Source organism: Elaeis guineensis, chromosome 2 (assembly GCF_000442705.2).
Source record: "Elaeis guineensis isolate ETL-2024a chromosome 2, EG11, whole genome shotgun sequence".
NCBI classification, from domain to species: Eukaryota; Viridiplantae; Streptophyta; class Magnoliopsida; order Arecales; family Arecaceae; genus Elaeis; species Elaeis guineensis.
The window spans coordinates 106,748,713-106,805,038 of NC_025994.2; the positions used below are offsets into that span (position 1 = coordinate 106,748,713).

Below are 56,326 nucleotides of genomic sequence, written 5' to 3' on the forward strand. Positions count from 1 at the left end.
ATTATCCGCTTTTATGCGATGCCGGTTTTGCTTGCCGCTAGCACTTCAGTGGCATTTCTGTGTATATCTTAAACTAGGAGGGTCAATTTAATTCAGAAAATAAGTCCATCGAAGCCGACAAAGGAGCCGCTCCGCCCCAGTCCTGTCACGCATTTCGATGCGCACAACGATACATAGACACCATTTTACACAATTTATATTTTTCTGTAACATTTATATTATCAGAAAAAATGTGTTTATAATATAAACAAAAATATTGGAAGTGGATTTATCAAATCCTGGCCCATCTCCCCGCCATCCCGGTGATCCCGCTACTCTCATTCTCCATGTGAACCGCCTCCCTCTCTGCCGCTCCCGCTATAAATACTCTTTCTCGGCTCTCCCCGCCATCTCTTCCTCGGAGCCGAGGAGGATGGATGCGAAACCCTAGAATTTCTCGCAAGGTTGCTCTTCTTGATGGGCTCCCTTTGGTGGCGTTTGATGCGCTGAGGTGCCTCCGATGGAGATCGCCGCCGCCGGATGGCTCGCCGTCTTCTTCTTCCTCCTTGTCGTGGCCTGCCCTCCGGCGGTGGTCGCCGAGGGTTCTCCAGCTCTCGTCGGAGGAGAGGAGGTCCCCAGGAAGTTTGTACTAGGTTGGTTGGGTTTGATCTCTTCTCTTAATCCGTTTTGCTTAAAGCTTGCTTCCTGATTAGATATTTTGTCGAGATTGGGAAGTTGGAATTCGACCGAATCGATCGGAAGTCTTCCCAGTTGAGAACGCGCCCGGGGGGGGCGGGGGGTGGGGGAAGGGGGGGCGCGCGGTTGGGGGGTGCTGGTGGTGATGCTCCTCTATCGAGGATTTACACTACTGGAGCAGTTCTTTTTCAGAAATTTTTGAGGAATTTGGTGATTTAAGGAGTTCCGATGTGATGTTCTTTTCTGTATTTGTTAAGAGGAGCTTTATTTTCTTTCTTAGTCGGTCTTGGTATTTAGTCATGCGGTTCCTTATTTGAAGTTCTTGTCTTGTTTGTTTGAAGGGGGAGAGAATTTGGCCCCATGGGCCAACGGACTCCTGAGATTTTCTCCAGCGGCATCAGCTCCTTCTGCTTTGGCTCCTGATGCAAAATTCCCACTGGTTTTGGCAGAGAAGAGGACGAGGAGGCCGGATGTACTGGACAAGTTCAGGCTGTATCGAGGGGGTTGGGACATTACCAACAAGCACTATTGGGCAGTAAGTAATCCGAATTCTTTCTTTTGATTCCTTTCTGATATGGTCTATTTAATTACGAGAGAGAGAGAGAGAGAGAGCTGCACTTCTTATGAGGACTTAAAATAGATTCTGGGTTGTGAGCTACTAACGTCACTGGATTTTATGTTGATGTTGTTAGTGGATGACATTAACTGGCCATGGACTGAACGAAAATAATAACATACATCGTTTATTCAAAACAAAAAAGTAGTAATCAGTCCATGTAAGTGGCACGGTACATTTCATGAATTGTCATGATAATTCATTTGAAACCACTCGGTTTAAACTATGTTGACCTTATTTCTTTTGTGCTTGATGTTGATTATGTGAACTGGAATTATGCCAAGTTGCTTGTGTGTAAGGTCTGTTTTTTTGTATTCAATAACTAGGTCATTAAAAATGTCATGTGCCTTATGATAATTTCCAAGCTAGAAGTTTTTTGATCGCCCATTACCAAAAAATCGTCAAGCATGGAAATTACATCAGAATCATCAAATATTGGACCATTTTCTTTTGTTCTTGACAACTAGATTGCATGAGCAACTGGGTTTTTAAAAAACATGTGCATCAGTCTTCCTCTGTTGATGAATGTTATAGCATGAAAGATGATACTTTGAACATATGGTGGGGAGGGAGGGGAGGGATAATATGAGATTTGATTTATTACACCTCTCACAGATATTACGAGAGAGGTTGAAAATGGTCGCATGTGCATGACTTAGTAGGAATAGAAAAGCAATCTATGCACAGAAAAGTAATTCCATGCGTCAGATCCATTGTCTCTTTAAAATTAGATAATTTGGTGAACAATGAAAAAATTGAAGGGAAGGAAAACTAATTGGATAATTGTTTAACTTTACAAGAGATGATAAAGCAATAATATCATTAATTTACCATTTAAAAAACTGCTATATTTATTTAGCTATGTATTAAGTTGAGAATTTCTTGAGATTGTGGAGTTGTTTGGGAGTCTTATTAGTAGATTGCTTTCTATTAGGTTGCAATCTCTCTCTCTCTCTCTCTCTCACACACACACACACACTTACTCACATACACACATTTAAGGGATATGGTTTTTATATTTGATTTTTTTTTTTTTATTGGATATAGTTGAGGCCATTTTGTCCATGTTTAGCTTATGTTCAACATAAACTGGGGCTAAGTTCGAGTATATGTTTAGATGATCCTTGATCTCATGAATAAGAATTAGAGATGGGTTTCTGACAGCTTTTAAAAAATTGTATAAAATATTAAGTTTTTGTATATATGTGAGGATCCGTGTGGGCGTGTATTTAGTCCCATATTAATTATTCACTGAGAAGATCTTGGATACTTATACAACGTTGAGGAATCCAAATAATACCTTCTGATTAGCTTTTTTGGGTGAGGTTCTGAGCTCTTACAAATGGTATTGGAGCGGATCCGGCCTATATAACTCATGTGGACTAAAAGATATTACAACATAAGTACATTGGGCTGATCACGGGCCGTTCGTGGTGTTTATAAATGGATATATGAAATTGACCTTTAGTATAGTGAGGATGTTAGGGCTTGAACTGGGGGAGTAGGTGAGGATCTGTGCGGACGAATATTTAGTCCCATATCGGTTATTTATTGAAAAAATCTTAGATACTTATACAGGACAAAGAAATCCAAATAAGACCTTTCAATTAGCCTTTTTGAATGAGGTCATGGGTTGTTACAATATATATGTGCATTTATAAGATATTTGGTATATGTGTGTCGTATTTCTATATATGCTTGTGCAATGCATCGGTGCCTGACATCTATTCATGCTTAAGCATAAGCTCTTCAATATGTGTTTGTGTATATATGATTGCATATACATACATTTGCTTTTAGCATATTACATATGATAACATGTATTGATCTCATGCTCCCATGTAGTCATTATGCATTGTCCAAATTTTTCTTGTTATAGACATATAGCTGAAACCATGCATATAATCAGATCATATAGGATTTTGTGGAATAGATTAATGAATTGTCTAGAAATGTGACAATTTTCAATGGTAGATTATGGTTTATAAGCACTCATTTAATATGAAGTTTTGTTCAAGTATGTTTTTATTGGCCTGTTTAACAATAATCAATGGATTCAATTTAAAATTTGCATGCCCTGTTATGCATTCTAACATACCGGTACTATTTATAGCTTTCATTTTTGCATTCATTTGATGCATAGTAAAGTGACTTCCGAATTACATGTTTTTTGATTTATGTGTTACATGTTGAGGATCATTGGCATGATGTGAGAAATTATTTTAAAATGTCCATGGTTGATTTTGCACTGGTTTTACTGAGACCTTGATACTACTGAGTTTATTCCCCCGCCCCCCCCCCCTCCTCCCCCCCCCCCCCCCCGTCTCTCTCTCTCTCCTTCCTTCTTCTATGTGAATGTGTGTCTTGCGTGCATTTCACATGCTTATTCACAATTTAGATGTTAAGCAATCTGGATACTCTGAAGCTTGAATCATTGTTACAGAAATTTAATTTGAAGATGTATGCTATTCTTTTTGCTTACTTCTGATTGTTCTTGCAGTCTGTTGGATTTACAGGAGCTGCAGGATTCCTTCTTGCATTACTTTGGTTCATTTCCTTTGGGTTGGCTTTCGGTGCACATCACTGTTGTAGGTGGAGAATGGCCATTAAGGAGAGAGAAGCATTCCGCTCACAATGGATTTGCCTTCTATTGTTAACAGTCTTCACATGTGCAGCATCGTAATTCTCTGAACCCCTATAAACATCTACTTCTGTTCCAAAAGTTCTTCTCACATGTATCACATCATCGAATATTGTTACTGAGCATCCAAGGGCAGTGGAGCCCATATTAGCTAGAGATGTCATAAGGCGCTTGTCACATTGTTTTGCTCTTCATTCTTTGCTAATACTTTTGATGATCTATATGTGATTCTTATTGAACTTATATGCCATTTATGACTGTATATAATAATTGACTGAATCTTTAAATTGAAACAGTCTAAATTGGAAAAGGGGGAAAAATCTCTTACAAAATTGATTTTGAGGCTGTCTGTACTTCTTTTGTACCTGCCTTTTTCATCTATCTTGATGTGACTATTTGAAGAGTTACAATTTGGGCTGTCTAGGTCCATGCAGTCACTAAGCCAACTTGGCTGCTGGCCCTGCCATACTTGAGCAAGCTCATTTTCACTTTGTTGTAAACTGGACTTCCACGAGGCTCCCACCACTATGGGGTATAGGGACGGTCAAATGTACATAGTCTTACACCTATGTTTTCATGTTTTAAACTTGGGACACCCATGTCACAATGGAATAACCCTACCATTGTGCCAAGGCCCACCCTCTAAACTGGCAATGTTTTCTTATAATTGATCTGAATTAAGAATACTTTTAGAGCTAGAGAGCCAACTAAGAAAAAATTCTTATTATGTGTGGGAGAATCACTTTCACTGCTTTTTCTGTTGAAAATTGATAATTAGGTTAATACACTTTCCTGGATCACAATGACCAAATTTGCGGTTTCCAGAGTGGGCGGTGACCGTGATTGGTGGTTAAGGAAAGGGAGTTATTGCTAGCATATATTTTCAAAACATCAACATGTTTGACATTATCAACTTGCTGTTTACAAGAGCTCAAAATTTACTATATTTCTGCTCAGCGCACATTGTGTGTTAGTTAACCGATCTTCACCCATAAAAGCAGTGATGATTAACCACCAATAAAGGCTCTGTTCTGCATATACGATTAATTATAAAGTGTAAGAAAGTTGTGCTTAGTTTGTTTAATTACAAAATCTTGAAATGCCATTTTGACAGGTCAACCTTACCTACAGAACCTAATATCAGATCCAATGCTTAATTTAGCATTAGAAGAGTCCAGAACATATTAGTGAGGTTGTAAGAGCATGAAATAGCTAAACAAAAAAGTTATGATAAGAGGTGGACGATATGGTATATGGAGTCCTATACGAGCCATGCATTTTAGCATTTTTGTGAAATCTTAATTTTTCTATTTCATATTAACTTTGTATGATATAGATATTGCATGCTCAGATCATAAATGGTTGAAGCCAATTTCTATGATCTTCTAACATAGTTTGTGCTTGAATTTTTTTGTGTTTAATTCCACCAGGACTGGATGCATTCTTCTCTCAGTGGGACAGGATGAATTCCTTGGTGAAGGACTGGATACTTTAGGCTTTGTTGTGAATCAATCAGATTTCACTGTCCAGGTCCTCAAGAATGTCACAGATTTTCTATCACTTGCCAAGATAGTTAATGTGGACCAGATCTACCTGCCATCAGATGTCCAGCTAAAAATAGACAAGTTGATTGTAGATCTAAATGATGCAGCTAGTATGCTATCTGAGAAAACAACTGAAAATTCTAGCAAAATAAGACAAGTTTTTAATGACATGTATATGATTCTATAATTTCTGCTGGTTTCGTGATCCATCTTGCTTTTGTAACATGCTAAAATTTCATATCTGCCTTCTTTTTCTCTTGTGCCAGGAGGAGTACATTAATTGTGCTAGCAGTGGGGATGCTATTTTTGGCCATACTTGGTTTTTGTAAGTACTCTAATATTCCTTTGAAGTGATCACATATTTTCTTATATCTAGTATTTCAATTTCATTGCATCTCTGTATGCTTGTGTAACTTAGAATTTTGATTTGGTGCTTCTCTGTCATAATGTATATATTGGCTTGTTTTTGTTGCAGTGCTTTCAATTCTTGGGTGCAAAAATGCAATCTGCATGTAAGTTCTGGCCTCCGTTTTACATATCTCTGCATGTTGATGCATTTTCCATGACCTAGCCTTTATTTTGCCTCTTTCCTTTGTGGTGTTGTTTCAGATTTATTGTGAGTGGCTGGCTTCTTGTAGCAGTTGCCTTCATTCTCTGTGGAATTTTTGTCATCATCGACAAGTAAGAACTAAACAAAGGGAATTCACATATTTTTCATTTTCAAAAATTTAATATTAGCCTGAGAATAATGCTCATGAGTTGTGGGTGTGATAGAGCATTATATAATTTTATACGCATAAACTGAAATGCTGTTTGCATTGTAGCTTTTTAATAATTGATTTTCAAACTATTGTTTTTGGTGTGCACATGAGTTTGCTTGCATACTTCACCAACTATTTCACATCTAATTCTCTCATGGAACCAAGGCTCATTTATTATCCCATTATAGGGAGAGGGGGGGGGGGAGGTGATGATAGCTGAGGCTTTCTAATCATATTCTTCATTCCTTGAGGCACCATGGTTAATTTGCAGCAACCCACATTGGATGATGGCCTGCATTCATGTACATGCTTGGACATTGAGTGGCATATGTAACATCAAATCATCTTATTGAGTTGCACATGTAACAACAATCCTCTTATTCCGAAATTTTGACATATGGCACAGGGAAACCTCTATGGTTTAATTTAAAATCTGATAAATCTACAGTCAATGTGCTTCTCTGCTTGCTAACCTCGTGTTTGGAACAAAGGGGGGAGAAGTCAATAATATGAACAATATCAATATTTTTTTACCTATAATAATGCTTATAATGTGCATGTGGCAAGTTGTGTGTGCACGCATGCATGCGCCTCATTGGCAAGTATTGGCCACATTTTTTAAAGGGTCAACTTTTGCTCATGAAGGAGGAAGTGTAGAAATGTGGAGAGATACTACAAATATCAATTAGTCAAGTATTGTATGCACAAGGCGTCACAATAAAAAACATGATGCTTGGCCAAAGGGCGATACTAGCATCACCCCTAGTGAGTCCTGTTGATAGCATTGATATGTCTCTCCTTGTGCAAATGTGGATGAAAACTTTGTTAGATGCTTGATATGTGTTCCTTAATTACTTTGAGATGATATACATGCACTTTAAGAGGAATTACCACGTTGTTTGTCTCAGTGCTGTCGGGGACACCTGTACTGCAATGGATGATTGGGTTCACAATCCACAGGCAGAGACAGCTCTAAGCAACATCCTCCCATGCGTTAATGAGCAGACGACAAATCTGACGCTTCATCAGAGTAAAGAAGTCATCCTCCAGATTGTAAATATTGTCAACAAAGCAATATCATCTATTGCAAACTCAGATCATGCATCTCGGGATAATGGCTATTTCTACAACCAGTCTGGTCCTCTTATGCCATATCTTTGTTCCCCTTATGACACTCTGCTACATGACAGACAATGTGAACCTGAAGAGGTGTCATTTGTGAATGCTTCAATGGTGCGTATAGAACCTGTCTTGTTAGGATGCTTTTGCATTTAATCATTATATTGAAAATGAGTAAAGAAAACAACCACCATTAAAATCTGTGCCGAAAGTAGTTCTTATGTCCTTTCAGTCAGCATTTCATGGATGCCATTCCCTCTGCCAATTCACTTGGATATCATCATGTTGTCTTTTTTCCCTTTTTTACACTTTTCTTCACCAGTTTGACATTAACATGCATAATTATTGCTGGATCCTCTAACCGAACTTGCTGTGTTTTTACAATTTCAGGTTTGGCAGAACTACATATGTGCTGTCTCAGATTCAGGTAAATGCATCAGTCCTGGCAGGGTTACAGCAAAGATATACAATGAGTTGGTGGCAGCTGTAAATGTGAGCTATGCCCTTGATCACTACACCCCGTTTTTGCTCAGCCTTCAAGACTGCAAGTTTGTGCGTGAAACCTTCAACTCCATTACCACCCTTTACTGCCCCCGTCTGAAGCTTGACCTCCGGCTGGTTAATGCTGGACTGGCCCTGATCTGTGCTGGGATCATGCTTTGCCTCATTTTGTGGATTTTCTATGCAAACCGCCCCCAAAGGGAGGAGGTGTTTGCAAAGCCATCTGAAGTGAGGATTGCTGCGGGTAGTGACATTCCTAGGCAAAGCAAAGATGCACCTATATAGTTTCTGCATACGCATTCCCTATCAATGTAAGGCCCAATACTTAGTCTTAGTGGCTTAGCAGAAAAATCCAGGTGGCGAAAAGCACCATTTGGGGTGATATGCAGGGCCTATGAATGTGCTTTAGTTAAATCTGTAGGAACTCTGGCCTTGGGGCTCGTTATGATGGTTTGAGAGCAATGAGCAATGGGCAATTTGATCTATGGCTTATTTCTTGATGATTTGGTGGGAGTCCCAGATTGATCCAGCTGCTGTTTTGCTGGCACTGGATAATCTCCCTGGGTGGAAGGGCAATGTTGATTGTATGCTGTGATTTCTGTTGTAAATATGCAGGACAGATTCATGATATGGACTCTTTGCTTGTGGTGAACTTAGGGCATTTTTGGTTGGAGGCAGTTGAACTCAGGAATGGAAATGAGTGACTCATTTCAGCTATTTGATCGAAGGAGAGTTTCATTCCTATTTTGATTTCAGGGGGAATGGAATGATCTAATCTCCAAAATCCAATGCCTATTCTTTTCTAGAATTTAAATTTTGATTTTGATATTCTGGTCATGAATAAAATGTGTTGAGAGAGGTGACCATTAAAATTTTCATTTCAATCCATTCTATTTCTGGTTGCGAATCGAATATGCTTTTAATGTTTCTAAGGTACATGTTGTCATTGCTTGTGGTTGATGTAATTGGAGAACTAGATGATGAGCACATGTAAGGAGTTATTTTTGATCTCATGGCTGTGACATGGCTTACATGGTGGCCTTGCCTGTGGCACCATCAAAAACTACTCTAAGGCAAGCATGCTAATGGGATTTCTCATTGGTGATTAGGGAGCAGGTGCTTCAGCTTGGGACCGTGCATCTGAAAAACGCCAGGCACTTACAAACTGAGATTTCGATTGGTTGTGAACATACAGAAGCTATAACCAAGGAAACCGCCCTGTCTGTGTTTGGATCTCATCTTGGGCTGAGAGCTAGTGGAAATGTCATGAGCCACCTTATGATGATCAAATTACCGACCTGCAATGCTATTTGTGGATGAACTTTTGGTGGGCTTTAGAGTGGTGGTCTCCTAACTCAAGTATGTGGCCTTAGGCAATGTTATGAGCATTAAATTTGGGAAACTGAGCTCGGTAATCAAAACTTGACGATGATGCAGGCAAGCTTACCAACTCTCCATTCTTCCACGGCACAATACCTCTGTGGTGGGCCTTCTACACTCGAAGACGCTTCATCACGAGGTTGATACTTATTCCCTAAAATCTTTGATACTTTGGTGGTCATCATTGATGACTTGATGCTACGCTTGCCCACCTGCAGCACTGTCAGTTTAAAATCCTGTAAGATCCCATGTGTGAACCTTCGAGCTTGTTTGATGTGGCTTCTGTTTTTCTAGGGCTTGGGTCCTTTGCTCGACATCCTTGGTGCATCCATCTGGAAGAGCCATATAATTTCAAATATTAAAATATGATGAATGGTAAAAAAAAAAATGTCCAAGAGTACTTACTGCTTTCATTATGTGAAGGCCATTATAACTGCAAAACAAGTGTCACGATCTAATATCTCCACTCGGAAAGGCAACCCAGTGGCTGGGCATCCAAACAAGCAATTGCTCAGACTTCGCCCTGGAACCACGAGTTTAGATTAGCAGGATTAGCGCAGTTGAAGGTACGGGGTTGAATTCAGGCCATATAATGCGATGGCCTTTGCGTGTCATCGTGGGATTACTCCTGGCCACAGACGATGTCATCTGCATAATGCCTCCTGAACTCTGCGGAATTAAGAAAAAGCGATTGGTTAGCCAGCCATGCCGCCTTTATGGAGATGTCTATGCAACCTGGAATGATGTCCCAATAACAGGACAGGAAGCCTGTTTGAGGCGCAGATTTTGAGTGGGGTTTCAAAGAGAGATGGTCCCCTCACTCAGTTTGGGCTACGTCATGATCGTTGAATTTGGAAGTGGGATTCATTATTTCACCTTGTTGATGGAGCCGGACATCATTGTGCATTCCATCCCATCCACCCCTACCCAACCCTAGACGCCACCAAACCTCTTTGATGGGACTTCCCTCAAAGATTTACGATCGTGAGGCTGATTTTTGTATTCTTGCACCTGGATCTTACGAGTGGTTGAGCGAGTTTTGAGTGGTTCAACAAACTGATATAAGACTGCTCCTTTTGGAGAGAACAGAGCATCTAAACCTCTTGAGTTCAGAATCCATAATAGGACTTTAAATTAAAGTTCTACATCATTGATCATGATCTGTACGATAAAAAATGATTAGAAATAAAAAAAAAACATTCACATATTCTGATGATCTTTAATCCATATATCAAGTGAGTGCAAAAATAAGTAAGTGATTAAAATAATGTGAGACCATATTTGGTGTAGTCTAAGTATTAAGATCTATTGATTTCTAATCTATATATTATAGCATATTTAGATTATGATCAATAAAATGGATTCTTAATTTAAATATTTTATCATATGTTTTAGCTCACTAGTACAACAACAATCATCCATTTTTATATCTATAGACCATTAAAATATATGATATTTGATTTGTGGATGGTTTTAGTAGTGCAAACGTAATCAGTGGTGTGGATTTTAGATTTACATATTTCATCATTAATTTTAGATTAAAGAAAAAGTATTCATCCTTTCCTCTCAAAACGAGCGTAGTCCATCCCCACATATTTACTATTTTGGCAAAGACAATTTTTGTTTTTGTCGAATGAGTTTTGATTGCATCTTAGGAGAGAGAGATTTGATGCCGACATGATTTCAAGCCAAGCATTCCTAAGTAAAATTGTTCAAGCTTGGTATATTTCTTGGAAAATGACCTCAGCAAGCATTCACTGAGCCAAATTCAGGCTTCAACTTATTTTTGCAAGTCCCAATAAGTCAAATCATAGAATGGAGCTAGACATTGCCTTTTTTTTTATAAATGTATTCTAGTTAAAAAAGCTCAACCAGCTCGTTATCCGGCCAAACCTGAGCTACAGCTTGGTTTATTTTCAGCCCTAACTAGCTAGCAGCAAATAGGTGACAGATACTGGCCGGAAATTAATTTAATCAATAAAATGCTGCTTTGGTAGCGGTAGGAACTTTCCATGGTTTTCATCTCAATTGAACTATTAGTTTGAATCATGCTACAATATTAAAAATACCAGTTCTTATGACTCATGGTTGAAGATAGCTTTTGCTTGGCGCTAGAGTAGCACAGTGCCTGCTGGACCTTCAAGATGACCTATATCAGTCTAGTTAAGACAGCCTAATGGTTAAAAATAGTAGGCAGATCAAGTATGATAACATCAAGTCAGAAACCATACAAGGGATCTCCATTCTCAAAGTAAGCAAACAGATATGCTTCATGATATTTTATGAAGGAACTGGTGACACGTGTGCAGTTTCTACATTGATTGAATATTTCCCCTTTTTTCAACTGACTGCAACCCAACCTCACCTAGATTGAATCTTTTCTTCTATTTACTTTATTTCGGCTCTGGGTTCTTGTTGCTTATTTCACTTCCCCCCTACCAGCTCCTCCATCTTTAATCATCCAAGAAAGTACTGGTCTTTGTTCTTTGGAGGGTAAATATCCTTCGAAGTCCTCGGCTATGTTGGAGTAGGATTTGCTTAATTGCTTCAATATCTACCAGCCGTTATTCTCTCTAGACTTCTCTCCCCAAAGTGTCTCCACCCCACATGTGTCTACATAATCCAAATCTAACACTTCTCTAAGAAGATCATGTAGAATTAGTTTGTTTCATACAAAAGCATAAAGAAACAAAAAAGAAAAAAAAATTAATCTTCTCTCTGCGTGACATATATTAGTGGTCAAGTGTGCCGAAAGCAATCAAGGCATTTTCATGTACGCATTTTTTATATTCTTTGGGTCGGCTAAGTGCATGTTAGTTAATATTTTTTTTTTCATATATATATTATAGGATTTCATTAGAGAAACATCCATGCTGACATAGGTTATTGACGCGTAGGAGCAACATTACCTATATACAATACTATTAGTTACTCGGACAAACTATGCATGTTGGAAGATTTTAGTTGATTTACTTCGATTTGATATTGCAACCCAAGTTTGTCTGGTATCAATATTATCTCATCTCTGCTAATAACAAAGGGAGGAAGCTTGATTCAAACCAGTGCATAGCAGAAAGCATCACGATGGATGCATGGCTTTTTGGTTTGCTCTGTTGCAGCTCCGTTACAGGTGATTATATAAACACAAATTTAGGGATATGGATAGACTCTTCAAAGTGATCAAATTCCCCAACCAAACCTAGAATTGTGATTTCATCCATTGACACTATGAATTTATGTTGAGATCCGGAACGTCAATTAATTTTTTTTTTAGTCTCTAAAGGTCTGTTTTAAATTATTGTCTAGGCTTTTCCAAGCAAAACAAACAATATTGTTCCTTTTTTTTTTTTTCCTCTTACTTTTCATTAGTGCCCTTCATTCTTCCATCTGAGCCCAAATTCCTTGTTCTGTAGAAATCCTTCTTAGTCTTCTAATTTGAATGCCAATGGCTGGCTTCTTATGCATACACAAGAAATTAAGAGATCCAACTATCAAAGCTAAACCACTGCTATTAGTTCATTAATCAGTGTCCATTGAAAATTAACTAGTCAATCAGATCATCCAATTATCGATAATTAAATATATTAACCTCAAGTTTTTTCTAGACTGATTCAATCTTTTTGATGTGCGATATGAAAACTTTGCTAAAAGGATGGGTTCGATTTGTATCTTTCGAATGATTGATCTTTCTTCGCAACGTCAACCATTGGACCATATGTTGTATAATTCTCAAAGCACTCCAAAATCTTTCTTTAGTCCGTCTGTATATATTTCAAAGTGGCTGCTGTGCGGTCCAATGATTGATATCATGAAAGAAAATGAATCATTATTTCACACGAAAGATATGGCCCTGAGAGGGTCCTCTTTTTTTGCTTCCGGCAACATTTGTCCTTAGCCCCCGGTGCAAGAAGAGAGAGCGACCCTTCTTAGATGGACCAGGCGGACGAGACACACATCCAAGGCTCCCACCTCCTTCCCTTTCCCGAAAGATGATAACATTTATCAAAGTAACTGGCCGGTTAGCTCCATGCAATCCTATCCAACAAGTCTTGGTTCAGCTACAGTGAGATGTGATCCCCTTCCTGCACATCAATGCAACCTCACGAGCAAGTCCACCGTCTAGGGTGGGCCCACGAGTGGCTGACACTGACTGGGCCTGGAATGGTTTGTGGATTGGGAAGGTGGCAGGTGGTTCACCCACGCAATTTGACACCATCCAAGAGATCGCATGGTGGGCCATGGTCATCAAAGCCCTCCCCCACCATTTAGGGATTGGGAGGGTGATTACATCATTTGCAGAGGGAGGTTTGCCAACCAAACCAACCACAGCGTTATTCAAATGGTAATCTCATTTTCTCACTTGTGTCAGCTTCATTGACCAATCCAATTTCCTAACGAGCATTTGATTTTAACAATGGCAGGAGATTAAAAATCCAACAAGGTGGCTGCAGAAAGAAATAAAAATTAGTAAATGGTGATCTCAGCTATAATTTTATAATGAACCGTAATAATTATCTGTTTTGATAAACTAATGTCACATGTCTTCTCTTCCTTGTGCAATGGACTCGTATCATTCACGTCAGAAATGGGTGCTCTATGTTGATCCTTATATAATAAGTAACCAATAATTAAACAAAAAAAAAAATAATGTCTAATGAGTTCGGAACAAGATTTATCAATGATTTGTGAATACATTTAGGAGAGGGGGTAAAGGGGAGTAACCAAGAGACTGAAGTAATGAGAGAACAGGAGCCTACTAAAATATAATTTCTATATTGAAAAGTAGATGAAAATATTCAACATCAGAGAATTATTAAAATACATAAACCGAGTAATAATATTTTAATAGAAGAGCAAAGCAACATTTGCACGTGTACTGATTGATATCATTTATAGAAGTCAGGTGAAATAATCTCAAACCACTCTAATTATGCTGGACCCACCGGCAATAATGAAGATTTGTTGTTCCTTCTACAAGCATGTGGATTGACACTTGAAAGCGAGGCACAACTACGCAAGGAAATCCTCTAGGATCATAATTTTGTAGCCCATTTTCATGATTAAAATACCCTTCAATATAATTTGGTACAAGCTATGTACCTTTGCAAGCAATCAAGTTCATGAAGCTAGCCATCTCAAATTAAAATGATTTATGATTTGACTTGGAACATTCAACAAAATGGAGTTGGACCGTGCTTCCCAATCTTAGAAAAAGCATGTTGCTTAGGCAAAATCATCTGACTCGATCCTTTATCTAGTCATTCTAATCTTTAGTTGTCGTAGGAAAAATATATTTTTGCAGAGCGCCACCATTGGTGCAGTAGGATTGTCTAACTTGTCCATCTAGTATATCATGGAAAAAGTTAATTACCCTGATATGCCCAATATATCTATAGCCTATATCTTATATGGTTCTGAGAAACTCAAGATGTCCAAGGCTAAACAAATTAAGAAATAACCTCATATTGGATTGCGGGACGCGTTATTTTACATGCCATTCGTTTTTGCTCAAAATCCCAATAAACATCTTAAAGTGAAAGAACTTGAGTGGGGAGAGGTAAAATGAAGGATAAAACATGTGAGCCGAGGGTGCAGGTAGTGTAAATGAATCTGTGGAGAAAAGTAGAACAAATATTAGCATTAGAATCAATAAATATAAAAAGGAAAGCAAGAATAATAGGATTTAAAAAAAAAAAAAAAAATGGCAACATGCACGAGAGGATGGTACTTCGTGGGGGGGTGGTATACCGTATCAATTTTTTATATAAGAACTGTATCTATACTTACTATTTTCAGTGGAAACTGGAAAGGGTTGCACTAGCCGACCACCAGTTATATTAACGTCTCGACATAAAATCTGAGCTCTCGGATATGTCTCATATAAGAAAAGGGGACCTTGGCTTTGAGTTCTTAGTAATGACCCGAGCCCGCACTCCATCTCTTGCTTCTTTCTTAAACCCCTTTCTTCTTTCCACCCCAATTCCCTCCTTCCTCTCCTCCTCTCTCCTCTCCCTCTCCCCCTTCCTTCCTTCGCTCTAAGATATCCGAATCCAACTTTGTAAGTCTTCTTTTCTCTTCCTTGTTTTCTTTGGCCGGTCTCTATAGGAGAAAAGGAAAGAGCTTTGGAACCCGTAGAAAAGCTGCCGCCTTTTTAACGCGCGCTTTATCTTCTCTTCTGGTGGGTACTCCTTTCTTTCATGGCCGTTTGCTTGTTTCCTTCTCATGGGGTTCGTTCTTTTGAATCTATCTTTTTCCTATCAAATGGTTTTGGATATGTCTTCTTTGTTTCCATCTATAAAGGCGCCGCCTTTTTGGAAATTTGCAAAGTTGGTCGCCTTTTTGTTTGTTCTGGATGCTTAATTTCCTTCATTTTGTTGTTTGCAATCTTAGTTTGTGATCTTAAATTGCTTCTTAGTTTCGTTCATTAAAGATGTTATTGGATTTTCATCGGTTCGTTTTCTTCTGCCCAATTTTGCTTTCTTTTTTTAAGATTTTAGGGCTTCGTCTTTGATTTATATATATTTCTTATCTCTTCTTTGTGACGAAGATGGCTCCTTTTACCGGCCTTTCTCTTTGCTTCCTTCTCTTATAACTACCGTTATCTTCTCTTTGGGTGTTCATTTCTGTGATATTATTCTTGTTTTTATTCATTGTTTATATATTTATCTTCCATATCTCTGTTCTGATGGTTGACATTTGTATTCTTTTTATCTTCTTTTTTCTCCTTTGCAGTTAATCACTATTCTCTTCTTGTTAAGGTATCTTCTTTCTCTGTATCATTAGCTTCAATAACTATTTTTTCATAATTCACCAAACTTCAGTGCATGAAAACTTAATTATTGGGTTTTTCTTTTTTGCTATTAAGTTTCAGCTTTTAACTGAGTGTTCTTCCTCTGTGGTTGTGAAAGGATGGGGGACCATTTTGTGCTGTTGGTGGACCGCTTGCTCACTGAGTCTACGCTGGAAGCTGCCATTGCAAGCAGAAACCAGTCCACGGCCGGGTCTCCCGATTCAGCTTCGACGGTGGACCTGGAGACTGACCTTCTGCCAAAGAAGCGTGCCGGTGATGGGATATCCGCTGAGAAGTTGGTGCAGTGTCGAATTTGCCATGATGAGGATGAGGACTCCAACATGGAGATCCCCTGCTCCTGCGCTGGAAGCTTAAAGGTAAATGGGATCCAGCCTTAGATTTAAAATATGTTCTAGATTAGATTAGCTTTTGAGACTGGAATTTGTTGTTCGGGTTCAAGTTGTCTGTTATAAAGGCTTTGTATTCAGATTTGATCTTTGGACAGCAGCTTAATTATTGCTTTTATAGATGAATACAAAACAAATTAATGATAGACAATTCAGCTAATAGTGCAAACATGGAAAGAGAAGTCCTCTTATTGTTTGTTGAGGATGATCCATGTCCAGCATGTACAATTGAACCTTTTTTTGTCCCTGAATCAGCAAAATAGTTTTCATGATGCTATGCAATTTTTTATTCAGGCATGCATAAAGTGATTTTTTTTTTTTTTAGAGAATAAAACAACGGTAATATTTTGGATGCTATCACAATATCTTACTTAGCTTTAACTTTAAATGAAAACCTGTGCTAACAGTGAGAGGTATATGAATTTGGGGTTGGGGGCCAGGGGGTGTATTTGATAAAGTAGGTGAAAACTTGTTGAACTCAGTGATCTAGTTAACATTATCTATGAACAGAATGCAATGGAATTGGTATGAATGCTCAATTTAACAACATGTGAAAGGACTGAAAATAGTTTCAGTTAGATTTCACAAAGTGATATTTGTGTTCTTTCCAGGAGTTTCTACAGTTTAGTATTAGCCTTTAAATTAGTCTGAGTCTTAATACCATAGGGAGTTACTTGTCGTGTTTGCTGCAAAAGACATTTGAAGATTGCAACTTCTAAGGGGTGGGTTCTGTTAATCACTTTCCTTTCCTTCAGGTGATGGTCTTAGTGACGCCCACATGAATGATTTTTTGTTCACTAATTAATTTTTGTAAAATAAAAAGAATCTTAAAGGTTTAAAGCAACAAGAAAAGATCTTAAGAAATTAATAATGCAAAAAAAAAAAAAAAATTACAAATGTATATAGGCAGAATCCTTAAGGGAATAATTCATCATCTTTTGTTGTGCCAAATGGTTGCTATGTAACATATTAAAATTCCAGCTTATGAAGAATATCTTGGGAAACTTTGTGGTGTTGTCCTTAAAGAGTTGACCTCCAGTGCTCCACATGGCAGATCCAAATAGAAACTGTCGCATGTCCAAGGGTTTAACAAATTGGAAAGTTCGTATGTCTGATCATTAGTGTAGATAAAGTTGATAAAGCTTTCCTGTAATTCAGATAAATCAGGCCTTTTGCTGCTGCTCTTGGAATTTGACTGCTCTTTGCTATTTGCAGCTCCTTTTCAGCATCACTGCAAAAATTTATGCCCAATCATGTGTGTAGGTATTTTAATCTCCAAAAGTTAAAAGACTCATGTCTTACTTGTGATGCTTCTTTCTTTATTCACTAAGCTGCTTATGATGTTAATATGGTGTAGGTTCATGAAATATTCTGAAGCATTTGCTTTACATTGTTTAATTTTCATTAACAATCCTTTCGTCTTTCTGTTCTGGGGAAATAGAAGTTCACTTTCATAAGAGATTTATCTTATTGTAGTCATTATCTTTCCTTGTATCTTGCAGTATGCTCACCGCAGATGTGTTCAAAGGTGGTGTAATGAGAAGGGTGACATCACGTGTGAGATATGCCTACAGGTGACACTCATCTATCCTCATCTTTCTTCTTTTGTTTTAACAAAAAGTTATATTCTCTCTTCTTAATCTTTTTCTTCTTACATAGTTATAATGTATATTCTGCAACGTTACTCTTAGAATAGCACATTGACTGAAGCTTTTGTGTTACCGTGCGGATTCCAGCAATTCAAACCAGGTTACACTGCCCCTCCAAAGTTGTTTCTGTATGGGAGCATCCCAATGAACTTCAGGTATCTTTTGTGTCTTATAAGTACATGAAGGATGGGAAGAGGCGCAAAAAGAAAAAAAAAGTAACCATCATTAATATAATCTTATGATATTTATATCAGGGGAAATTGGGAGGTTTCTCAGCGCGATATCCACAATCATCGCTATATAACAATGACTCCATCAGATCGTGATATTGCAGGTCCTGACTACAGGGATTATTCTGCTTCAAACACAAGAAGCATTATGTACTGTCGCTTAATCACTTTAGTTGTAAGTCTTTCTCACTAAAACTATATAAATTTCCATTGTGGCATGCAGATCATATCTGAACATCTAATTCACAATTTTGAATCTTTCTTTCCAGTTCATGGTTCTTTTGATTCTTCGCCATACGCTTCCTATTATTATGAATGGAGCTGAGCAGAATTCTTTACCAGTGCTTGCAGTAAGTCTCACGGTAAACATTACATCCATTTCTTTAACACTTGCTTCTTAGACCAGCTTACAGAAATTCACTGGTTTAATTGATGATCTGACTCTGAATTAGTTATTGCTGTTGAGGACTGTTGGAATTATCCTACCTCTTTATATAATGTTGAGAGCAGTTACGACATTTCACCGCCGGCGCCAGCAACAGGTGTGTCTTGTTTCCTTTCCCTGGTGTCTGGACATTATTGGAAAACATTTATCTTTTCTTTTGGTCTTTCAGTTATCTGCATCTCTTCCTGAAATGGAAGCCTTTTATCTAGTATTTGTGAATATTCTAGGAGATAGATGAAGCTTCCACTTTAGCATCTGAAAGAGAGAATGGGCAACCGCAACCATTGCAACCTACGCATCCTCAACCACACATCATTCGTGTCTACTAGGGTGTGTTGAATGCAAATCAGTTGGCACCATAATATTTGCGATAAACAAAATGGAATTCGTGGAGCTAGCATTTTGAGAAAACTAAAGCTTCAGATGGATTATCATGAGCTAGAAACTACATAAAATAGCCATCATATTGATTCTGTATATAAATGTGTTGTAATAGTTTTGATGTTCCGAATGATGCCCTCTTGCTTCAGATACCTGAAGATGAAGTGTATATACATGATACATTTTCGATGAATTAAAAAAGGCAGAATTATTCATACCCATTCAAGTATTGGTAAAATGTATGCCAGCATTTTGAGATGAGGTAGTTTTCTTGCAACTAGTTCCTATTTTCTGAATGAAGATAAAATTGTAGGACAGAAAATTTAATATCATGGAAAAACTTTAATGTAGACTGAAAATTTAACACATGGGAAAAATTTTACGAACTGTATGCACTTTCAATTAATTAAAGAAGGCACAACCATTAAAACCCATTGGAGTGGTTTAAAAAGTCTGCCAGCACATTGATGCGGGGTAGCATACTGTGCAATAAGTTCCTCTTTTCTGAATTAAGTGAGATAAAGTTGAAAGAGAGAAGATTTAAGAGCTTAAGGAAACTTTAGGGAACAGAGCTAGGAGGCAAGGTTTGCCATAGGGGTCAGTACTGATGTGTACTAGTCATATTGTACCATATCGATACCGAATAGATACATGGTACAGAGGGCATACCGATACTCGATACACCGAACCGGGTACTGTATCGGACAATACTGATATTATAATAGAATGACATTGGTATGGGATATAGCACCGAGACAGTGAATCTTGCTGGGAGGTTCTTGACTTTAATAGAGGAGGTTCTTGATTTTAATAGAGAATATATTTTTGCTTTCTTAGATTGGAGCCATAATGAAGAGATAAAAAGAGGAGCTATCTTTGAAGTATCTAGACAAGAGGATTGGCTGGTAGATGTGGAAGAACTTGACATTTGCGAGAAGATATGTGGATCATGGTCCCATGCATTTTGCAATTTTGCAAATCTCCCTCGTATTCTGGCATCCACTTTTTGATACTATGATCCCTCTTTATAAAATGTATCTTTAATTGGTAACTTTATTTTTATCAGCATCAAATTCAATTCAACAATTTATAGTTCTTTCGTTTTTTTCTTTCCCAATCCTGTCTTAATTAGTAATGTAATGACTAGATTGAGTGTCATGTGTTACTATAAATATATATTATCATATCTGTATTCTTAGTTTGATACACCTCCACTCCTTGAATCCTTGGACAACTTTGCTTCTTCACTCACCCGGATACTCGGCACTCTAGAAGTGGATATTTTAAGCTCATTTTTCCCTACCAATATGGAACTTTTCTGAGCGTTTTATGGTTTTGGTCTGTCTCCCACGCAGATGGAGCAATCCCTGATACCTACTGCCACTAAATATTCTGTAGATGATTGAGTATGCTCTAATCCTTGCGGTTTATGCATCCAAGAAGGTACTTGATTGCTCATTCGTTAATTTTAGGCACTGATGTATGTGGACAGTGTAAGGCAGGGTTTGGATGCCGGATTGCTAGCCAGGGGTAGACATTTTTAACTCCAGATGATCCTCTCTAATCATTTATCCCTGGATTAATAGTATCTCCTATATGGTCGAAGCGTGAGGGTTGGTGAGCCATGTAAAAAAGTGAATAAGTAAGAGGGTGAAGAGAATTCTGCACGTTAAACTTATTTTCACCCATGGAGGTGAAACCACTTATCACTGCTTAACCATCCACTAATCTCCACTTAATTAGCATCCGAACACTACCTATTTGGATTGCATGCAGTTTCCATCCAAAGGTTTTCGTATGGAGTCTTAGGTTTTTTACAATTTTTTTTTTTAAAAAAAACCTATGGTGTACTAAATAAAGTTTTTATCTATTCCATCTGTTTAAAATGTTGTTTTCTGTGCATGCCGCCGATGCTGCTTTATGAAGAAGATGGTGATCCATCAAATGTACATCTGTTAGTTTCCTTAGCAAAGCTCACAGTATTTAAAGTCAGGTTAGCTGTTCCTTTCCATGAGAACTTAAATTTCAAGTATGCTAGGAAAACCATTTTATGGTACTCAAATATGTAAAATCTATAGCATGGCAACCTTTATCTTCTTTTGTGATATAAAACATAGAAAAAAATAATATTCTTTAAGTAAATAGAGGAATGAAAATAATATTAATGCGTAGTACCATAATTCAAGTGCCGTGAATGGGTACCATTCATTATCTTCCAAGCACTTGAACATTAGCTTAAATTATATCGTTTTAAACTATTTGTCTATGGATTTGATGTGGTCCTCAAAAATATTTCATGATCTACAGCAACAGCTAATGACAGGTTTCGAGGTCTGTATAAAGTGGCTTCTAGACGTAGAAAGCAACAATTAGGACACAAGACAGAGATGGAAAAGAAGAAACTTCATCACTAGGGAGAAATCAAATCCTAAAAACCTTGGTCTATTTATCAAATTGTTGCTTGAATGGATAGCCCCCAGAATACAAAAACTTACAGGCTCCTCAGCTCCCTTTTAATTGAAACTTCCTCTGTGGATTCTGGATGGAAATTACTATGTTTGGGCCCCTTCGATCAAAACTATTGTTGCATTCAAGGCATTTTCAGCACTCCGGCTTGCACGGGAGGAAGTTCTGGGCTCAAATTTCGGGAGATACTGCTGGCTGAGTATTCTTTTATCTAACCGCAATAGATGGGGATCTCACCATCATCCTTTTAATTTTTGAATAAGAACAGTAGAGCTCGTTCGGTTGCCCTAGATTTGCCTGTTCCAATATCTTATCCACCGAATAGAGGACTCCCATGCACCGGCGAACATAGCGGGTATGAGACGTGCAGTCTTTATAAGCCTTTTTCTTGGTAGATCCAGTCATTAATCATCTTGAGCTGGTTGAGTTGTCTGATCAACAAGTCACCATTTCCATTCGCATCCTCCAACATAAGAGAACAGAGCGAAAACCATATCGACACAATATTGAACCAGCCAATGTGGAGAGGAACAACAAAACCCAACAATGGACTCAACAGAAACACGAGCTTTTCAGATCCCACGCTCCAAATGGGTTCAATAATCGGGGTTCCTACCCTGTTTACAGCCTCATAATGATCAAAATATCTTAGCACATGCAAAAGAGGGGCCTTTCTCTTTTCCAGTGTATATGTGCTCGGTTGCATTTGAAAATTTCAACTATAATTTTATAAAATAATATACATGCAATGGCCTGGATGAAAAATTAGACAATTATGAAAAGAAAGCACGACAAGGTGGTCATCAAAACATCCATAATGCCATGCAGCTTTGTAGCGCTGGTACCTGATCAACACTGAACTCATCTCAGCCTCGATTCTTTCTTTGCCTGAAATAGTAGAATTTAAAAAACAAACAAAGAAAAAAAAAAAGGAATGAGTCAACTCCACAAACATTACTCATGTTACTATTAGTTGATGCCTTCCTAACAAAGCCAATAAATACTGATGATTACCCTCCTACTAATTATATGTTCTTTAAAGAGTGTAGTTGGTGTGAGTACTTCCGATTCTTCTGCTGTGTCCGCCAAAAGCAAGCTAGCGCCCCAAATGCGCAGCTGGCAAAGGCAATGGCCATGGCAGCTCCAAGCGGTACAGCAACCGCATTTGTTGAGGTGGTGATGTCATCTGCCACCAATTCATCGCTTCTGTTTCTGCTGAGGCTTGCATCCTTGTAAGAAGACACTAGAGTTTTCCCATAATATTGAACCAAAAACTTGAACACTTCATCCTCATTCCAATCTACTTGACTTGTGCCAGTTCTATTATTACTGATCGAAGAAAGATGGCATGATGGGCAGAGTTTCTCTGGGGGCCATATAACCTTGGGGAACCTTGGGTCACCAGTTTTTAAGGCTCTCTCTTCTTTCATCAGCCTTTCATTGACTTTATTATGCGTGCTCCATAGCCAAAGGCTTAAATCACGTGTTGTCTTAAATGGGACTGAGACACTACAAGCGGAGCTCTCAAATTAGATGTATAAGACAGGCCACTGAAACGAGCATTTGCAAGTTATCTTTTGTACCTTGAGCACATGTCATTAAAATGTCTGCGACATTCCTCACAGATGAAGAAATTATGGATGAAATCACAGATTGCTGTGAAAGCCAGATGACTCTCTCCATCAGTGACTCTTACAGAGAGTGAATGTAATAGAACCCAGAGGCCACAGCTGCAAATAATAATATCACATAAGCAAAAATATCATTTCTGATTGCATTCTGTAAGTAATGTATTTATTGAATACATCAGGTAAAAGGCATGTAACATATTTGATATGACCTATCAAGGAGATATGGTTAAAATTCCGATACTAGATCTTGACCACATGACATATAGAACGAACAGTTGAGATTCTTGAACCGTTAATCAAAGGGAGAAAAGAGAGTCAGCTGAGATGCATATTTAGTTTCTTTTGTTTAAAGGGAGTAGACGGAGTCTAATGGTGCTTGGAGTCTCAGTTCTTTATCGTCCATCTGCTTTCATTCCTCTCGTGATCTCACATCAGGGTAAGAAATCATTGACCATCCAACTGGACGACCAACAATGGACACCCAAAAGTTCTATCTATATATAGCATTAGTCTACTAGATGAAGCTCCAAGCACCACTGATGGAAAAAGTTACAAGCAGCCAAGTAAATCAGCAATAACCCTTCTACCAATTTAAGTTAGCGGGATGGGTCTGTATCCTTTCTAATATCATCACAACAAAGCACCAATATTCATGAATAGCTCATGTGGCTTAATCTGGGTGCACTTTATATGGACATTAATGCCCTAGAAACAAATAACTTGCCAGACCTGTAACAAATTCATCCATCTTATTGCAAACATTGCACACTTCTTGTTCAGTCAAGGCCTTGGCACTGAAATCTTCTACGCACAGTGGGGTACCTGCACTAGAATTTCACTCCCATATATGACAGCAATTACTTCTTAACATCCCAACCATCCTCCCTCAGGGTATAAATCCAGGTATCCTGCACTTTGTTAAAAAGCAATAACCAAATTATGAGATTTTCTTAGTTGTAAACCCCTGAAATTTATAAACTCTTCTTATAGCAATTCCTTCCTGACACCCCAAACCACCCCCTCTTCATGGTTCAGAGTTAAGTCTTCTAAATCTGAACATCATGCACTTTGTTAATGAGCAATAACCTAATTACTAGATTTTTCAATGTTGCAATGTCAATTCCACATTAGATATTTCCAAAGGGTGTTTCAAACCCCTTAATTTTTGTGACCTCCACTTTCCATTTAAAATAAATTCATACTCAACTAAAATAAATATACCCAAAGATGTCCCCTCGGTCTCGTTAGCAAACTAAAGCAACAAAAAACAACTTCAGTAAGCAACCCCACTACTTAAGTTGAGGATAGTAGGGAAAAATGCTTAAAGATAGAGACTGTCAAATTGGTATTTTGACAGCTTGCTTAGGCCTAAAGCTTCCCTCTGTTTTTTCAGGCGTGGAATTCTTTACCAAGATTAACCTCCCTCAGAAGAGGTGCATAGCAGACTAACCCTAATGCAATTTTTGTTTATACTCAGACCATATGAAATGACAAAGCCAACAACAAGATTCTTCTAAAAGCAAACGAAATGCTGCTATCCTGAGGTTACAAAGTCTCCAAGTAAAACACATAAACTGTAAAAATTCAAAAAATATCAAATTGAGACCTAGTTCAATCGGAGACAACAGAGTCCCTTTGATAGCACTTAGAATTGAGACTAGAGTAAATCTAGACAGTGTTTGAAATGATCCAAGAGAATCACCAAACTTGATGTGAATTATTTTAATCACTACGAGTAGGGCTAGATAACATCTAGGAGTGAGATCCACCACATCGAAAAGCCAAACCACTCGCACCAAACTTTCAGAGGTCATAACTTAATCAGATGATGTCCAATTGAGATGATCTTTTTAAAATTAAAATAAAAAAAGATCAGACTAACTTTTCAAGATCTATAACATAGCGCCAACCTCCTAAGGGGTTAAAATAAGCCAAATTCCATTGTTTAGACCCCAAATAAGCCGATCAAACCAAAAATAATCTTTTCGAGAAAGATTTTGATTGGGCATATCTCCCAATCTAAAAAGAATTAAGCGGAGTGACTGAAGGCAAAATTGATGCAAGAGTCAAGATCTACCCCCTATAGGATTTTAGTTTTTATCATATTTGTTTCTACTAGTCATGCTTATTTCTAGAGAAGTAGGAGAGAAATCCGACCTGAATTGTGCAAGGGTAAATCTCCCTTCTATTATAAGTAAAGGCTATGTATCTCAATTTTTGCATCATCATAAAAGAAAAGGGGATCTAAACCCTACTTGCACCAATTTTTTCACATTTTTGTAAAATTTCTTTCAAGAGATTTAAGTTGAACAATTTTAAAAAAATTCGTCCCTCTCCCTAATAAGATCATAAGATATGATCTAGGAATCATAAAGTGAGTGAATACATCTAGTGCTGTCAATGGGCCAATTGGCATGAGTGGCTAGATGACCTATCCCTCAAGAAAATAAATAGGTTCCAAGCTAGAAATTTTTAGCCCAAAATTTGTTAAGCCCAAAAGTTTTCGAGATATGCTTGGGCCTGGAGGCTAGCCTTAAATGATTGGGTACCTCACCCGGACCGATAGGACACTAGCGAGTGATAGGACACTAGTGGACGAGTCAAACCTGCGCATGAGACCCTCATGCCTGGCCCAAGTTAGGTGATTGAGCATTAGATCCTCAGGCCTGGTTTAAGCCAAGTAAGGTTCAGGCCTGAACTTTCAAACCCATGCATGTATTTTGTAACTTCAATTATTCATAGCCTACCAAAATTTTCTATTCTTTTTTTTTTTTAAATTTAAAAGAGTACGTGCAAGGATGAGGACTTTTAGAGATTAAAACCATGAATCAACAATAGATGACTTGGCAAATATGGTATTAACCAAGGTTTGTTAGGTGGGGTCTCTGATGCCTGATTATGAAGACAGAGACAATTGAGTTATGTAATTTGTGACACTATGATGTTCAAATTTATTAAGCTAAAAGGCCTGGAGCAATTGTCTCAAGCATATCGGCAATCTTCTTTATTTTTGACAAGCCTAGGTTCATTGGTAAGGTCTTCCAAGACCTCGAAGTACCTCTACATCGCTTATAATTAATAAAGGGAATTCTCGGGTTCAAATATCTGTTTGAATTATAAAGATAATTACAAGGCCAGTTTAATCTGATTATAGGATTTTAATGTTATGCAATTCAGTTATTAAGGTTCTGGTTACAATAAATTCCTTTCTAAACATAGATCCAACAATAAATTTCTTTCTTTATATAAATCTAAAATCCTGTCTTGAACCAATGAAGGTATAGGTGCTTTTGTCCTTGATAATATCTCCAATAAACACTAGCTCATGCTGTGTGGTCAAATTCTCCAGCTATCACATAATTAAGTACAAAAGAAACAAGAGCAGAGATTATTCTTGAAAATCTTAGAAGAATTCAATACCTAAAGCCCCTGGTATCATTTTTGCTGCCACGACAAAAAATCTGCAATGTGATTTTGTACAAATAAGTATAGAAAAGAAATTGCAGCATAAATAAGCAGGTCATGCGATGCTTTTAGATAATGTAGCATGTACTAAATATGTAAACATTATTTTGCTATGGATAAATATGATCAAAGAATGTGATATTATTTCAGATGTAGCACCCAAAGACATGAGCAATGATAGTTATTTCTTGGATTATAGCAAATAGAAGGATGTAGCTCCCAAGAATTCATAATGCTTTGTTACCACAATCAGTATTGGCCATGGTCATGGCTGGTGAAGTAATTAAAAAAAAAAAAAAAACTTTGAAAAGACCAAGTATTGATCAGTTCATTATACGGCACAACTTCAAAGGTCACTTAGAGATGAAGATGAGGAATTTTCCATGGTATTCCATGAAGGAGAGTGGAATGGCGCAAAAGGATACTCAGATATTGTAAAGGAAGAAAAACATCTTTAAAACAAAAAAGGTAAATTACAGGCTAATATGATTGAGAACCGAGAAGGATGATATATATCTAACAGTGAAGTAATTTATGCAAATGTTAACTTTTAAAGGGCATCCATGTAAGTCTCAGGTTTTTGGAGAGTAAAGTATGACTTGGCTGAATCAATTCAATCTCTTAGTCATTTCAGTTATCCAAGCGTGAAACCAACTTACCCAAAAAATGGTTCTTTTTCTTTTTTCTTGGTGGTTGTTGTTTTTGCTTTTCAGAAAGGGCTTCTCACAAAGCACTTCCATGAAAGTGATCAAGAAACAGCATTTCATTGATAAACACATCACTGAAAAACTATTTTTAGTGACTAAAGGGAAAAAAGAGGTAAAATGCATTACCAGAAGCACATCCCCAGATGAGTTTGGCAGGATTTGGGTCCACTTGAAGCCATGCGCTAAACCAAACCTGAATTTGATACGGATTTAGGATCTAAATTTTAGATCCACTTACTTGATGCAAGTACAGATCAGGTTGGGTTTATATTTAATGTCTGGCTCAGAATTTATGAACATAAATCAGTATAAAGTCAAGTTTATTCACTCTTTGTAGGCTACATCTAGAATTCACAAACTTGAATAAAACTTGGTTGAGGTTGGAGTCCAGATGACTGATTAAGACTGAACCAACGGTTCACATACTAGATTCAGGTTCGACCTTTGAAGAGCGGAATTGAATTTTAGTTTGCCTAATCCATATACACCACCTTTGTCTTCAAGCAAAGAAAAGTCATTTTCTTTTCAAGAAGCTAGTACCTGAAATAAAAATAAGCAAGACCAGGAGAGCCAAGTGTTCTAACTTCTCCCTTGCAGAAATCAAAGCTTTCTCACTCCTAACAGCTGCTTTTCAACCTTTACTTATACAAGAAGCACTTTGTATCGGATGGTTCCACACACATTTTTCCCCAAGAAATCTTTCTACCTCTAAAAGTTGTAAAAGGAGTCTTTTTTGTAAGTCATGCTGATTATGTTCCAAGTTCTTTTTCTAATTTTTTTTTTTTTTTTTTTGACGGAGAGAGTAGACGCTTTCCATGTTAACTGTGAAATTCAATTCTAAGGCAAGTTGAATGAACAAAGATATAGGTTACCCACATATCCAGAAAAAAAAAAAAAAGAAAAAGAATATTAGTAATACTTCAGTTAGAAAAATAAATCAGTATACTAGAGACAAGAAGCAAGATACACACCCAATACCCACGAGGGACTTCCTTGCCACATATCAAGTAACTTTTTAGTCTATCCCTTTCCTGCAATATGTTGGTCTCTTGAGAATCGACTGAAAAAAGGTCCGAAGGCCACAGATTGTCAAAGTTTATGAGTATCTCAGCACTTCCCCTTCGACACCTAATAATCAGACACCAGAGTAAGCAACTACAAACTCATTGTCCTAGATGCATAAAAGTCTGATAATTTGACCTTTTAGAAGGATGATGAGTGACCAAAAGCTGGAAGAACTTTATAAGTGGGGCTCGAGTATCTGACTTTATCATCTGCAAATGGTACAAGACCAACAGAATTATCAGTGCAATTTCTTAAAAAGAATAACTTATAAATCTAATCCAAGAAGAAAAAAACTCAACCTTGTGTTCCAATATTATGTCAAATGCACCAGCTGTTGCTTCCTCAACATCATAAATAGCTCGAGCAATCTTATGATAAGTACATAATAATTAATTTAGTCTTGTACTATTGCAAGAAAAATGCACTGGTAAAAGAAAATTCAACTGAAGCAGAATAACAATAAAGCACGCAGCGATGCATAACATTATGATTTCCTGTGATAAATACCTGTTCAGGATCAGAGTCATTCCGTAGAAGTGTATTTTCATTCTCATATTTTTCATCACCTAAACTGAATGAGCTGAAAACATCAGAAACATAACATACATATCAAGATTGGAATTTATCTTGTTTGTAACAGAAACAATTTACCATGGATTTTTAAAGGTAAATGTACAAATGACTACCGCAATGTACCGGCTCAATTAGCTAGACCATATGCAGAACACATAACATTGGCAGGTCACTGTGACAAGTTACAAGTTTACAAGCTACAACCACATAAAGCCAAAAGAAAAGGGAAAAGAACATATGCGAGAATATATAGCCAGTTTGAGTCTTGAAGTAAAATTTCTCGTCCTTATTTATCATGTTCATCCAGTTCTTATAATCTGCTTTGGTCACTCATTACGAAGACACATGACTAAGGAAAGTTTTGAACAGCTTACATAATATTCAACAAGTAAATGATGGCAACATGCAATTTAATTTTGCTGGATTTGTACATGATGTCAGTTTCAAAGGTAACAGAGAATGCTTATAACCAGTGTGTTTAAAAAATAATGAGCTCAAATGGTTTTAAATTGCTATCATATAAATAATCCATATAATTTAGATTGAAAGCAAGAAATATATAAAATAGCATAAAAAGGAACAGGTTGAGTCAGACACTGAAGGCATACGCCTTTAGAATACTAATATGATTTGTTCCAAAATCATTGTACTTTCAAATGTGTGATCTTCTGCAATGCAGAACAAAAATTTCCTCCATTATAGGTATCCTCAGAGAAATGTAGAAGCATCTTTATATTTTCAACAAAATTTGATTTTTTAACTCAATCATAAAGATTGTCCTCGGTACTTGGGAACTTTTTTCTTCCGAACAAACAAGAAGCAAATTAAAAATTTAATAAAAACAAGGAAGATTAGAAAGATTGCTAAACTTAATGGCTGCTGGTAATAATAGACTAGGAACTAGGAATTTCTTCCTTATGAACTTTGCTAGATGTTGAAGCATTCACACATACTCTTGAGGATTTGAGCTTCATGTTCTTTATTCCTCATCTTCTGATTTCAGACACCTGCTAAGGTTCTCTTCGTAAACTGCTTCTTTCATTTGAAATTAAATATTCACATTTCATATTATTTCTTGGTATAGACATTTACATAGTTTCTTATTTTAGCAATTTTCATCATAACATTACAGAAGCAATTCTGAATTGGCTCAATTGGCTAGAAACCAACTAAAACTTCATTGGTTTTCATTTTGTTAAGACATTCTCAAAAACAAAACTTAGGCCTTGCCATAGCAATAATATTGCATGAATGACATTCTTTTAATCTGATGTCACAACACATAATTGCCACTTCAAACCAAAAACCATCTTCTGCATGAGTCTCATCCACACAAGATATCCAATTTTTTTCATCAAAAATCCTTTTTGAGAGAGTTGAATTAATATAATAAAGCATAGGCAAATGCAAGTGATGCAACTATCATCTTAATATCATGCACATAAAAGGAAGTACCACATTCATGCAGCATCTTTTGCATAAAAAAGTACAAACATCTGCTTGCAACTTTTAAGCTGCCTCTAGAAATCCTGCTTAGGTTGGATTTCCATGTTATATACTAATAAACCACAGAAGATATTAAGAACTGCAAAAAATAATGCTCAGATAGGGAATCAAGTCCTCAGTGACTTTGTTGCACGTCAGATGAAAATCTGTAACAATTATCGATCAAGAATTAGAAATTGCACTTATCAAAAGAGTCCTTTATGTCATTAATAACATTGACAGATTCTCAAATTCTCAGTCCAATATATAATAACTACTGTGTAATGCCAAATGCCAAATGAATATCTGACTATCAGAATCTACCTAGCTAGAGAGTGATTGTGAGGACCCATGAGGGTGCTGAGGAGATCTAGCATACTTATATAAGCCAATAAACCTAAATAATATCTTCAGGCTAGCCTTTTCAAATAATATCCTGGGACATTACAAATGAAACCCAACTCATGGCCCTTGTGGACTAGGAAGCACTACAGCACACACCATTTTAGAGCTAACCACAAGCTGATTATGATACTTGTATTTAGATTTAATTGCATTTCTATATATGACTTTGATTGGATTCGGACCATTAGCTTGCAGCATGAGGACATATGTGGGCATGTGTTTAGTTTCACATCAATTATGCTTTGGGAAGATTTTGAGTACTTATATAACGCCCAAGAACCCAAATAATATATTTTGGCGAGCATTTTGCATAAGATCGTGGTTCATCACAACCATGCCTCTGTTTTATCTTATCAAACTAGCCAGTCGCTTATGACAATTATACTATTAGTGATGCAAATACAATAATCTACCTATTTTAAGCCGATCAAGACACCTGGTGCACTTGAGATGGGGAAAAAAGAGCGTAGCATATAACCCTACAAGCATATCATCTTTACAAAATCACTTATATATTCTAATGAGTAGAATCATGATATGATACATAGACTTCATTTATATCTTTTTTAAAGCTAGTACAGGGGGGAGAGAGAGAGGGGGAGAGAGAGAGAGAGAGGTGTGTGTGTGTATGGGCAACTAAATTATAAGCATATGATGATCAAAGTAGATGCTTGCCATCTAGCATGTCCCATCCAAGGATTCAAGTATTAGATCATACCAATCCATGCTGGCCATATAATAATGGACCACTGAAGTACCACTACTCGAGTTTGCTTTCATACTAGTAACCCCCTCCCCTAAACAAGCACATGCACACACGTGTGCTGAAAAAAGAAGGAAAGAAAGAAAAAGAAAATGGAGGTGCCACCAAACCATTGTATCAAGTCTCAGTATGGTACCATTGCAAACTGGCATCCTTTACCATACAGGAACTAGTATCAAGATTACAAAGTTAGTATCATCTTTAAAATCCATACACCAAATCATCTTGCCGTGCATTAAAATCAAAATATCATGCACATGAAGACAAGGTAAAAGCTAATGTATGCTGATTCCTGATTTGTTAAAGCATTTTGAAAAAAAAAATGATACAACAAAACTTGCCTGCCAATTCGCTTATTAATCCAATTGAGTAAATGATCTGCTGTCCTTGCATCATCAATTGATTGAATCTCACTCTTCTCTTGTTTCGGATCCCATTTACCAGATGCAAATTTAGGTGGTGGACCCCATAATAGCATGGGATAATGACCAACTGAAAACCTATCACAAAGATTCGTGTTCATCTGTGCTGCCAAACATCCAGACACAAATAACGACAATCACTAACCCATGCTTCTCCATGAATGTAAACCATTCAAACCATTACAAAAGAGGAAGAAATGAACAACAATTTGACTTGAAACTAGAGCATCCAAACAATTGGAACCAATTACCATGGGGAAGTATAGTGATATTACCTAAAAATATGAACATCTCACAATAAACAAATGAACAATACACCTTAACAGTCTACAAAATCAATCTTAATGGAAAAACTATCACAATCCATACAGAGCATAAAGAAACACCCCATGATAAGTTAAAGAGTAATCTGCTAAACATATTCCCTTCATGCAGACCAACATCTGGAAATAAAACTGATCTTCATAGTTCCAAGTATTCATGAAACATCATTTATAGTAATATCTCCCAACAGAATCATTTAAATACTGAAATAATTTGAAGTAATTATGGGTAACTAAAAGATTATGCCCCTTATGTATAGGTACACCATCTTAATTTTGTTTTGCAATTACTGTGGTCAGACCCCACACCCTTCATCAAAATATTCACCAAACTTATTTAAACCTATTGAATACATTGCAATGGAAATGAACGAGTAGATAGATCTGCATAATTTGACTTTATCATTATCTTTAAGAATGCATTTTACAGAAAGGAAACAAAAAGAACTGAGATATGTCTCCTTTGTTTTCTTCAATACAATTTCCTCTCGCTTCAGTAAATTCAAAAAAATAGATACAGGTAGTTTGGTGAAATCATCAAAGAGTTGATCAAGAAGAAAACAGATGTCGAATATATAAATAACTACATGCATACTCACAATATACACACACACATGCTGGCCTGGGCCGCCTGGCGCTGGCATGAAGTGTACTTTGCTGCACCGCTTCATGCCAATGCTTGGCACACTTGACACACACTAGCAAGGCAGCACGCCTGGTACTGGCATGCAACTGGTGCCATGCCAGTTCCACATGCGAATGAGGCACTAAGATAGCACATATCATGTTGTACGATGCCGGTCGGCACATAAATTCATGGAAAACAAAGAATGATGCCTTCTTTAAGAAAAAGGAAGAAAAATTAGTGCCCTTTGCCACCAATCTATCCAAAGTTCTATTTGACAAATTATTGTACTTCTCTCTTCCAGATCTCTAACAAATAATAAGAGCAAAGATTCTCGATCTCATGATCTGTCTTACTAACAGAACATACACATGAATAGCAAAGTTGAGATCCCATATCTCTGACCATTAGATAAGTATGGGCAATAAGTTTTGCATGGTCTCATCTACAGCATTAACCATATGTGGCAATTAAAGCTTCAAGCCATCTTCATCTACCTACGTGTTCTATTGTCTTTGAAAAGTTTATGTAGTTTTCTCACAGGAGATACCATTATCCTTCCATCTTCAGATTGTAATATCCCTTATGGTAATCAATATTCATTGTAGTTGAAGCATGGTTAGCAAATACAAGGATCATGCACAGACTTACATGAACCATTATCATAACAAAATATTTCAGTCCACATCTCTTTCAGGAAAATAGTGAGATATGACTGTCACGGACACTACCTATCATACAGAAAACATAGAGGAGATACCATTATCCTTCCATCTTCAGATTGTAATATCCCTTATGGTAATCAATATTCATTGTAGTTGAAGCATGGTTAGCAAATAGAAGGACCATGCACAGACTTACATGAACCACTATCATAACAAAATATTTCAGTCCACATCTCTTTCAGGAAAATAGTGAGATACGACTGTCACGGACACTACCTATCATACAGAAAACATAGAGGCCCACCTCAAATGGAAAACCAGTTTATGGGTTTCATAAACACTCTTAAATGCCACATAATGGATTGTGAATCGACACCAAAGATACAATCTTAAAAGAATTGAAAAGAATCACAACTCTCTAATTCAAAATGTGGCTCACCTTAATGAAGAAACCTAGCAGCCTAAACCAATGACCGTTGGATTACTCCCATGATCCATCTCCTTTCAGACCTGCATTTCTCAAGTCTCAGATTTCCAATGTTCCAACTCCCATGTGATAGGACAAAATCAAAGAGATGATGTACATGATCAGACAACATGTTAGACTAAACCCTTGTGCAAAAGAACCCATTAGCCATGGATTTAAACCTTTCTTAAGGAGAACCACCCACACTCAGCTCTAATATTCGTGGGAAGCAAGAAAGGCGATAACTACTATGAAAAATATTGTTTTCAAAGTCAGCAGTCTTCTCTCCCTCCTCCAAGTTTCTTTCCACCAAAATAGTACATTATTATCATCCACACCAAAGTAATGTATTTAAAATTAACGGTTTCTGCAGTGTATACCACTCTTTTAAGTACCAAAAGACAGGAAATTATTCTTGAAAACTAGAAACTGCTTACTACCTTCTTATATTGATTGTTTTGATGTTTCACATAATGCTCTCTAATGATAAACATTTTGTTTTTGCTTTAGATCAAGCCTAGTTTGGTAGCATCAGTTTGTGCAATCAGGTTAAAAGATGGGGCACAATCATGCTTGCAATCTTAAGTCATGCCTATGATAATCCAGAGGCATGACCAACTCATTTGTTGTAATGTTTTTGCACATGCCTTTAAAATCATATTAAGAAATATCAAAGTTCAAAATTACATACATGCATACATAAGGTAGGTAGACTAGGTACTGGTTGATGAATGTTTGGATAAAAAAATATTTGTAGATCTTGCTTGCTGACAAGAATTATTCCCTTCTAAATTCACTGGACGGTAATCATGAGACATCAAGCGGAAATCATTCTGAGGGCAAAGATCATTGCTGCTTGGTATTTTTTTGCATCAAAGTGGGTTTTGAGTGTGTGGATGAAAGCCACAAAGGATATGAAAGCACCTATTTGTTGGAACACTGCAGCGTGGACTCCATAAAATATTTTGTAGCAAGAATTATTAGATTGATTTGCTGGTATACCCACCATTTAATCTCATCTTTTTCCAGGTTTTTTCCAACATATCAGAGCATACCTTCTTAACTCTTGTATTGCATGTAGCTTCCACATTCTCTTTGCAAATCATATCATCTTAGATTGCATATAATTTGCCAGGACTATTTTTTTTATTTAACGGCATTGCATATTCCATCCTCATTAGCATCTTATGTCAAGCTTTCTGTTTGTCCTGAACTAGCCAGTCAACACATGGAGCAAATCAGTGGCACATGCTAGAGAAAACATTGAAAAGTATATCCCCAAAGTCAAGAAGTTATGGACCATTTATTAGCAGATGTATATGAATGGTGACTACATCTAATATAAGTGGCACCACTTATTCTTAATGTTCAATTGTTAACAGGTCTTCTAATTATGGATATACATACATGCATATGTACGTATGCACATATGCATGTATGTATGGATAGACATATATGTATATGCATGCATATGTGTATGTACATATATATGTAAAAGGAGCAGAAGATTATGCAAAAATAATTTCTATTTCTTCTAATTATGAGCTCAAGTGTAAGCCAGTTACTAGCAGACATCCTCAAATTACAAGGTTCAATGTGCTACCCTAAAACTCGAGTTCTACCTACATATGCATGTATGTATATGCATTTTAATAATTTCAAGCTGATGCAGGTTTTCACAAACAACAAGAATATTACAAAACCCAAACAAAATTGGTCTTAGTGTGCTTTGATTCATTCTTGAGTTGAAAGATATTTAAGACAAATGAAAGCACTGCATGCTGGGTAGGGGTGCTGCAATGGAACTGAAACTACACACTTTAAATTATTATAATTGAGAGTGCAGATTTTTGGAACTAAGGGATGTGAAACCAGTGTTGCCACCACTTGTACAAGTTCCGTCGATGGGAATGGGCAAATATCGGATACTTTTATAAAATAATGAAAAAGGGAAACATTAAAGCACTTATTTACAAATAAAATGATGAAATATGCTAAATTTAAGAAAAAATGTCAATGTACTTCAAAAAGTACATACCATAATGCATATCTTGAATCATCTCTTAGGTTTGAGTGGAATATATCGTATGAAGAAAAATGTGTTAAAAAGTCACAAACTACAGCCCATGGTGCATCCAGAAGAATGAATTCATTGCATGATTCAACAATCACATTCTTTCGTTGAAACATATGATGATACGTGAAAGTTTTCAGAGGTTTATAAAGTTGTTTACCATGATCATATTTACAGACAAGAAAGACTTTGCACCATATTTTGCTTGTATCTCCAAAAAAGTTTTTCTTCAACTAATAGCATAATATCTAATAGGCATAAAAAATTGCTCCATCGGATGGTACTACTACAATTACTACCCTATAATTTATTTAGAGATACCCAAGGTGCAACCTTATTCTTGCATTAGTTTACCCAATTGAGTATCATGCTTATAATTAAAATTACTAAAAAAAAAAAAAAGGAATTCAAGCTATCCAAGTTTTCAAGGGCATGCAAAAGACACAAACCCAAGATATAGGAATTAGCAAGATCCTCCAGTTGATTAACATATAAAAAAGAAAACTCATCCTAATTTAGAGCCACTATACCTTCATTGCACAGTCAACCCTTGTCATGATAACAATCCCAGGATGTGGTGCATCTGGCCCATTGAAAAGCCTCGCAACCTTCTCATAGTGTGGCTGTATGATTGTTCCTCAAGAAAGAACAAAAGTTAGCATCTGAAGAATTCCAGGAAAGTATCCTCAAATGTGAGGCTCATATACCTTATAATTTCTACAAGCAGGACACCTGTAGAATAATACATGATACAGAGTTAGCATATACAAATAGAAAAGAGGCACAACGACAAAATTATGAGACTACACAATAGATGGCAACTTGTCAACCAGAAAAAGTGAAAAAGAATAAGGTTCTAAACCAGCAACTTTATGATAAAAACAAAATAGTAAAATAATAAATTATTTACTACCTGACGCTCAACATAAAATTTTAACCAAATCTGATTGTCTTACTTCCAGCATTCGAAACATTTATATGTAATATATTTATCCTTACTCCAAAGATGACCTTAACCTTTACCAAATCAAAAAGTGTGATGAGGTGACCTCTATTCATGTGAATCTGAAGGAGAAGGAAAAATCAAAAATCTAATTCACTTTCTGATTTATTGTATTTTAAAATATCCTATTTGGTAATTTAAAAAGTGTTTCAATAATCCTGACTTGAGTAGAATTGATATGCAAGAGTCCAACTATAGAATATCTTTTGCGCGATAAGGTATAAAGTCATTGGGATTTGAATTTTGGCTGTTTTTGGTGTCTTCACATTAAGGGATCTATTGTACATTCTGAATTTTGTATTATAAGAAGGTTTTTGGTTCCATAAGATGATTGGTTACTTGGTTATTCTAATTAACTTGTAGAACAAATTATGAAAAAGCTATGAAAGGGTCCTGAGGCTGGCCATTAGAAGGCAATTTGCGCTGGTTTTTTTTTTTCTTGGGACATGAATTGAAGATTTGAGTCCAGGTTTAGCCCTCTTGTTTCCTCCTCATCTCTCTGTTGTTCTAAATCATCCCTGCTCCAATATCTTTCTTCTTTCCCCTAATTTCTTGTTTATGCCATTCCTTTGCCACTGTGCTATTTTCTTATCTCCTTTGACGCTGGGCTATTTTCTTATCTCCTTTGCTGCTGGGATATTTTCTTATCTCCTTTGCCACTGTGCTATTGTCTTATCTCAAACTTATCTAATGATATGCTATTCTCTTAACCTCATTCCATTATTCAACATAGTACACATCACATTATTTCATCTTAGTGACCTAAAATATTTTAGAAGTCAACTATCTATCCACACCAATCACCCAATAAAGCCTACATTTATTCGGTAGAATGAACTTTGCCTAGTTTATTATAGAAGTTAAAAGGGTGTAAGAAACTTAATCCTGAAATTATACAAAAGCAGTTCAAATTCCATAAATAATCCTAATCAGATGATTCTGTTAAAGATTTAAAATATTCCTATATCAGTCCTAATTAGAATTTTCTTTTAAAAAGTTCAAAACATGCTATACTTATATAAAAGTGTGAATTTTAACACTCTTCACTTTAAGAATAAGGCGTAAAGACTATATGGAGGAACAGACACATTCATGCTATCTTCCAAACCAACATGCCACAGAAAATCTAATTTAACAAGACAAAGGTGAGACATAAAGTGTTAGGCAAAAAGATAATTATGAGTCAATTACTTTTAGGTCCTTTATAAGTTAGACTTAATTAAATTATCTCAAATCTAAGATATTTAGCAGCCACATGTATCTACATGTGCATTATAACCACTTTCTAAAAGAAGCTTTCAAGTACATCCATGCAAAATCAAGTCAAATTACCAAATTAGATAGTTTAAGATCTTGGATTGCTGTTTTCACATAATAACACTAGATTCTCCTTTTATTATGAAGCTGCATCTCCATTACACATCAATCATGTATGTCTTTCAAATTCTACTAGATTGCTGTTAATAACGTTTAAGGATGCTTTAATTTTATCCCCTCAGAACCCAATCTCTCCATTGAGCACAATAACAAGAAAAGTTCATTGTCCTTTCATGAACACGAGTCACATGAACAAACTTGTCATTACCTGAAAGTTTACTTCCACCAAAGGTGAATTTCAAGTAAATTCTTATAATCTTATCAAAACTAGTCCCTACTCGTTTGTTTCCCACTGATCACAAATTCGCTACAAACTAATATGTCATCATTCTATCCAAGAATCTGTGCATGTACTCCTATTTGTAGAGCAACCAACCACTTATAATTGAATCGTCACAGGATGGATATCCAAAGTTTGCTTCTCAGTTACTAAAGCCAGACAACCCATCGCAAATTTCAAGTCCTGAATTCCACGAGTAATTCAGACCAGAAGTCCGAACCAAACGACAACTGATTACGGTACCGCATCCCTTGTATAGGGCAATCAGTTGACCAGAAAAAAAAAAAGCATGAAGGGATTGACAGAAGTATCAAACGAAACTTAGCTACATAACTGAACATGATAGATTTGATTTTCTTTTTTTTCCTTCCTTTGGCACCCTTATCTCGATCTCAGGAACTTAACTTCAGATACAAAAATATCTAAAGAAAAAGGGAAAAAAAGACAATTTTATTGAAATCATGGCATGCCCAGACCAATTTCGGTTCAAAAAGACTCGTTTCGAACGAATCCTACCGCATACATAGAGATGGACATTGATGGAAAAGACAAAACCTTTCAAGAAACTTTACTTTTCCAATAAAAAGAACTTTCTAGCAATCAAGAAATGCCAAGATTAATCCTTGGTTCAAGAACAGTAATTTCTGATCAAATTTACAGCGTCATTAGAAACAAATTGGGGGAACAAGACAAGAATCATCTGCGGAGAAAAAGAAAGAAAAGGGCTGGCATACCAGTGAGCAAAGAACTCGACGACGGCAAAGGCCGCCGGAGATTCCTTCAGGACGCGATCGAAATTGGAGCTGTTGAGGTCCACGGCGGCGTCGTGAAGATGGGGGCCATCTCCGAGGGTTCGGAGGAGGGACCGCCGAGGCCCAGCGGCAGCTTCGAAACCCGAAATCAAAAGGACGAATAGGAGAAAGGCAAGAAGAGACGGGGTATTGAAAATAGACATTCGAGAGGGGAACGAAGAAACGGACGAGAGATCGCAATCTCTGGGATCGATCTCTCGAAAGAAAGGAGGAGAAAAGAAAGAGAGAAGGGTTTGGGGACGAATCCTCTTCAGGGGACGACGCGTTTTTAGGTTTCAGAGATCCCGGTTTGGAAAGCTGGAATTCTATACTTCTTGGCAAAAGTTTGGAAGAGTATTTGACAAGGCAGCGGAAAATTGGTAATATGTTGCTCGTACTGGAGCATTCTGACGTACATGTCGTGCACCGGAGAAAATTATTGCCTAGACCACGTCAAGATAGACCAGCGCAACTCTCGGAGCATGTGCACGGTGGATTATGCGCAATCGAGAATTCGTGACATAGAAGGGTTATTGTAGCGTGTTATCCACCGTAGGATTTGGGTGGTCTACCTAGGCGTGGTCCAGTCAATAATTTCTCTGGGCACCGAGTTGGTGTTCCGCTTCTCCCAGAGTGGTCTAGTTAGGCGTGGTCCATTTCTCTTGTGAGGAGTTCACGGGCCGGGCCGGCCCACTCAAGTCTGAAAATTATTTGGAAGGACTAAGGTCCAAGGCTTTGGGCCCAGTAGTCCGTGACAAGTTTAGAAATTGAGCCCGCTAAGTAAAAAGACCGAGTTTGGACTTGGGGTTAAAGCATCAGCTTGAGTCCAGCCTAGCCCAGGTTTTTTCCACTTTTCGTATAAAAGAAATTCTTTGTGCATTGTGGGTGGTGCAGAACCGCGTGCACCACCCTTAATGATTAGTTCATGTATATGGCCAAGGTGCAATGCATGAAAAAAAAAATATATTATCAACCTTATGCGGAACCAATCATCACGAATGGTATATGCAGTTATGCACCACCTACAGTGCACAAAAAATTTCGCCCCATATGATATCCGTTTATGTTTGATTTTTGTACACTTAATTAACCATTGTCATTGATACTTTTACTTGATTGGATAACAAACATATTTTAAATGTTGTCACTATTTAATTATTTATATATTTAATATTTTATGAAAATATTTTTATGTATTTTAATGTAAAAAAAAATTAGAAAAAATGATGAAGCAAAAGCCCAACTTAAAACCTGAAACCCAAGTAAGAGTCAGCCTTGGGCTCTTGAAGGTAGGACCAAGACTAGGCCGAGCCAAGGCAGCGCATATATGATAGTATTGACCTTTAGCCAAAGTCTAGCTTGATCCATGATACGATGATTTAACTTTATCCATCCAAGAATATTGCTAATAGATAACTCTCATAATGCATAGGATATAATTTTTTTTATTTTCTTAACTTTAATAGAATGTAATATAACAATACAATGAATTATAACAAAATAAAAGGTTGTACACGTTGTATAATGAATTTTAATAGTTGCCAAAAATACAATAAACTTTAATGAGGACCCAGCAAAAACTTCTATTATGAATATCGACATTCTATGGCAAATGAATAAACTTTAATATTATAATATAATAAATAAAAATTTTTTATTTTTATTTTTTTATATATTAAATAATAAATTTTAATAACGATCGGATAAACTATCGTCATCAGACACCCAAATACACGTAAGAAAAACTCTATTATTCTCGTATGATGTGTATGATGATATTTTCTTTGATTTTCAATTATTCTAGAAATATTATATAATAATATAATAAATTATAATAAATAAAATATTTTAGAAGTCTAATTTTATTATACAAATAATAATCTTTAATGATATTTGAATATATTAGTACGATGTTGGTAATTAATGCCAGCATCAACGAAGGATTCTATAAAAACTCAAACTCCATCTTAGAAGTATGTAATAAAATATTTAATTTTATTTTCATGTTGATATTTATACCCATATCTCTATGATGAGAAAATCCATGAGCCCAACAGCATGCACCACTTTAAGGCCGGTCTTCTATTGCTATGTGTGCATATAAATATGATATCTCTATGTGTGTTAGACTTTAATCATTTATGTTAGAATAGTTCCAAGATAAACAATCTCCATTTTGGAGACGGGCGTTTTTGTGCTGGTATTTTTATGCAAGCCAATTCTTGCGAAAGGTGGTACAATGATATCGCAGCAACCTGGTATTTTTATTCTCTATTCTTGAATTGAGGGAAGATCTCCACGTTTTATTGACACTGTACGTGCTTCCCTTTCATCTTACGTCTGACTTATTAATTTGATGACATTGACAAATTATCTTACTTGCATGATTAAATGGTAGACTTATATAGTGGTGGCAATTTTGTATTATTAAATACTCTGATTCTTTGTACATAATGTCATGAAGATCAATTTTGATTAAAATAAGTAAAGAATTAGCTCGCCATATTCTAATAGCAATTGAATGTAAAATGACAATGCCACTGCATAAGGCACTCAGAAACAAGGAAAAGGGACGATGACATTGATAAAGCAAGATAATTTTTTAAGAGAGGAAGTAAAAAGAAAAAAAAAAGTTTAAAATTGGAGCACTCTCAAATAGAGAATATTAAACTAGAAAACATCACGACATGTAGCACAAATATTAAGTATATGACTTTGGATTTATGTGTGAGCAAATTATGTTCCATTTGCAGGACAATATTGTAATATTTTCAAGTGACATCAGTATACTGTTGACTTGCATGGTGATACAATGTGATGCTCTAATAACAAGTTTTAATCGAGCTATCCAACTTCCTTGGGCACCTCAATTTTTCCAAAAACAAAAATTTCTTGAAATTAAGGAACAACTAATAAAGATCTCTAGGTTTGAAAAATATTTTGGCTTTTTTTTTTTTTTTTTTTTTCATTTGGGAATACACGTCCTGTTCCAACAATGGAAGGCCTTGCATACATAGTCGGCATCAATGAATAGAACATGCTTGCTATACTTTGGATTCACATGACAAAGAGAAGTCACAATTTTCTGTTATTCACAATTTGATGTGATTGAGCTTGTCAAGGATATATTTATCAAAAATTGAAATGCAAGAAAGTTGCATGCCATATTTACACGATGCTTCGAAACTACTCAAAAGACACACTTAATAGCCTCCTTAAATTTTTTTCCAATAATTTAATTTTACTTAACTTGATGTGTGGTCCACCAAGGAACTTTATTAGCACTGTGACGTATAAATAGATAGTTTCATACATGGTATAAAACTATATTTTGCAAGAATACATCCTTTTTATAATAATAATTTCTTCTAAAAAATTAAAATATAATATAATTTAGAGATCCAAGCACTTTAGCTTTACGATATCATGAGACCGTGACTTAACTCATCTATTAAGCATAATAATTTTAGCCACTCACTAGATACCTGATCTAGTCCAATCCAAATATAGTAGATTTTATTCCATCTGATTAAAATTCAAGACGAGTATGAGTTCTAAAAAAAATATTTGAAACGGATTCAGATCGGATACGGATAATAGTACGTTATAGTACGTTTTCGTCCTGAATCTGACTCAATATAATCTTAATATATATCCATCATCTTTTCAAAATTATTCACATGTATATTAAGATTATATTATTTACATAAAAATGATTTTATAGTATTTATATGCATCCAATCTGAAATAAATTCTCTTATCTTTCCGATTCGATCTATATCTCTATTTGATTCGATCTGATCCAATCCGACTTGAGGCATATAAGGTGGTTCAGAATAGATATGAGTATAAAATTTTTAATTATAGAATAGATACTCATTTGGCCGATCCAATCCATATTCAATATATTACCATTCCTATCATCTCCATCCAGTAGAGATGATTCCAATCTCATGTTTGGTAAGCTGGCCCAATCAAGTCACAAACCAGACCCAAGCTGAGGGACCCAACAAACTGACCCGGCCCACCACGGCCCACCACCCACCGCCTTTGGAAACCCTAGGGAGCCGGGGGAAAATTTCGTAAATCGGAAGAAATGCAGGGGCAAGAAACATCTAAGGCGGTGCCCTAATCCTTCGAGAACCAGGCTTTCGGTTCCTCGGTTTATCCTATAAAACGCCAAGCCTCGTCCCTCTCTGCCCTCAATTCATCCGAGTCCGGGCAAAGGGAACGGTCCAGAGATTCCTAGGAGCTGCCTTGTCAAGGTAAAGAATCCCCTTCTCCTTTCGATCTCTTGTTCTCCCGGCGATGACTTCGATCTCAATCGCTTTTCTTTGCGCCTGCATTTTTTGATAATTTTTGAGCATTTTTTTGTACTTTTTTTTTGGTGCTGCTTTGATCGTTCTCAATAGCTTCCATCTCTTCCGATCATAATATTAGGGTGAATTCTATTGCATCAGCCTGATCGATGATTATTTTATGTTTTTTTTTTCAAATTATATTGCATCTGATTTTTTTCTTTTCCTTTTTTTTTTTTTGATGACATCTGATTTGATCTGTATGTAGGAATTTCATGGAATCCACTATATTTTTCGGATCTTTTACTAGAATGATTTTTTTTTTTTTTAATGAGGATTTGGGGATTTTTGTTTGCTAATCATCAAGGCTTGAAACCCGCTGCTGGAGAAGGATCTAAAAGTTTTGATTTTATACAGTGGAGGGTTTAGCTGTTGTCTTGTGTTCGAATTTGACATCAGTTATTTCAATTCAGTAACCAGGCTAAAATTTAAATTTTTTGAAACATATTGGATGATGCGATGGTGGCTTGCACCTGCAAAGCCAAATGTATCACAGCTGAAATTTGCGAATCTTGGTTTCCCTCGAAGATTTTTCATGTCTCGTGGCCTTCATTTATCATTTGTTTTGGGGTTGTAAAGCAAACTGAAATAATGCCATCGGACTTGAATCTGTACTTTGCTCTGTTGCTTTATACTTGCAGTTGGAATTCTTGATCTGATGCACTTGTCAGAACATGAATGCTGAATGGTAATGTGTTATCAAATTATATTTTGATACGTAGTTCTGATTTTGTGCTACATGTCTCTAGATAAAGCATCATCATTAAACCTTTTTTTCCTGGCTTTCGAATAAGTGGTTGTAGAGCACAAAAGTATTGCTTATGTTATATAAATCCAAAGTTGTATTATTAGTGCTAACTGTGTTATAATCATCAGCATTCAGATTCTTTGTCCAGATGTTAAGTTGGCTAGTCTTGGAACCTTGGTGCTTTTCAATTTCTATTTTCATGCCATAGGTGTAAACATGGTTTTTAGGATCATTTTTAGGTGCGAAGTAAAAACTTGTGCGCGTGCTTGCGTGTTTGTGTTTTAGATAAACTAAAACTTGAGGAGATGGAATAGTTGGCTTAGAACTGGACTACAAGTCTACAATTGTATCCTGTTATCTGAGTTTCACTGTGCTGTCAATGTCATAATTTCATTTTGGTATCCTGCTTGTTTACAGCTTGTTCTTTCATCGATGAATTTAAGTGTTAATAATTTGCAGTTCTTTGTTTAGATCAGTTAGACCATTGAAAATCACTTTGAGAACTTGGTCATTGAATTCTTATATGCATCTTTTTTTTCAAAAAAAAAAGAAAAAAGCTCAAGGTTTTAGCTTGTTAATTGGCCTTATTCAGTTGTCTCATGTGCTGAACTTGATCACCCTTTCCAAAGGACCAAGCAAAACCTGAATGGTGCTCTGCTTATTTGGGTTTTTGGGTGGGCCTGTTTGCAGACTTGTTTTTTTTTTCAAGGCAAATTATACATATCGGGTGCATGTTATTATTCATGAATACATACATGTATTATTACTATGTTAATATTTCAAATGGTGATGATACTTCCACGGAAAGGGTAATGAGCATATCTATATTATAGCATTAACATTCTAACTATGCATATTTAGATACCGGTCTATTTTTTATTTTTAATTGCATGTAATTTTTACTTTCTTTGGTTTGAAGGAAATTGTTGATAACTTTGTGATAGAAGCAAGTATAAATGACTGATTGCTGGGTTATACACATCTTGGAGTGATAGGAATGAAAAGTGTTTAGATTCTTGGTGCAATAAATGCTGATTTACTGAAATAACCGATGAGGAACTGGTCTCGGCATTGCAGTCTATGTTCATCTTCCAAAAGTGAATGTCATCTATTGTAATTATTTCATATAGCAACAGCATGAACGTGAAGGGTTTTTGGAATCCCAGTTTGACATCTAGAACATAGTATTATATGATCACAGATTCAGGTAAGTAGTGATGTCTTTAGAATTGGAAAGGCTTGACTTGATGTACCCAATTTCCTTTTATGGGGCAGTCCAAACATTATAGTCACACAATTGCTAACTAACTGCTAGAGCTTGTGAAAGATTGGTGGTCTTCAAATCATGGGGTGATACACTCTCAAACAGAAGGACCCAGGGAAAATCCTTTCAATCGATGCTGTCAAAAATTGTTTAGTTTTTGCTGCAGATCCTTTGAGTACTTATGATTCTTTACATCTGTAATGGAAAGATAAACAGCCTGTCTGAAAGCTCATGTGTTCGAGTTACAGACCTATGTATGTCTTTTCTCCTTTGGGTGCTCAAGTTATTTTACTGTCTAGTGTTTCCGGGGATTTCAAGCTATCACGCATGATTCTGTGCTAGTTGCGTTGTAGTATTTTACTGTTGACATCTCACGCAATTGCAAGGAGATTCCTAGGAATTATTTTGCTGCTAATACCAAAATAGTGGCCTATCCAACAGTATAGTTTAGTGATGGAAACCTAGTTCCTTGTGCTTTGTCTGCATTTTATTGATTTGGGGAAAGAAAAAATAGATGAGGCAATAGCAACCAAATGGAGAGGTTTTAACTGAATATCTGCTCTTGACTAGATACCAGCTAGGTGTTATATCTGACGGTTGTCAAAAACTGGGTGATAATATGGTGCAAATAAATTTTCAATTTTAAGAAAACTAATACTGTATCAAAATCATTACATTTGACACTAATGGATGGCTTCTTGCATGTTTTTATTTAATATCATTTTGGTTTTCTAGCTTTTGGTTTAACCATGTGGTATTTGATTTACCTAATTCAGGAAGTTGTAAAATCTGTCTATAATATCACAACATTGTGAAAGTGGAGGGTGTCAAAATTGAAGCTTCGTTTATGTCTGAACAAGCCTCACTCTATTTGGGATCAATTGGATTGCTTGGAGGATATTCTCCTACATCAAGAAAAAGGTACAGGCTCCCCTGGGAGAGGTTTGGCTGCATGCATCAGGGGCAACTTCAACATTCTACATCTTGCTGTCATATGCAACCTCCCCTCATTGCAGAAAATCTGCTTGGTGTTCTTGAAGGAAACGGCCAAACTTTTTCTTCTGGTGCTTGCTACCTCTCTTAGTAAGGAATCAGTTTCTTCAGAGATGGCTTTGCAGAATATCGGTGCTTCAAACAGCGATGATGCCTTCTATAGGTACAAGATGCCCAAGATGATAACCAAAATAGAAGGCCGTGGAAATGGCATCAAGACTAACATTGTGAACATGGTGGATATTGCAAAGGCATTGGCCAGGCCAGCTTCTTACACAACAAAATATTTTGGATGTGAGCTTGGGGCACAGTCAAAATTTGATGAAAAAACAGGGACTTCCTTGGTCAATGGGGCCCATGACACTGCCAAGCTGGCTGGACTTCTGGAGAATTTCATCAAGAAATATGTTCAGTGCTATGGATGTGGCAACCCAGAGACAGAGATCATCATCAGTAAGAACCAGATGATAACACTGAAATGTGCAGCCTGTGGCTTCATGTCTGATGTTGACATGAGGGACAAGCTGACAACCTTCATCTTGAAGAACCCTCCTGAACAGAAGAAGGGAGCAAAGGACAAGAAGGGTTTGAGGAGGGCAGAGAAGGAGCGGCTAAAGGAAGGGGAGGCTGCTGATGAGGAGCAGAAGAAGCTGAAGAAGGACCCAAAGAAGAAAGGAACAACGACTTCCAAGGATGGTGCTTCTTCAAAGGTTGCTGCTGCGAGGAAGAAAGCTAGTGGTGGCTCTGATGAGGATCGTTCAGCCTCACCTGCTGGCAGCCAACATGGTGATGATAATGCAGCTAATGATGATGACAATGATGATGTGCAGTGGCAGACAGATACATCGCTTGAAGCTGCAAAACAGCGTATCCAAGAACAACTGAATGCTGTGACAGCTGAGATGGTGATGCTCTCCACCAATGAGCCAGACCAGGAGAAGAAGCCTCAGAAGGCAAAGAAAGAGGGCGCTGCTAATGGTACCGATAAAGCTGCAGACAAACCTGGTGCAGCCCAAAATGGTGTCAGTGCTGATGGTTATGAAACACTGATTAAGGAGATCAAGGGCAACCTGAGCAAGGGGTCCACACCAGGCCAGCTTCACGCCTTTCTGGGTTCTGTTACCGAATCTCCTCAGGAAGCCATGACAGCCCTGTTTGAAGCACTCTTTGATGGTGCTGGGAAAGGATTTGCTAAAGAGGTGGGCAAGAAAAAGAATTACATCAGTGCTGCGGTGCAGGATGAAGGATCCCAGATGCTTTTGCTCCGATCCATTGAAGCTTTCTGCAGCAAGTGCAGTGCAGATGCTGTGAAAGAGGTTGCCCTTGTTCTGAAGGTCCTCTACGATGGAGATGTGCTGGAGGAGGAGAGCATCGTCCAGTGGTATGAGGAAGGGCTAGCAGGTGGCAAAAATTCTCAGGTGCTGAAGATTGCTAAGCCCTTTGTGGAGTGGCTCCAAAATGCCGAGTCTGAATCAGAGGAGTGATAACATGCGCGCATACCCTTTGAATCTCCTCCTTTTATGCTTTGCTTGCAGTCAGTACGGTTGAATAAATTGAGAGTCGCATGTTTGAGGCAGGGACTCTGTCAGAGTATCTATCTTTAGATCCTTACGACGCCACCACTGTGGTGTTGTGTGGTGTTATGCTGGTCTTTGCTTTGGTTCTGTGATATTGCTCGTCTCTGTGTGACAAACTTCCTTTACATAAAGTATGATTAGCGTGATGAAAATTGAAGTGCGGCCTGGCATGTGGATTTCTATCTGTCTCTCTGTGTTCATTGTCACCTTGATTACAGTCCAAGTACCTCTGTGGGGGTGTGGCTTGCCCTCCTTTGTTTCTTCTCATTGGATTAGACGAGCAGACAAGTGAGACGGACTCAGGAGGGAAACATGGAGGAGCATGGATGGCAGAGCATCTCGTCGCCTTCCACTCGAAGGCTCCGCCAAAAAGTTCATTCTTTCTTTTTCCTTTTTTTTTTTTTTTTTTCCTTCTTTTTTCCTTCTTGTCCGACAACTCATACTGCCATTGAAAGGTTGTTCAAATCTAGAGGGAACAAAGTCGACACCGAAGCTTGATCGTAAACTCCGGATTTCATGGTTAGACCCCATATATTGTATCCCGAGCAGTAGATCAGTCTGTTTGGGGGCCTAGGCTCCAGCCCTGAGAGGAGTGGGGCGAATGTAAATTAGATGGGTGGGCGCTGCTCCCTAGCCTCAAAATCAAAATGAAATAACAAAGTTGGGAAGGAGCTAAGGCCTTTTTTTTTCCCTTCTTCTTCTTCTTCTTCTTCTTCTTAAGTTCAATTTCTAGTTGGGACAATCACAAAATTCTATAGTCAAGATTAAGGCTCGTGTGCTGTGAGCTAGCATTCTGAATCAAGCGCGATTGGTTCTCACTCTTATAAGCGTCTCATGGTCACCATATCTCTCCACCTTAGGAAAAGTACGGTGTTTCCGTGTCCTAACTTGAGCCTTCCATGAGTTTTTTTTTTTTTTTAAATTATTGTTAATATAGTTACAGCCGTACGGGTCATGTGATCTTTTTTAGTGATTCTCTGCTAAATCGTTAAGTTTAAAGAATGATAAGCCATGGGTAGACGCGATTACATATAATTTAGTGATGTATAAGATTATTATTTTCGATTATACTTCAAGAAACAAAAACCTTCCATCCTACGCCATTTGATCAATGGTACTCCGACAGATTTTTTATATTCGATTATCGGCCTTCACTAGAATTGCCTTTTATCACCGTACATATTCTTTATTTGTGTTGATGTACTTTCTAGAGTTCTGTGAGTGGCAATCCTCGATCGTGCCATTGAGCCCTATGTGACAGTACAAGGGATCCTACCGATCTCGCATTTGCTTTTTACAAATAATTATCTTCTGCTCTGTTGGGCTATTTTTCAAAATGCTGTGATTCTCTACGGAATTTTGGAGGATTATTATGCAGCTTCTGGCTAGATGGTGAATCTTTTAAAGTCTTCGGTCCACTTCAGTTCGAAGATCAGGGAGCAACATAGGTAGGTGATTTAGGATCTCCTGGGCATCACGAAGTAGGTCGGGGCCCTCCAATATTTGAGGGTTCCTATCATGGGGTGGAGGCTTTGGAGGTCTGATTGCTCGGAGATGAAGGCTACCATCAGGGAGCATCTATAGGGTTGGTAGTCCAGGGCCCTCTCGATGATGACCAAGATTACTTTGGCGAGATCGATCCTCAGTGCCATCCCAGTCTACCTATTGTCCCATACTATTTTGCCGAGGTCTTTCCTTTTGAAGCTCAAGTAGCTCTTTCGAAACTTCTTTGTGGGGTTCACATAATGGATGGGGAGGTATTCATCTCCTGGCATGAGATATTGCATGTCAGCTAGTCAGTGAGGGGGGCTGGGGGTTCATTCTCTTCTAATCAAATGGCAGGTCTTGATTGTAGACATGCAGTGTGCTTATTGACTCGACATGATGGCTTTTGGAGTTTGATGATGTGGGCCAGGTATGGTCATGGGTCTCTAGAGGGAGATACCCACGTCGGCAGGAGGAGTTCCTTTGGAAGGAGATTTGCTCTCGCCCACGTGACATGATAGCTCATATCAGTTGGATGGTGCATGATGGATGGTTGATTGATGTTGTCCGGGATCGATGGATGGTCGATATTATACTTTCTCACCAGCCTATCTTCATCAACATGGAGGTGGGGGACAAAATGCGGGTTCATGACCCGCTTCAGTCGGAGGGGAAGAGGTGGAATGTACAGGTGGTGAATTAGCTTTTTAGTGGTCAGTTGGTGGAGATGATTCTATCCCAGTCAGTTCTCTTACTCTAGGGTCTAGATGTTAAGATTTTACGATTCTTGTATACATCCATGGTGGCAGTTAGGGACCTGTATGACCTCTATAGGAGCGAGCTAATCAGGACTTTAAATGGTGCTTGGATTTGGAGGCTTCGAGTTCTCTCAAGGGTCAATTTGTTTGTCTAGAAGGTCGCCTGGCATTGGCTTCCAACCAAATCTCTGCTGAGAGTGTGTGGGATGGACATTCATTTTGCATGTCCGTCTTGCTAGTCGGAGGAGATGATTGAATGTCCTTTTTTTCTGTTCGAGTGTGGCTCGACTGTGGCAACCGGTAAACCTCTTTCCTGTTCAAACTTCTAAGGACTGGTCTAATCTAATTTTCTTGGAGATTCTACGATGGAGTGGGGAGCTTGAGGATATGAAATTTGCTAGCATTAGAGCGGCCTATATTGCCTACCACATCTAGCTAGCCTGAAATGTTGGTCTATTTGAAGTGAGATGGTAGTCGACTAGGATTGTGTTTGAAAAGACTTTATCTCAGGCAATTGAGATATGGACATATTGCAGTCAGGGTCGACCTTGAGGAGTTGGGACATCTAGAATCTCCTTTCTGGTCTTGCAACACCTTGTAGAATTTATATCACTTGAGAGCCTCCATCCCTAACCTTCTTCAAGATCAATTTTGATGACGGTGTGACTAATGACAGTAGTGAAGCGGACTTCATGATCAGGGGCCTAGACTCTGGATTCATTGCGGTCAGTGGAGTTTGTTTATTCGAGACCTCCGTTTATAGTGTGAAGCTTCGAGCCACATGGGAGGGCATTTTCTTCATGCGCTTGGTTCTGAGAGCTGACCAATTAGTTGTCGAAGGAGACTCAGCCACAGTCGTAAACTAAATCTATGGTCAGAGGGTAGCTTTCTCCAATTCGTTGGTCCGAAATATCTATCGTCTGCTCATGGCATGTGCCTCTATTAATATTAAACATGTCTATCAGGAGACGAACTCCGCGGCCAACTAGATTATGAGTTTTGTAGCTGATCATTCTAGAAGTTATGGCTGGACTGATGTATTTCTTTTATCAATGACATTTTGAGATATCTCTCTTTCTGACTCTATGGATTGTATTTATATTCGTTGTGTAAGGATTTTTCATCTCAGCAAATAAATAAATAAATAAAGGCCTTAGAATTTGTAGGAAATAAAGTTAAATACCTGTTCGCCACACCACGTCAAATTCTCCAGAAAAAATCTAAATGAGATATCTACTAGAAGTTAGTGTCAGGAACAGTATAGATTAAGATATCAAAAAACAAGTGTCCCCCCAGACCCACATCAGTCAGTATATTGTTTTTATAAGTTCCCCTCTTTTTTTTTGGTGATCACATCTTGTGCTTCTTTGTCTTCACACAAGTTTTCATGATTGTATATGTTTCTGAAGAAAAAAAAACTGCGAACTCTAACGTTACAAACATTTTTTTCTTCATGAAACGTTCAAAAATCCGCATCCCTTTTAACTGTTCGAGAAATATTCAAGCACCTACTGGAGCGAGGGGGAAGGAGTCGAGGGAGCACCGCCTAGAGAATAGAGGTCGACGGATCATCGATCGGCGCATGCATTTGATGACGTGGGCGATAGGCCCGATTCGGATACTTTGACTTCAGGCGCCCAGGGTCGAGTCGGGGGTGATAGCCTTCCTATGTATTTTTTTCTTTATTCTTTTTTCTTTTTTAAATTCCCTTTTGCCCCTTTGCATTCAGGAAATCTGGAATGATTGTGGGCAGTTGTTTGGAGTTTACAGAGCAATATTGATGTTAGATCCGCACCGACTGAAAATCATAGAACCACATAACACGTAAATTGCTGATGCTACCGCATGAATTAACCAAATGTGAAAAAACGCGAAAAAAGACACCACTTACCACATATACAACAATCCTTCTAAGTATACGACCAAGGAAGTATAGAGGGAGTAAACATTGGTTCCATGCATCCATCACGGGTCATCGACCAAACTAAACATGTTATTGTTAGGATTTGACGCCTCGAGATTCAGCCCACAGCAAGGTTCGCGACGAAAAACGGAGTCCAACGAGACCAAGATCATCTGAAACGGAGCTCGGATGGAGGAGATACGAGCTTTTAAAGTCGGCATGAGAATCGAGGCGGCGGAGGACTGCCGGCGGCGGGCGGCAGCGGCACGGCCGCAGGCGGCGGCGCACGGGACGGGCGACCCAGGCCCGCGAGAGACGCGCGACCCAGGCCCGCGGCCCAGGCGAGCGCGCGGCCCAGTCCGCGCGCAGGCCGGTGCGTGCGGGTCGGCCCAGGCCCAACAACCTGTTGGCCCCTTTGCCCCGGTCCACCGTGGACCGGGTGGTCCACGGCGGGGCCTGTGGACCGCGTGGGCGTTTCCCACGCGTTTCTCGCGGTCCACGATACTATTCCATGGATCGATCGCGATCGGATGGCTCAGGGAGATTCCGGTGATGATCCGACGGTTCAGGAGGCTGATTTGGCTTGTTTAGGACTCTTAAACCTAATCTAATTAGGTTTAAACTCTGTTTAACCCTTTAAAAGGGCCATGTGACGAACAGAGGGTGTGTGGTTCGGGTTTCTCACCGTACGAAGCCCGTACGAACCCGAGAAGAGAGAGAGAGGTGGAGAGCGCTGAGAGAGAAGGAGCAGAGGCTCCTGGACAGCGGTCGCCAGACTCTTCAGGGGTTCAGGGGGGTCTCCAAGAGAGAGAGAGCTTTTGTGAGGGGAACTTCAGGTGAGAGAGAATTGGGTGTACAAGGGTTGAGGGTAAGGTCTCCTCTTGTAAAAATTTCTTTTTCATAGTGAAGTTTGCATGCCCCGTGGAGGCGAGCCCTTTTGTGGCTGATCCACGTATTTTGATTGCTTTTCTTTTGTTTTGTTTCTTCTTTCTTCATGCTGCATCGCGTGGTACTAAAAAGATCTTGGGAGGTGATGTCTTGGCCAGACATCCACCCAACAAGTGGTATCAGAGCAAGATGGTACAAGAACGCAAATTGCAGTGGTGGTAAGCAAGATTGAAGATGGAGAAAAGAGGAACAATCAAGATGGAGATCAACAAGTTTGATGGTAAGAGCAATTTCTCTTTGTGGCAGGCAAGGATGAAGGACGTGCTCATCCAACAGGGGTTGATCGATGCTCTCTTGTGCGATGAGAAGCCGACCACCATGGAGGTGCGGGATTGAAAATGGCTACAGATGCAGGCGGTGAGTACTATCCGCATGTACCTGACGGATGAGATGGTGATCCATGTACTGAGTGAAACTTCCCCGACGGTGCTATGGTCGAAGCTCGAGGAGTTGTACATGGCAAAGTATCTCACCAACACTCTTTTCCTCTGGAGGCAGTTTTACCAACTGCGGATGACTGAGGGACAGAGCGTGCAGGAGCATCTGAGCCACTTCCAGAAGATCCTCACCGATCTTCTCAGTGTTGGCGAGAACGTTGAGGAGAAGACCAGGGCGCTGGTTTTGCTGGCGTCGCTTCCCCCTTCGTACGAGTCCTTGGTGACTGCTCTTCTAGTGGGAAAGAGCACTATCAAGATGGACGAGGTCACCGCGGCGATACTCCAGAACGAGGTTCTCAGGAGGGAGAACCCAGCTTCGAGCTCAGGTGGCAGTAGCTCAGCTTTGGTGGCTTCTGGAGGAGCAGGAGGCGGTAGACGGAGTGACAGGAGATCGCAACGAGGGCGATCCAAGTCCAGAAGGGACTTGAGCAAAATCAGGTGTTACCGGTGTGAGGAGTTGGGGCATCTAGCCATAGATTGCCCTTAACTGAAAAATCGGACGGTGGCTGCTGTAGCGACGGTGGCAGCGATTCAGATGGAGATGTCCTGGAGATATCTGACGAGGTATCTATTTTTTTTCAGCAGTGGATATTAGATTCTGCATGCCCCTATCATGTGTGTTGCAGAGAGGAGCAGTTTGACTCCCTGGAGAATAGTGAAGGCACTGTATATCTGCCGGATGGATCGAGCTGTGCGATCAGAGGCATTGGGACGATCAGCTGGAGGACACATGACGGTGCAATGAGGAGATTGGGGGAGGTCCGATACATACTTGATTTCAGACGGAATCTTATCTCACTTAGCAGACTGGATTCGAGAGGCTACAGAACGGTAGCTGGTGGAGGAATCCTGAGGGTGCTACGCGGCGATAGGATTGTGCTGGAGGGGAAGAAGGGGAGGAGAGGACATTATTACCTGGCAGGGGGCCCAGTGCGAGGTGGAGCTTCGGGAGCCAGGTGGAGCCCAAAGCGAGGTGGAGCTCCAAGAGGCGGATCGGGCACGAGACAGGAGATTTGGGAGGACGAGAGGCGACGTCGCAAGGTGAGATTCCTATTACCGCAGGATGATGCCCCGAGCAGATCTCAGGTCAGGAGGAGCACAGCATACGACGGAGATGGGATCGAGCAACCTGGCTCGACTCCCATGTTTGCCCATCCATGATAAGCAGGCGATTGCCCCAGGGCATGGGGGCGAGGAGATCCAGAAGCTCTCGGAGTTTGGAGGAGACCGAATATCGAGTCGAGGTGGAGATTGTTAGAATTTGACGCCTCGAGATTCAGCCCACATTGAGCCCACAGCGAGGTTCGCGGCGAAAAACGGAGTCCAACGAGACCAAGATCACCTGAAACGAAACTCGGATGGAGGAGATACAAGCTTTTGAAGTCGACACGAGAATCGAGACGATGGAGGACGACCGACGACCGACGACGGGTGGCAGCGGTGCGGCCGCAGGCGGCGGCGTGCGGGATGCGCGACCAAGGCCCGCGCGGGACGCACGACCCAGGCCCGCGGCCCAGCCGGAGGTGCGGCCCAGTCCGCACGCGAGGGCCCACGAGAATCGAGGCAATGGAGGACGGCCGGCGACCGACGACGGGTGGCAGCGGTGCGGCCGCAGGCGGCGGCGTGCGGGATGCGCGACCAAGGCCCGTGCGGGACGCACGACCCAGGCCCGCGGCCCAGCCGGAGGTGCGGCCCAGTCCGCGCGCAGGCCCTCGCGCGCGGGCCGACCCAGGCCCACGGCCTGCTGGCCCCTTTGCCCCGGTCCACCGTGGACCGGGTGGTCCACGACGGGACCTGTGGATCGCGTGGGCATTTCCCACGCGTTTCTCGTGGTCCACGACACTATTCCGTGGACCGATCGCGATCGGACGGCCTAAGAAGATTCCGATGACGATCCAACGGTTCAGGAGGCTGATTTGACTTGTTTAGGACTCTTAAACCTAATCTAATTAGATTTAAACTCTGTTTAACCCTTTAAAAAGACCCTGTAACGAACAGAGGGTGTGTGGTTCGAATTTCTCGCCGTACGAACCCGAGAAGAGAGAGAGAGACGGAGAGCGCTGAGAGAATAAGAGCAGGAGGCTTCTGGACAGCGATCGTCAGACTCTTCAGGGATTTAGGAAGGTCTTC

General features: G+C 38.6%; 4 protein-coding genes and 1 long non-coding RNA gene across 21 annotated transcripts; 3 read left to right on the forward strand and 2 right to left on the reverse strand.

The window, feature by feature from the left end:
- The first annotated feature begins 299 nt into the window (after window positions 1–299).
- Window positions 300–8,646, forward strand: LOC105046836 (uncharacterized). Of its 2 annotated transcripts, XM_010925574.3 has the most exons (9): window positions 301–632; window positions 1,017–1,210; window positions 3,792–3,970; window positions 5,363–5,647; window positions 5,743–5,801; window positions 5,952–5,988; window positions 6,086–6,157; window positions 7,146–7,470; window positions 7,747–8,646. In XM_010925574.3, the coding sequence occupies exons 1-9, from the start codon at window positions 500–502 to the stop codon at window positions 8,140–8,142; spliced, it is 1,680 nt and encodes a 559-aa protein (XP_010923876.1). In that variant the 5' UTR covers window positions 301–499; the 3' UTR covers window positions 8,143–8,646. The 2 variants fall into 2 exon arrangements, with proteins under 2 accessions (XP_010923884.1, XP_010923876.1); XM_010925582.3 differs by lacking the exon at window positions 5,363–5,647 and having other exon boundaries at window positions 300–632.
- Window positions 8,647–14,669: 6,023 nt separating this feature from the next.
- LOC140855780 (uncharacterized) lies at window positions 14,670–15,161 on the reverse strand. Its single transcript, XR_012139022.1, has 2 exons — window positions 15,025–15,161; window positions 14,670–14,847 (listed from the first exon to the last, which is right to left on the reverse strand). It is a non-coding gene; the product is annotated as an uncharacterized lncRNA (long non-coding RNA).
- LOC105046849 (uncharacterized) lies at window positions 15,153–20,209 on the forward strand. Of its 8 annotated transcripts, none has more exons than XM_073252562.1 (9): window positions 15,153–15,415; window positions 15,970–15,995; window positions 16,146–16,404; window positions 17,937–18,008; window positions 18,171–18,238; window positions 18,338–18,488; window positions 18,583–18,663; window positions 18,766–18,855; window positions 19,977–20,015. In XM_073252562.1, exons 3-9 carry the CDS (start codon window positions 16,147–16,149, stop codon window positions 19,998–20,000), a joined length of 744 nt encoding a protein of 247 aa, XP_073108663.1. In that variant the 5' UTR covers window positions 15,153–15,415; window positions 15,970–15,995; window position 16,146; the 3' UTR covers window positions 20,001–20,015. The 8 variants fall into 8 exon arrangements, with proteins under 8 accessions (XP_073108663.1, XP_073108662.1, XP_029121819.1 ...); XM_073252561.1 differs by having other exon boundaries at window positions 15,154–15,415; window positions 18,583–18,675; window positions 19,977–20,209; XM_029265986.2 differs by lacking the exon at window positions 19,977–20,015 and adding an exon at window positions 18,968–19,360 and having other exon boundaries at window positions 15,154–15,415; window positions 18,583–18,675.
- A 1,943-nt stretch (window positions 20,210–22,152) lies between these two features.
- LOC105046914 (sulfhydryl oxidase 2) lies at window positions 22,153–40,084 on the reverse strand. Of its 8 annotated transcripts, none has more exons than XM_073252558.1 (15): window positions 39,669–39,717; window positions 36,982–37,006; window positions 36,805–36,897; window positions 34,174–34,244; window positions 32,041–32,222; window positions 28,981–29,053; window positions 28,773–28,841; window positions 28,609–28,682; window positions 28,380–28,536; window positions 27,535–27,601; window positions 27,361–27,434; window positions 26,657–26,697; window positions 23,189–23,335; window positions 22,620–23,114; window positions 22,153–22,493 (listed from the first exon to the last, which is right to left on the reverse strand). In XM_073252558.1, exons 5-14 carry the CDS (start codon window positions 32,220–32,222, stop codon window positions 22,631–22,633), a joined length of 1,368 nt encoding a protein of 455 aa, XP_073108659.1. In that variant the 5' UTR covers window positions 34,174–34,244; window positions 36,805–36,897; window positions 36,982–37,006; window positions 39,669–39,717; the 3' UTR covers window positions 22,153–22,493; window positions 22,620–22,630. The 8 variants fall into 8 exon arrangements, with proteins under 8 accessions (XP_073108659.1, XP_073108657.1, XP_073108660.1 ...); XM_073252556.1 differs by having other exon boundaries at window positions 32,041–32,227; XM_073252559.1 differs by having other exon boundaries at window positions 32,041–32,199; window positions 39,669–39,716.
- Window positions 40,085–43,832: 3,748 nt separating this feature from the next.
- On the forward strand, window positions 43,833–48,817 carry LOC105046943 (eukaryotic translation initiation factor 5). Of its 2 annotated transcripts, XM_010925705.4 has the most exons (3): window positions 43,882–43,990; window positions 44,725–44,771; window positions 46,872–48,817. In XM_010925705.4, the coding sequence occupies exon 3, from the start codon at window positions 47,202–47,204 to the stop codon at window positions 48,570–48,572; it is 1,371 nt and encodes a 456-aa protein (XP_010924007.1). In that variant the 5' UTR covers window positions 43,882–43,990; window positions 44,725–44,771; window positions 46,872–47,201; the 3' UTR covers window positions 48,573–48,817. The 2 variants fall into 2 exon arrangements, with proteins under 2 accessions (XP_010924001.1, XP_010924007.1); XM_010925699.4 differs by lacking the exon at window positions 44,725–44,771 and having other exon boundaries at window positions 43,833–43,990.
- The last annotated feature ends 7,509 nt before the right edge of the window (window positions 48,818–56,326 follow it).

Bases quoted from the DNA above. Each gene is read 5' to 3' on its own strand.
- LOC105046849 (XM_010925652.4), top strand. From the start codon at position 16,147: ATGGGGGACCATTTTGTGCTGTTGGTGGACCGCTTGCTCACTGAGTCT. The intron at 16,405-17,936 runs GTAAATGGGATC...TGTATCTTGCAG, and splicing joins CCTGCGCTGGAAGCTTAAAG to TATGCTCACCGCAGATGTGT. The intron at 18,239-18,337 runs GTATCTTTTGTG...TATTTATATCAG, and splicing joins AGCATCCCAATGAACTTCAG to GGGAAATTGGGAGGTTTCTC.
- LOC105046943 (XM_010925699.4), top strand. From the start codon at position 47,202: ATGGCTTTGCAGAATATCGGTGCTTCAAACAGCGATGATGCCTTCTAT.
- LOC105046914 (XM_073252554.1), bottom strand. From the start codon at position 39,889: ATGTCTATTTTCAATACCCCGTCTCTTCTTGCCTTTCTCCTATTCGTC. The intron at 36,898-36,981 runs GTATATGAGCCT...ACAATCATACAG, and splicing joins CTGCTTGTAGAAATTATAAG to CCACACTATGAGAAGGTTGC. The intron at 32,223-36,804 runs GTATAGTGGCTC...TTGGCAGCACAG, and splicing joins GGGTTGACTGTGCAATGAAG to ATGAACACGAATCTTTGTGA.
- LOC105046836 (XM_010925574.3), top strand. From the start codon at position 500: ATGGAGATCGCCGCCGCCGGATGGCTCGCCGTCTTCTTCTTCCTCCTT. The intron at 633-1,016 runs GTTGGTTGGGTT...GTTTGTTTGAAG, and splicing joins CCCCAGGAAGTTTGTACTAG to GGGGAGAGAATTTGGCCCCA. The intron at 1,211-3,791 runs GTAAGTAATCCG...TTGTTCTTGCAG, and splicing joins CCAACAAGCACTATTGGGCA to TCTGTTGGATTTACAGGAGC.